The sequence below is a fragment of the Polyodon spathula genome, chromosome 10 (assembly GCF_017654505.1).
Source record: "Polyodon spathula isolate WHYD16114869_AA chromosome 10, ASM1765450v1, whole genome shotgun sequence".
NCBI lineage: Eukaryota > Metazoa > Chordata > Actinopteri > Acipenseriformes > Polyodontidae > Polyodon > Polyodon spathula.
This window is the reverse complement of record NC_054543.1, coordinates 20,600,464-20,672,552: the sequence shown is the minus strand read 5'-3', so window position 1 is coordinate 20,672,552 and position 72,089 is coordinate 20,600,464. Positions and strand designations below refer to the sequence as shown.

General features: G+C 38.9%; 1 protein-coding gene across 1 annotated transcript; it reads left to right on the top strand.

Moving 5' to 3' along the window:
• The first annotated feature begins 42,477 nt into the window (after positions 1-42,477).
• Positions 42,478-50,932, top strand: LOC121321427 (ventral anterior homeobox 1-like). The gene is made up of 3 exons (XM_041260370.1): positions 42,478-42,725; positions 44,939-45,126; positions 50,208-50,932. The coding sequence occupies exons 1-3, from the start codon at positions 42,509-42,511 to the stop codon at positions 50,721-50,723; spliced, it is 921 nt and encodes a 306-aa protein (XP_041116304.1). The 5' UTR covers positions 42,478-42,508; the 3' UTR covers positions 50,724-50,932.
• The last annotated feature ends 21,157 nt before the right edge of the window (positions 50,933-72,089 follow it).

Here is a 72,089-nt window from a genome sequence, read left to right as displayed (position 1 = left end):
TCGCTGCCATCCAGCTTCCAATGGTGCTGTGGAACTATTGGTGCAGACATTTAAACAAGCATTGGAGAAAAGTAACACACTCGGCTTGTCGGTACAGCACCAAGTTACAAATTTCCTGTTAGCTTACAGATCGACTCTGCAGTCGACAACAATGAAAACTCCAGCAGAGCTGTATTTAAAGAGACAGCTTCGCACGCGTTTCTCATTGCTGAGACCAGAAACATCACAACACGTGCAGTTTAAACAACAAAACAAATGCAGTGGCAGAATGCAAATTCTAGATCTACACTCAGTTCTCTGCTTCATCAACAACGTGTACTGGTAAAAGATAACGGGAGGAGGAAACAAATGGCAGAACGGGATAATTAAGAATGTACTAGGTCCAGTAACGTATATGGTTTTGGTAGCAGGTAAACTTGTAAAGAGACACATTAATCAAATGTGGGCTGTGAAAGAAACAAATGAAAGAAGTACTGTGTGATATGATGATGACGATGTTTTTGTATCCATTGAGTCAATGGGATGTAACACTGAAAATTTTGGAAATGCAGAAAGAGGAGGTAACTCTGAAATGCCAATGTCTGTAACTGTTTCAAATTGGGAAAATGTAAATACAGAGTCATGTACAACAAGTTCTGCTGTCACTCGTATCAAAGAGGAAAATAATTAAGGGGGTTTTCTGTAAAGGGAGGGAGATGTTATATATTACTCTGCAGGTGCAGAGTGTGTTCACGAGCACAGCATGCACGAAATAGTTACAATGTAAAGCTAACACATGTAAGTGCAGTATAAAAGGGAAGGTGCGTGTGCGCTTCAGGGTTCTTGGGTTCTGTGTTCTATGTGTAACTGCCTGAATAAATGACGTTTTGATTTTGTATGGTTCTTCTTGTCTGGGCTCACTTATATTCAGACCCAAAATACATAACAAAAACAGATGTTCACCAATCCCTAGATGGTATTTGTGACATTTTGAAGGGGCAGAAACAAGACATTAACAGGCAAAGACAGCCAGGCAGAAAAAAAATAAATAAATAAAATCTGTGTTGTACTACTGTTTTCGTTTACCAGTAGTAATAATAATACAAATATGTTTATTATTAATAACAACAACAACAACAATAATAACAAGCTTTTATTTTTATTGTGTAAAATATTGAAAAATCCGGATGTGAGTTTGAGAGAAAACACACACACACATGCACACTTGCTAATTACCTTGTTTCCACGACGTCTTCAGCATTGTGCTGCATTGTTCTGTCACTGTTATGGAAGCGTGCCACATTGTTTTCATGATTTTTGTAAAAATCCATACCGAGCCCTGGCTTATGTCAGCACCATGCAATGCCAGCATCCTCAAACCTGACTGGAATGGTGCTGCCCAGAGCCATGTTGTGCGCAAGGCTGTATAACTGCACAAGAACGAAGATTTAAACAACAACAACAAAAATGTCAGTTAACAAAGAAACTCTGTGCGTGCATTTTAAAATTAAAATGCTGATTAAAAAATAAAAAATAAAAAAATAGGGTAAATACAACATCCAAAAACCAACGTAACACTGTTGCCAGGATCAGTACCAGTACACTGTAGCATTTCTGCTTGCATGGGTTCAATGAAAGAGACTGCAAAAGATCTTTAGCAGAAAAGCTTTTAATTTGATTCCCAGCAACACTTAAAAGGACAGCGCATCTTCTCAACAGAGAGAGACTGGGGAAAACAAGCTACAGGACAGGAAGCACAGAGGGGAAGGGACACACGGACTAGACTAGATGATGACTGACCTACATGTCACAGACAGATACAGAGGGTCATAGGAACAACAGAAAATAAAACTCTTAATTTTAACACAATAACATTTATAATTTTGGATAATAGTTTGGGAATGGGACCCCGCAACAGCGCAAGTACCTCCCCATATTCCTGTGTTCCGGTGTATGCAAATGAGTCCCTACACCAAGTGTCCCGAAGCTGTCCGACAGAGGGCGGTACCTCTAGCTTCAGGTCCATCTTGTTACACTGCCCCCTCTCGCTTCCAGCCATCCCGGCTGGACATAGGCAAGTAGTTGGTGACTGAAACAAGCTGGTGGCCTATGCTGTCGCTGGTCCCAGTCATAGCAGGCTTGAAGTCCGGCGAGGCAGGGGAGGGAACGACACAGTGGCGGGGGCTGATCACTGCAGACCCAGAGTGAGCAGGCTCTGAGCCCAGCAAGGCCCATTTCTGGTGGACTCTGGCCCACTGTAGATGTTCCTTGGCAAAGGCGTGGGCAGTTTCCAGGCATTCTTGGAGAGTGATCAGATATTCCGGTCGGGGCCCTCCCTCAACTCCGGTTATGGCAGTTTTCCAAACTGTAGCTCAACTAGGGTACACAGCTTGTGATCAAACATCAGGGCTGGTGGGGTGCAGCCCATAGATTCTTGGGTGGAGGTCCGGTAAACCAGAAGCGTCAAGGGCAGGTGAATATCCCAGTCGCGCTGGTGGCAGGAGGTCAGGATCGCCGGCTGGTTGGACAAAGTTCTATTAAAACGCTCCACCAACCCGTTGCTCAGAGGGTGGAGAGGCGTCGTCTGGGTTTTACCAATACCCAGATGGTCACAAACCCTACGAAGGACCTGGGATTTGCAGTTTCTTCCCTGGTCGCTGTGTAGCTCTTCGGGGACCCCGAACCGGCAAAACATCCCCTCCAGTAGGGCTTCGGCACAGGTGGTGGCGCCTTGATCAGGCACCAGATACGCCACGGGCCACTTCGTAAAGTAGTCCATTGGCACGAGAATGTAATGGTTGCTGCGATCTGTGCATGGGAAAAGGCCCAGTATGTCAACCCCCACCGACTCAAGGAGTGCCCCCACTTTCTACTGCTGCAGTGTAGAGTGGCCACGGTCCAGGGGGCCCTTCTTGGCAGTGCAGGAGTCACACCGACGGCAGTGAGTTTCCACGTTGGCACGACACCGGCCCAGGTAGAATTGCTGTTGGAGTCGGGCTAGGGTCTTGGCGATGCCAAAGTGGCCAACACTAGGGCTGCCATGCATGGCTCAGAGGACTTTGGGCCGGAGGTTCCGTGGAACTATGTATTAGTTGCCAGTGGTGAGTCTCTGGCAGGGTCTCGCCAGTGCTGTTATAGGACGCCTTCTTTGGTTTCCAAACCTTCCCATTGGCTGTAGAGTGCCCTGTGGGGGAGAGCCGGGCAAGGTCCACCTTATGAGGTCGCTGTCCGGCTAACTTCCACTGACGGATGGGGCCTACCTCTGAGTCATCTTGCTGCAGTTGTTGGAGGGCTGCTGGTGTGAAAAGCGCTGTGGCTAACGACCCTCACCTCCAGTTCATGCAGGCGCTCCTTCTGCTCCAGGCGGACGCAGTACTGACACTGGTTCTCCTCACAGGGATGGCGTGAGAGAGCATCTGCGTTTGCATGATGGTGACCAGTTCGGTCGCAGATGGCAAAGTCAAACCCCTGAAGCGTCTCTATCCAGTGGGCTACCTGTCCTTCGGGCTCTTTGAAAGACAGAAGCCACTGGAGAGAGGCATGGTCCGTCTGGAGCTGAAACCGACATCCGTACAGGTAGGGTCTAAAGTGCTTGATTGCCCTTACCACGGCTAACACCTCCCGCTGGGTGAAGTAATAGTTCCGTTCCACCTTCCCAAGTGTCTTGCTGAAACAGGCTACCACTTGTTCTCCTTCCGGCGTCGATTGTGCCAGTACTGCCCCGATGTCTACGTTGGGGATCAGGTAAGGCGAGGTAAGGTTAAAACCAGAGTCTGGGTGAATGTTTCCCAGAGCAGGTTGAAGGCTTACTGGCAGTCAGCACCCGGGCAAGTGAAACCTGCTTGAGAGACCACCTTCCTGGGGCACATCGTCGGGGCCAGTGGGATTGCTACTGACCCCGAAAAAGCGAAGACCATCCAGGACTGGCCAATGCCAACTTCCGTGGCGCAGGTAAGCAGCTTCCTCAGGCTTCCTAGCACTTTTCTGACATCAGTGTAGCATTTCTGCTTGCATGAGTTCAATGAAAAACACTGCAATGGATCTTAAACAGAAGAGCTATTTATTTGATTCCTAGCAATTCTTAAAAGGACAGCACATCTTTTCAACAGAGAGAGACTGGAAAAAACAAGCTACTGACAGGAAGCCCAGAGGGGAAGGGGCACACACAGACTAGACGGTGACATGACAGTGGCAGACCCTTATTTCACAGACAGATACATAGGGTCACAGGAACAACAACAGAAAATAAAACTCTTAATTTTAACACAATAACATTTATTATTTTGGATAATAATTGGGGAACGGGACCCCGCAACAGCACAAGTACCTTCCCATAGTCCTTTGCTCTGATGTGTGCAAATGAGTGTCTACACCAAGTGTTCCGAAGCCGTCCAACAGAGGGCGGTAACTCTAGCTTCAGGTCCAGCTCGTTACAATATTATAAAATAAGAAGTCAAATGAAATGATATCCAGTGCCATTGATTGCACATTTTTTTTATTTTTTTAAATGGACAGAGTCAGGTAGTTTATTATTATTATTATTATTATTATTATTATTATTATTATTATTATTATTTCTTCTGTCAAAAACCCAAAGCAAGTTTAGAACTTATTGCTTCTAAGATGAGGTATTACATCATTTTGTTATCTACAGGCGTACAGGGCATGTCTTTAGACTGTGTATGGGTGTGCATGCGTGTAGTGGGCGGGTCTCCCGGAGGCTGTAGGAAGGGGGGACAGCCGTGAGTGGGAGAGCGCGTTTGGAATTGAATGGAGAAGGAACTGTGAGGGACAGAGGAAAAGGTGAAAGGAGCACCTAACAGCGAACCAGTGAGATAACCCAGAGTGAATCTGAAGAAGGAGTGAATGAGAAGAAAACGAGTGAAAGTGTAGTGAGCGAGAGAAACAGGGATTCGCTGTTGATTTATTTCATTTTAGTTAACGATTAAAAAGTCTATTTCGAATCGCATTGGTCTCCCTGAATCTGTTTCACCTCCGTAGCACAGAACGCTGCAATACGTTTCGAGGGGACCGCTTGGCATGCTGACACAATTTATAGCCACAATGTGCTCCCTTGTACTGGAATGGTGGGCATGTTCTTACTTGCCAAGAATTTGGGCTTCACAATGTTTCTGTGTAGGCCAACGTGTTGAAGTACTTTACGATATAAAATATATTCGCTATCACTGAAAGAAACAGTGCTTCAAGCAAACCTCTCTGTGAGTAGAACATAGTTTGTTGTTTGTACGTATTAAAGAAACAATAAGTATTGCTTTATTAAGTATTGTCTTGTGCATGTTTCGTTTAAGGGTGCAACAAACACAACATATGTTATGATAATAATAATAGGAATAGTACTTAATATACAAATTTGATACTATAAATTAAATTATTCAGTGTTGTGTGCAAGTGTTCGGTATATGGCGTCAGTGGAGCGTCTTGAGGCATGTATAGTTTTTTTGTTGCAGATATCGGATGTTTAGTGTTGTTTATTTTATTATTTGCTTAATATGTTTTCGACAAGTTCGAAGTTGGCTCTAAAATCTGGTCCTGCGAAAGTCTTGCAATGTGATTTATAGCTGGAATTGAATAGATTTGGTCGGGCGATAGCAAACCACTCCCCCTTCTCAACCCACTTTTAGTCAACAAGTGATATCTGCTTTTTGAAGGGCGAAGAGGGCTTGTTTTGGTTCCGCGAAATTTGGCTTTTAATTTTTCATGTGTTTTATTACCACAAATGTATTTGTGTCGTAGTTTGGTAAGTGCTATATTTGATTTTGTCCGGACTATTTATTGTAAGAGAATACAACTTTACTAAAAAAAACTGCCCATCATATAACCTGTACAGTGTATATGACCTTACAAAATGTACTATACACAGGGCAATGCCAGATATAATGATATTATTTACTGCTGATACAAGATACTGTGAAGTAAATGTTTACACCACCTGCTTTTAAAAAATAACAACTTTCACTGCTACTGACTTTGACAGACATTAAGGCTTTGTTTAAATGCAGTGACCCATTTCTGAAGCTTTGTCTCCATGTATTTATTTATTTATTTATTCATTCTAGGCCTCTTTTACAAGAGTGTCCTGGCAAGATGACCAGAAACAGACAGCAGTCATTTCACATCCCTAAAAACAACATCACTCTAAAAGACAATCTCATCATACATTCAGTCTGGGATCAGAAACTTTTAACTTTTTATAATTATTGGAAGCTACGCATTAAAATAAATGTAATCTTAGTGATTATTCTTCGTTTAGCCGATACATTTGTGTTATTTATCTGATGCTCAATCATATCCCACATACTGTTGTCCATTCCAGGACCTTCTCCAAGGCACCTGATAAATAAGTGTAAGACTAGATTGTCAACTATACTTGAGTATATTTACCTGTAGCAACAAACTTATTACAATTTCACATACAAAAAGCACCCAGTGTAATTGCCTTCTACAATTAAGTGACATCCAATTTAAATAAGCCAGTAACTGGCAGTAGTGGGTTTGAGGGTGGCATTCTAATACAAATCTGGCTGCTTTGTTCACTAGTTGATACAATTTTTTTTAATTGCTCAGCAGAGACATATAAAATAAAAGTATCACCATAATCAAATAAAGGAAAAATACAGCTCTGTATAACATGATTTCTACTTTGAAGCATAAAGTTTTTTGCTGTCGAAAAAGAAAAAAGATGATGCAAATTCTACACAGTCCACAGTTTGATACACTGTGAGGATTCCCCAGTGCTGATAACTGTACCAGCAGAAGACAGCTGTGTCAGGGCAGGCTACAGGGTGAGAAAATCAACTGAAAACATTGAATATGTCAGCTGCAATGTACCATGCCAAATGTGATAGGGATAACAAAAACACACCAGTGGAAAGAAAAGACCTTAGGTGTGTTTACACTAGCACATATATTCTGCAGTGTGAGGACAAGAGTTATGATTCCGGAACATTTCGCTTGTGTAAATGCTACCAAGCAAGTTCTGGAATTGTAACTCTTAACCTTTCAAAAGTTGAGTTCGGATTCCGCAGTGAGAGGATAAGAGTTACAATTCCGGACCATATTGCTTGTGTAAACGCACTGAGGACATATTCCGATAAGACTGGAGAAAACCCCCAGTGTGCACTCCTTGCCTACCTGCAAGGTCCTCACAGTGCTGCTTTTGAATCAGAATAGGGAACTTTGGCAAAGTGGTGAGTAGATACAGATGAGTGCAGTGCAGGTACAAATCACACAGACATTTATGAACAACTGCAAGGGTGTTTATTGAAATTGTTTACAATGTCCTAAGCCTTATGGCGAATACCTGTAAATAATAAATGATGGAAGCGATACAGTGGTGTGTATCACTTCAGTTTGTATAATCCCATGGGTTGTTGTTCCTCCTTTGAAATGTTCTTTGTGCTAGAGGTCTTAAGCTCAGGGCCCAAATCATCCTCTACATCGCCTGGGGCTATAAATAAGGCCTCCCTTGCCTGCCAGGGCTTTAATAAATTTACGTGGTAAATTTATTTTTCATTGCGGCGATCGGACTGTCTAATTTCAAAATTCACCTTTCCTATAGCCCGAATCACTTCAAATGGCCCCTGCCACTTAACACATAGTTTGGATTCTGAGGAGGGAAGCAGCAGCATTACCTTGTCTCCAGGTCTCCAGGTTCGAATCAATGCATTTTGACTGGAATGCTGCTGTTGAGATGATCTCAGATTCTCTTGGGCCAAATGACTGACCAAATCTCTAAGTAGAAGCACAAGCTGCACTACATTTTTGTACGAGCCTTTGTGCTCCTCCCACCCCTCTCTCAACAAATCGAGGATGTCGCAAAGCTGTTGGCTGTACAAGAGCTAGAAGGGGGAGAACCCTGTCAAACTCTGCAACATCTCTGTCACTGCAAAAAAGGAGGTAAAGAAGAAGCGATGCCCAATGTTTTTGCTCCTGATTTACAAACAGTCTCAGCATCGACTTCAAAGTTTGTCGATGATAAACAGACGTCCTGATGGGACTTATTTTTAGTATTTTGTATACTTGCTGTAATATGTTGGACAAGAAGTTTGTTCCATGATCAGTCAAAATCTCCTTGGGTATCCCTACTCTGCCATGATCTGCAGTAATTCTTTGGTTATCACAGTGAAACAAACAAACAACATTTACAAGACAGACTAACAGAACACTCATGGTTTCTTTTAAATGCAGGGACTGCTTTTACGTTGTTTTTCTAACCATTTACAAGGGAACAGATTACTTTGTTATGCCCCTATTTTATACCCTCGCTCATGACCCCTTGGTTAACGAGCGCATCCATTTCTCCAACCTGCGGATGCCACGCCATTTCCCGTTCAGATCATTGAGTTCGGGTACCATAGCTCAGTCCCATTTTAAGCCGGCCGACTTCCACATACCCACGGGAATAAAGTGTCATGTGTCGTGGAACTTTTCAGGTCCACAACTAAAAGAGCCAACTGCACCAGGTATTCAGAGATATAAAACTTTATTAGTTTGCATCATCAGTGTTAGCAGTATTCTGCCATACAGAGTTAGCATACAGTTATTATACCTTTACAGAGAGACAGGGTGGTTTCCCTTTCAACCAATAAGCTAGAGCCAACTCAGTTGGTGTAACAAAGAAAGTGGGACAGGTATTTACAAGGTGGTACAATAAAGGTTAGGTGGAAAGGTGGGTTCGCCCTGATCAACCGATAAGCTGGAGCCATGTTCCTTTTGTCACACCACCCACAGTTTGGTTTTCTACTACACGTATATGCAGTTTAATACATTTACTTTATTTCTATAAACTTAATAGATCATGAACTCAAAATGCTTTAAAGCATATAACTTAGTGAATAATTGTAGTACAGAGTAGCAACAAACAGGTATAGGAATGGTTCTATGCAATTATTCCCTTACATGTCCTGGTCACAAAAGCAAAGTTTGTGGGGAATAGTAGCCATTTTCTGTACTTTTGAGGCACAAGCAATTAGGAAATAACACTTACTACCCAGGAACAAAAATTGTTTTACATAGTGTTGTCAATAAAAGGTTTGTGATGTAAAGGTGATTAATCACCTGTGGAAAATTGAGTGTAGAAAAAAGGGGTGTTCCTCTGTATCAAATCTACTCTGAGATTTTGTTGAGCTTTTTTATTTTTTAAAAAATATGTGAAGAGAAAAGCTAAAATAAAAAAAAAAAAAGATTAACAGAAATAATTTGCTAAAATAATTTTTTTTTTGAAGAATTGATTGTCTTTTTCACAGGAATCAATTTATGTGGGCCTGTTGGCAACCAATAAAAGCAGTCTTTATCTTCAACTCAATCTACACAAACATCTCTAGCCACATTCCCACGTGTATTGACAAGGAGAAATTTAACCCCCTCCCTGCCAACCCAATATTCCCCACACAAACACATGCATCACTCCATCAGGGCTTTCTCCCTGCCACAGTTACAGAGTAAAGTTTCAAAAGAAAGAAAATGTAGACCTCCAGCAGCCCTGTCTAAGCATGAAGAAGACTGCTGTGGCCCAAGAATTTACCAACAGAAAATAGACTCAGAGACAAAAGTTACAGTAAAGCACTGGTGCACATGTTTAACTCAGACAACAAACAGAACAAAACAAATAAACACGAGATAAAATAAAAGGGTTAACAAAACAATACAATATAATATAATATTATGAAGGCTGGGCATTCGCCTTCACAACAGTTAAAACATACAAGTTATAAACACTTACCTAACTTCCTCTCCCCACACAAAAGGTTGCTCCTCCTTTTATACAGATAGCCATTCTCCAATTAGCACTCAATTACCTAATTGGAGGATGGCTACACCTGTGATTGTTGGCAGGGGCAGAATTAACCTCATCCCTGCCAACCTTACATTCCCACACCCACTCTCCAATGTACCAGCAGGACCTGTGATGACGGCCTCAAAGGCAAGGACACAGAAGATGATGGCAAAGGATGACCCGGAAGCTTACCTGGTCGTCTTTGAGTGGCTGGCTAGACCCCACCCAGAAGACGAGCTATAGTAGTGGAGCAGTTTTGCATTGTGGTTGGCGCTGAAACCCAGACACCCTGGAAGAAGCTGTGAAACTGGCCGAGGATTTCGAGGACTCCCTGGTCTCTGTGAAAACCAGCCTAGTCACCACTCCAGTGCAATGGAACAGCTGAGCATCACCTCCTCTATCTGCTCCACCAGCACTAGGACCTGGACCCAGACCTTGCAGACCGTCAACCCCAATGGGCAACCTTACCTCCTCTTCATGGAGGCCAAGGTTGGTCCTCAGCTGGGGTAGATTTGCTGCCCCTGCCCCGTTGCCACAACAGCAACGGAACAGATATTTACCCACTGCTCCCTCTACCCCCCTACCTGTTTTAGATGCCATCAACCAGGACACCAGGCCAGGTCATGCCCATCTGTGATGGAGTGGGACTTGGTGGCTTGCAATTGGGCATCAGAAGCGGATAAGCAATGGGAAAATGGTCGGGAGGGGCCTTGTATGGTTGATGTGATTTTAGGGAATGTAAAAACCCACGCATTAGTGGACACAGGGTGTGAGCAGACCTTAATTTGGACAGCTCTCTTGGGCGGTGTGTCATGGCAGCCACAAGGTCAGGTGGCTATCTCCTGTATCTATGGAGACACGGCGGCATACCCCACATTAAAAGTATATTTATCGGTGGGACCAATAAAATGTCACCTAGTTGTAGGGGTGGCAGCAAGGCTACCACATGCAGTAATTCTGGGCTGAAACTGGCCAAACTTTAAAGAATTGGTGAAATTAATGGCAGTTTCGGCCACATGTAAACGTGGCAGGAAAAGGGAGATGATTGGTCCTATTTTTTCCTTTCCCTATGTTTTCTCCTATGTTTCGTCTTAGAAAAACTAAAAAAGAGACGGATTGAAAAATGGGAGGGAGGATCAACGAGATGAGGCTGGGAGTTGGTTCGCAGTGCGACTGAGAAGGCAAGGTTACTGGGCCATTGTGGCAAAGTGGTTGTTAAGGGGAACAGGTGTAGCAGTGATGCAGTGCAGAAGTGAAGAACAGTCAACGGCATTTCAGTGAACAAGGTGCTTTAATTGGTAATCCAGGTCTGGTGACCATTAAATTATAAATCCCCGGCTATACACAACAATGTGTAAAGCGCGGGGATAACAAAAACTGGGCACAGTCCCGAACAAAAACACAAGATGCGGTCACCAGTCCTGGGTGAGTACAGATGTGCAGGTGCTCGGTGCAGACACAGGTTTGTGTGGAGTGTAGTGGTGCTCTGGATAGTGCTGACCCTTTTTCTGACAGCTCCGGAGAAGTGCTTTAACTGTCTACAGTGACAAAAACACAGACAGTTAACAATACACACACACAACACGTATTTCTCTTTTAATTACTAAGAGTTCCTCTCTCGCTCCTTCTCTCTCTAAATGTTTACCCAAACGAAGGAAAAGATCAGCGTTACCCTGGTCCCTATATGTAATCCCGCATGATATCTAGGTAAATGGTTGCATCTGTCTTATTACTTGCAGCTGCCCCTCGTTTACCTTTCAAGTCAATACGGTCTTACAACAGAGTCTCGCTTCTTTCCAGGCTGACCCACTTCCTGTTCCTGGAAACGAACTGTCAGGCCAACCCTTCCAGATACTTCTCTTCTCATTCTTTAGCGCCCTCACAGGTCGGGAGGAAGATTTGTCACCAGAACTCATTGTATTTCTGTCACAGCCATCCAGGGCAGAGGCTACTCCAGCTCCTCTCAATATACTAGACATGTGGGGCTCAAGCGTGGACCTAGTGTTAGGCCAAAGCAATGACCCCATGCTGGTCCCTGCTTGGGAACAGGACCTGTCTATTGAAGGTAAGGATGTTGAAGGTGCTGGGGCGCTAGTATTTGTATAGGGTAAATCTATCCGCGGGCACAGGACAGCCTGTAACACAATTGATGGTTACCCTGTCTTGATGGCTCGAGGTCATGAGGTAAGTGCATGATATCCCTTTTGTAGGGCACCTCAGAGCTCACAAAACAAGGAATCGGATATTGACTCGATTTTATTGGGTAGGGCTTCATAAGTAAGTGTCAAACTATGTAGCCACATGCCCAGCCTGCCAGGGAGTAGCGCCGGGTCGAGTGTGCCCTGCCCCTTTGCTCCCACTGCCAATTATTTCCACTCTCTTTGAATGCATTGCAATGGACATAGCGGGCCTTTTCTATCTTGTGATTCTGGGTATACACATGTACTAGTGATGGTAGTGGTGGTATGCAATGCAATACCCGATAGCAGTTCCATTGAGGTCACTTGTGCAGCTGCAATAGCTAAGAAACAAGTGCAGATTATGTCGAGAGTAGGGATCCCCAAAGAGATATTGACTGATCATGGAACTAACTTCCTGTCTAATACGTTACAGCAAATCTACAAAATATTAAAAACACATCCCATTAACGCATCTGTTTATCACCCACAGACAGATGGTGTAGGGAAGCATTTTAATCACACCTTAAATCAGATGCTGAAATGATTTGTGAGCAAGAGGACAAACATTGGGCAACGCTTCTCCCTATCTTCTTTTTGCAGTGAAAGAGGAGCTGCAGAGTTCAACAGAGTTCTCCCCTTTCAAGCTCTTGTATGGCCGACACCCTTGCGGCATTCTCGATCTGTTGAGAGAGGGGTGGGAGGAGGACAAAGGATCATCCAAAAATGTAATGCAGCATGTGCTCCTACTTAGAAATTGTCTCTATTTGGTCGGTTGTTTGGCCCAGGACAATCTCAAATCGGCTCAGCACCAGCAACAGCAGCATTACAATAAAAATGCAGGAATTCAGACCTTTAGACCAGGATACAAAGTAATGCTGCTTCTTCCCTCATTGGAATTAAAACTGTGTGCTAAATGGCAGGGGCCATATGAGATGATTCGGGCTATAGGAAAGGTCAATTATGAAATTAGACAGCCCGATTGCCGTAATCAACAGGAAATTTATCATATAAATTTATTAAAGTCCTGGCGGGCAAGGCAGACCTTATTTATAACCCCAGGCAAAGTAGAGGATGATTTATGCCCCTGCCTAGAGACCCCTTGCACCAGAGCCATTTCCATGGGGGAACAGGTAGTTCCAGATCAGCAAAAAGAGTTGCATAAGTTAATTGGGGAGTTCAATGATGTTTTTCTGACTTGCCAGGTAGAACTAACCTTGTTGAATATGCTATTATCACTCCCTCACGTGTCATGGTGCGAGAGAGATTTTACCAGATCCAAGAAAGTCGACAAAGTGGCGTTAGCAAGGATTCAAACTTGGGGTGATTGAAGCTTCTGCATTGACTTCCGTAAGCGTTAAGAACACCTGTTCTTTTATTTCAGCAGCTTGAGTAATTAAGAGGCATAGAAAGAAATCATGATGTATGTAATATTTATTTATTATGACAGTGAAGCCTAAGAATTAAGAATTTAAGAATTAAAGGCAAGATGCAAGAACCGAACAAAGAAATGCATCAAAGCAGCAAAGCAAAAGAAAACCGTCTTCTTTGGACAGTGAAACATCCGTTGATTCTGACATTGCGTCTCTTGGATAGAACTTTGAAGAAAAAACTTGAGAACTAACAAGTAAAGAGTCCTTTGTCACACAATATAACTAACAATGCAATGGTCTTAGTCTGAATTAAGCATTTAGACCTAATTGGTTTTAATTTGATAGACCTTGTGTGGAAGGATATTTCCATACAGGCTTATATAAACTTTTGAGAATACTATTGTACTTTTAAAAAATTAATAAATAGATAGATAGATAAATAGAGAGATAATCATTACATTTTCATTCATATTGAAAATAAAACTAACAAGGTCATTCTGTAGAACCACAATGATGGTAAAGGGTCAAACATCTTTATAATTAAACTCCAGCACCTTGAAATTGTATTAAAGAATGAGTTGGGGACGAAGTTGGCCTTGTCTCCATGGAAACGGATGATAAGAACTAGAGGCCCTCTGGTTAACTCGAGGGTCTCCAATCCTGGACCTGGACAGCCAATGTCCCTCCAGGTTTTTGTTCAAGCTGTACGTTTAATAACTTAATTGGACCAAACCTTCTAATAAGCACTTAATTGATCTGGTTAAGTAATTTAGGGCACAGTTATATATTTGACAACATATTGATTAAGAATTCATTATGGTTTTATAATAGTCTATTAATTAGAATTCATCTGGTTTTTATTTCAAATATTTACTGACTAATGTTTACTCAGTTATCTTGCTTGCATAGTCATATTATTATTTGTTTACTGATGTAAGTAATATTAGTTCTTATAGAAAATTAATTATACACCATTGGTGAATGCTTACTTTCACATGTAACTGATATTTACACTGAAGCTGAGATATTATTTGATTATTGCTCCCTGAGATTAATGTACTGACTTGTGCTATATTTCTACTAATCTTCTTTTCTATTTTTGTACCATATTTATTTTACTAATTTATTTATGAAATAGATTTATGAAAGATAACGGCATTGCATCTTATTACTGTCTATTATTGTCTATGAGGTCTTGAACTTGTTTGGGAGAAATCAATAAATAAGACTGCTAATTAAAGTACAGAGTTTACAATTATTAACTATCTTATGTGCCTTCTTAAGCACCATAGGTTTTTGCCTGCTCCACGTGCTAGATTTAGCTTCTAATTAAAACGGTGTGTCTTGCTTACAGAATTGCTAGATCCCCGTACACTACCATCATTTTTAGGTCAGAAGTCTGTAGTAGAGGTCAGTAGCGTCCTACATACTTACCCTCTAGTGGCATAACTTGAACTGCATTATATACATAAACATTCACATTACTACAAGTCATAATTAAATCTTAAACATTAATATGCCTTGACAGCTCATGTCCTACATACAACCGCCACATCCGCAAAATGTGCGGCTTCCTTTTTAAAACGGCTTCGATATGAAAATGAAAAACAAACAATCGGATACAACTTAATATTTTTATTTATGAACATCATACATAACATTTTAAGAGCAGAAACACCGTATTTAAATTGAAAATTAAACTTTTTTTTTTCATATTTTTTCCAAAACAAGCACAAATACATAAACATGAAAAACTAAAGTAAAATCAACTTTATGAAATAAACTTCTGTGTAAACAGGTGTAAGAAGCTGTATGCACATATACAATTATAAAACATAAATAACTAATTATAAAAACAGCATAAAACAAAAATATAAAATAACTGTGGCAACGTGAAAGAGCTGTGAGTGAAACAGAGAACACGCCTTTCAATTGCACCAGTGCATTTGCCACAGGCTGCCTTTTCACAACAGACGCAGACATCAAAAGTTCTGTTTTTATTGCATTTAGCGACCTGGCATTGTGTTTTATTGCGTGTGCTAGTGGACGCAGCGCTGGCTGAAGATCGAGGGGCATTTGCCAGCCAGCTTTCGTTTCTTATTAAAATATTTCTGCCCTAGCTTCAGGGCTAACTGCAAAATGAAATTCCTCCAAGTGGTTGTGTTGCCGGTGCATTCCCTGTACAAAACCAAAGCGTTGATGGCTGCCCGGTCCAAAACATTATAAAAAACAGACACATGCCAGCAGCGAGTACCACCTTTGACAGAATACAGCCGTGCCATTTGATCCAGTATATCCACAACGTACTTCGTTGCGCTGTAAAATGCAACAGTCTCTGGCTTTCGTTTAGCATCAGTTCTGATGGTCACTGATCTGTGCAGAGAGCTTACAATACGGACATTTTTTTTTATTTTTTTGCACCGTCACACTCAGTGTGGCACAGTCGTTCTGCCTGATAAATGTATTGTAAATAATAATAATAATAATAATAATAATAATAATAATAATAATAATAATAATATATGATGTGTAGAATGACTTTCATCTGTGTTTCAGGCACTCAACGGGATTATAATAACTTTCTTTTGTCATGGGTGACAAATGTGTGTGTGTGTAATTACTTATTTATATTAATGTGATTTTGGACGTTTTATTTAATTTCTCACAATGTGTTATTTGAATGATTTATTTAATATAAACACGTTTGATGTATTGTGTGAGTATTCATTTTAACAATGTGTTTTTGTACACACGCTGCTGTTGGCTGTTCCCATAGCAATGCCACTAGATGGACGGCCCGGAACTACTGACTATGTTTGGACCACAGGTGTAGATAATAATCATTCAGCTGTGCACTATAAAGGTTGGGGCGGGAAGAAATCGGGGTGTTGTAAGAAGCGATATGAGACCAGGAAGTGAGGAAGATGGGGAGCTGCAGGAAGCTACACGGGAACATTAGGTGGACTGGGGACGAGACCGAAGAGAAGTCAGAACGAGAGGAACCGAATACGATCAGCTGAGCGGCGCTGACTGGAGAGAAGCAGATAGCACGAGCACTTTATGAGAGAGAGAGAGAGAGAGAGAGAGAGAGAGAGAGAGAGAGAGAGAGAGAGAGAGAGAGAGAGAGAGAGACACGCTGGAAGTTGTGGGTAGTTATTTCTATCGACCAGCTAAGTGTTGTTGTTTTTGTTGTGGTGCACTATGCCTAAATTACACGGCTCACGCACCTTCCATTGAGTTATTGTTATATTGTGTTATAACTGGGTCATTTTTACTGTTATGATCCTATAATTGAGTAAGTTCCTACCTATGGCTATGGGTATTTATAGTTGATAACCTAGCGATCATCAGTCACTGCTTACAATATATTAATGTTTTATTATATTATAACTTGATATCAACTGAGTCTTTTCCCTGTTTCCTGCCTTACATTAAAGCCAGAACTAGACTGATGTTATACTGCACTTTGCTGCTAGAAATATATTGTTAGACTATACTTGGCTGCAAAACTATATAATGCTGCTAGGTTATATTTATTGCTAAAGTATACTGTGCTGTTATATATATATATATATATATATATATATATATATGACGGTGAAACTGTATATATAATATATATGATATATATATATATGTGTGTGTCACTTCATTCAAACAGTGTTATCAGTGTTGAGAAAGTTTGTGAACCCCTTATGAATTTCACAATTCAAATGTAAAATGTTGTTAGATCTTAAGTCCTAATAGATAAAGAAACTGATTAAACAAATGACACATGATACTTTTGCAACATTTATTTATCCACAATGATGCAACATTCAACATCCATGTGTGAAACTACATGAACCTTTAGATTCAGTAACTGGTGGTACTCCCTTGAGCAGCAGTGACATCAACTAAGCATTTCCTGTAACTGTTGGTCAGTCTCTCACATGGATTTTGAGGAATTTTGGCCCATTCCTCCTTGCAGAACTGCTTCAAATCAGTGACGTTTTTGAAGGTTCGCTTCAGGTCCAGCCACAACATTTCGATGGGCTTTAGGTCCGGACTTTGACTAGGTCATTTTAAAACGTGAAATTTCTTCTGCAGCCATTCATTTGTAGATGTGCTTGTATGTTTAGGAACATTGTCTTGCTGTGTGACCTGCTTTTGGTTCAGCTTCAGCTCGTGGACAGATGGCCTGAAATTGTCCTCTAGAATCTTCTGCCCCAAACCATCACACTCCCACCACCATGCTTGACGGTTGGGATGAGGTTCTTCTGTTCGAATGTTGTTTGGTTTTCGCCAAACATTTCTCATTGAGGCCAAAAATTGGCCTGCAGATACTTGGATGTTACTCTGGGGTTCTTTGTGACTTCCTTGATGATTTTTCCGGTTTGTCCTTGGAGAGATTTTGGTAGGTTGTAGACTGTCTTGCTGATAGTGGATTGGTGGAGCTCCAAATCCTTACAAATGGTTTTGTAACCCTTTCTAGACTGATGAGCACCATTAACTGTTTTTCTGAGGTCCTCAGATATTTCTTTTGACCATGGCTTGACAGGTTTCCACCCACCTGTATGGTGAAGACCAAACTCACAAAGTTTCTGATCTTTATATTGGGTGGGGCCTCCCAAACTCACCCCTGAAGATCTAAACACATGATTCTAATTATCCCCTTAATTGAGCTGATACAACCATGGGTTCACTTGCTTTTTCACATACCCTGAATCTTAATTACTCATTGTTTGTCTAATTCGTACATGATTGTTTCAAAAGACATTGAATTGGTTAATATAAACCCTATTATATATTTAAGAAAGTTTTGATTCAAGAAGGTTATCATGGTAAAACTGTGGAATTTTCATAATTATCATTGGGGTTCACAAATTTTCTCAGCACTGTATGTGTTGTGATTTATTTAAATTAATTTTATCAATAGTGATATTTTTGGGTATTGTACTATTTTAATTGGCTGTGTAAACCAACAGAAATTCAATGTGAAATTCAAAATTCCAGCTAGGGCAAGTGCAATATTAAGCAAGGGCTGGTTATGTGTATTATTTAACTGTTTCTTGTATTTCACTCTTCCTGCTAGTGGCAAGGTAAGCTACTTTATCATAAATGTAAAGTCTTGAATGCAACCTGTTTTAACCCTTTGCGGTCCATTTATTCAGCGCTTGTCAGGCATGTTGGGTCCAATTTATTTTTACACATGCTGTTTAAATTCCACCCCCTGTGTAGAACTGGTTTAAAGGGCATTGCAATGCTAAGCAACATCAGTACTCCATCTCCAGCCAAGCCCCACCCTGTGTTCGCTGTATTTTTCACATACCTCTTTTTATAGACGTGCATACAGATAAATCCTATCGTGATCACTGGTTTTATCACCAAACTCCTCAATAATGTGATACAAGTCATTATTTTATTACTAGAACATCTCAAAGCTCTGCCAATTGCTAATTCTTTGAGCGCTGGATGCGGAAGCAGCTACCTCCTTTGTTTGTCTGTATGGTGCAGCTGCTAGGGCTGTTGCTCGCAGCCTCGTTCTGCTCCTATCGGTCTCACTGTGCCATTGAATGGTTCTCTTGGCTTGTTTTTTTTTTTTTTTTTTTTTGGAAAAAAAAAAAAACTAGAGACCTGTACTTTTACGTCTTTTCGATTATGTCGGACAGGGTCTGACATTGGACAGGAAAGGGAAAATCGTCATGTCGGACCTGGCCCGACATAAGACCATAAAGAGTTAATAAAGAACAATTGAATATTACTTGCTGTCTGTGCTCCTTGGTGTGGGTTGTGGGCTTGTTGCTGCCCCCCTCCGTTGATGCCTCGAACCTGTGTACCAATAAAAGTAGAAGCTAATTATTATAGAACAGAATTCTTTATTTTCTCTAAACAAAGTGGCGTTGTTTGGCTGTATTCTTTATTACAGGGTATTAGGTTACCTAACCCCCTCAGGCCAGTGTGGCATATCCAGACATTATATCTGTATTTTTACGAAATCAGCTGTGTGTAGTGACTACATCCTCCTCACAGAGAGAGGAAAGCCACTGGTTTTAATTAAGAACAGAATATTTGAGCTTGATTTAATCCAGCCCATGGTTAAACACTGTTAATTAAAGCTTTAAAGACAGGTAGAGAGAACAGAAGTAAATGTAAAAATCTACCAGCCTTATATTAGTAAGTAACATTTGCTACCAAATGCCAAGCAGTAGTGCTCTGTATTTTAAAATTGTAACTTTGTTTCCCATTGTGTGTACACAGGAAGGCGGAACTTTCCCGATTAGCATGGGTGTCTAACATGTTTTCAAGTCTGATCTGTGTTAGAGACCAGCACAATTTATAATGTGTGAATAGACCTGTTAAACATGTTGAGTAGAATGAAAGCATTTTAGTACCAAAGACTAATGTATTGATTTTAAAAAGACGTCTAAGGACAGTACATATTAACTGCATTGCAAATCCGAAGTTGCTTTGGGTCTTGCATAAATATTTTTAGACTGTGCTGCTGTGTCTTATTCCTTATGGAACTCGCTTGGTCTGTGCATATTTTAATGGTGAAATGCACACTGACTATTTTGCATATATTTAAATATTGCTGTTTGTGGAACATGAATAGAAACAGCAGCAAAAATAATTGTTAGCTTATGCTGTTCTGAGCAGTAGTTTTGAATTATACATTTTGTTGTTGAAGTATGCATGCTTTTTGCGACAGGGGGAGAGAGACTGAGGGAATGTGAAGATTGCACTCTGCTATAGCTTTTATTGTCTTTACCCAGTTTACTTTAATATTCTACATTGCTGTGTACCTGTATTGTGAAAAATCTGCTCTAACTTCCATCCTGTAAGAAAACAAGTAAAATGGATGGAGTCCTTCACCCGCCGATTCATGTCTTCTTTACTTCCACCCTACACTGAAGGTAAAATACCCATGGCCTTACACTTTTAAACTGGTAAAGGCACTGGAAACGTCCAGATAGCCTATTAGCAGAGATCCAAAGTGGCTTGCAACCACTCATTCCATTAAGCATTTAATAAATTGAAGGACTACGAATACTGCTGTGATTCGTTAAAACTTCAAATTAAATGAGTCTGATTTTCTTGATTTTAAAAAATTGTCTGAACATATAGCAAGCCCAGCGCACCAACAAAACCACTTGCAGGAATTTAAAACATCTCTGTCCTCCTTAAACGTCTCCCCTGTGTTAAGAGTGTGCTCAGAGCATATATAAATAGAGTAAGTGCAAATCTGACAGCATGCGTATGTTGAACACAAATGTGCTAGTTTTTAATTGCAGAGCTAATGCTCTGTACCTTTCCACATGATCCATCCCTTACACAGTGCATGACACGCAGCTATCCTGGCACACTATACAAGCACATTGGAGGTATTCCTCTGAAGAGTCTGCTTTTTGCTTCACTGTCCTCCGCACCGCCGTTTACCCTGAAGCCACAGAAGAGAAGAGATATTCAATCCATTACATCAGTAGTCAGTCAGTGGCCACAAACTGACCTTTCTACCAATTCTGACCCATATCCCCTTTCTTCTGAGCATTCTTTTTAGCAAGCCTCTGCTAGGAGAGAGATAGATTCTCCAATAAGTCAACTCTAGATTGCCTAACCAGTTGATCCCTACATCTTTTAACTTATATGAATATTCTTTCCTCTATCTGGGTTGATTGATTTACCACAAGGAAGATCAACAATTCACAAAACTGCTGAAACATTGCTTATACTGACAGCATATTTAGCCACTTAGATTTAATTTCTTAGTAAGAGGCTGTTGACCTCTGGTGTAAATAATACATCTCTGTCTGGTACCTGCTGTGATACAAAAAAACACTTTGCTGCTATACTACAGGGGATATATATATATAATGTGTGTGTGTGTAGCAGGGCAGGAGCCCTGCACATGAAGAGTGGGTTTTGTGTAAATATTGTAAATAAGTGTAAATTGTTGAAATTAAGTACCTGTTGCTCCTGGAATAGCCTGCCTGCTGTGTGTGATTGCCAGCTGTGGATAGTCAGCAGGTAAGTGTGTTCCAGCACAGCGTCAGGTATAAAGAGGTCCTGTTTGTTCACCTTGGGGCAGCTGCGAAGCCACAGACGATGGGCTAAAGATCGTCCACGCTACCTATCAAATATAAGTATCAAAAACAGTAAAAAGAGTAATTTTTAATGTGGTGCCGATTATGAAGTACTCTAGACAAAATATATTTTATAAAATGTATGCAAGTATAAAAAATGTATCTGTGATTGAGATGTCACAAACATACTTAGATTTGTTATAAATGTCTTCATGTTTTCCAAGTCAAGTGTTTTATTAAGTAGGAACTGTAATCTTGAGAAACTACAGAAGGAAATTAGAAAAGAATGCGCGAACAACACACCCAGCATTCTGGACCCTGTCCTAGCTAACTGAAATCATAGAATTATCGTGTGCCAGGGCAATATCAGGTCTCAATTCAAGCATGCTTTTCAAAAATACTTAAAATGAGGTCCGTCTTCTTTCCATCTACTTGCTTCTTTGCCTGATTTGCCATAACCTTGCCTATTGGCTGATATCAGAGCCCCTTCAAGCTCTGATTGACCAAATGAAAATCATCTCAAATGTTTGCTCTGGAAGTTCACAAACCCAAATTAACAGAACTAAACACATTTATAAACTCTTTTACTGTGTATGAGTGGGATTCTGCTTGTATTTCCTATCTGGGATATTTTTAATAGTAATTCCAGACATGCAAATATTATCTTCTGTAAGTGCTGGTACTCTAAAATAATATGCAAAGGGATGGGGAATATTCTCTTGCCGTCACTTAGACATATACAGTGCAGTAACAAGATGATAGGATTGTCTTTGATCTGTCAGACAGGGAACAGAGTGGTGCAGATGAAGTAGCTGCATTCATAAAGCCTCAGTTCAGCCCTCTGGATGGGTATGTTTGTATAGGTGATGCCGCATTGCCATGCACCAAGTGGTTTGGGAAGTACTGTGGCTGCTGAGGGCGTCGGCCCAGTTAGTTGAAATCACACCTTGTTCTAAAGCAAAATTAGATTATTGGCAGTTCATCCCTGATCGTAGGAAACCTTCCAGACACAGATTAAGTTAGTCCCCAAAGTTCCTCTCTGCCTCACTGTGACGAAGTGCCCTCCCCTGTGTATATTATCTGTTATATGTTGTGTGTGGTGTGTTAAATGTTGGTGTATAGTCATTGGTACACAGGATATAAACGGGTCTGTGTAACACAAGTGTTTAAAATGTATATTTGTATTTAGGCACGAGGATTGCACACCACTTCACGTGCAAGTAAAAAGTAATATGTGAGCACGGGGAATTGCACTTTATTAATTCACGTGCAGTTGTACCGAGACTCCAATTGAATGATTGATTAGCAATCAAGTCTTGGTACAGCTGCATAAAAGCAGCATGTTTTCACCCACTCGCGGTTGGATGTTCGGTGAGTGGAGAACGGGATAGGAGATGGAGGTGATACCTGTGATAAGAATAGTAGTTCAATATCTGCTCACTGTGTTTGTCTGTATAGTTATATTTGTTTGTCTTTTTGTTTTGGCGTCGAGTGCCGTGTCCTGTGTTTTTGTTTGTTCCAACCGTTTATTTTCTGTTCTGTTTATTAAATGCTGAGCGAAAGCATTCGCTCAGCTCCACCAAACTCCACCTCTCTGTTTATTTTCCTGTTTCTGGTCTGACGCCACTCACTCCGGCCGTCTTTGTGACACGTGGTGTCAGACCGGGACAACAGCGTCTCCAAGCGTCATACCAGAGCAGGAACTGCATTTTTTTGAAAAAAAAAAGTGGAAAAATATATTATATATATATTAAATAAAATGGGTTGGAAGGAGGATAAAGAGGTAAAGGACAGGGAGGAGGTGTCGACTAAGGGCCAGACAACAACAAGCCATTGCCTGGGTGCCTCCTCTGCGACCAGGACCATCTGTTCGCCAACTGTCCCTTCCGCTGCCCCTACCAAGAGGGAGAGGAGGAACTGGCCCAGGAGAGGAAGGGGAGGAGGAGGCAGAGAAGGGGAAAGGAGAAGAGGAAGGCAGAGTGTCCACCGCTCCCATATCCACCAGCAGAGGAAGAATGCCTGCTGGTTTTGCCTCCAGAGCCAGAGGGACAACCACACCAGTCCCCTGCAAGCGAAGGAGAGCCGGACCAGTCCCCTGAAACAAGGGTAGACTGCACTCCGCTCCCACCGCCGCCAGGAGACTACACGCAGCTCCCACCTCCACCGGCAGGAGCAGAGCAGCAGGAGCTGCCTCTGCCTCCCCCACCTCCACCAGAAGTCGCAGAGCAGCAGGAGCTGCCTCTGCCTCTGCCACCTCCACTGGCAGGAGCAGAGCAGCAGGAGCTGCCTCTGCCTTCGCCACCTTCACTGGCAGGAGACTACATGCCTCCGCCACCTCCACCACCAGGAGCAGAGCAGCAGGAGCTGCCTCTGCCTCCACCACCAGCAGAGGGCGAATGCCTGCTGGTATCACTTCCACCACCAGCAGAGGGCGAATGCCTGCTGGTATCACTTCCACCACCAGCAGAGGGCGAATGCCTGCTGGGTCACTTCCACCACCAGCAGAGGGTGAATGCCTGCTGGTATCACTTCCACCAGCAGAGGGCGAATGCCTGCTGGTATCACTTACCCCACCATCACGAGGAGAGGAGCTGGAGCTGCCTCTTCCTCCATCAGGGGGAGAGGCGCAGGAGCTGCCTCTCCCTTCATCAGAAGGACCAGGACTAGATGCTGGCTGTCCTCAGCAGCCCTTGCATAGGCTGCTGAGGGAAGCACGAGGACGAACCGCCCGGCCGCATTGGCCGAGAAGAGGGCCAACACCCGCACCCCAGCTTGACCTGACTCCTTGCCTTGCTTCACCCAAGGATGCCTGCCTGTGTTTTTGTTTGTTCCAATCGTTTATTTTCTGTTCTGTTTATTAAATGGTGAGCGAAAGCATTCGCTCAGCTCCACCAAACTCCACTTCTCTCCTGTTTATTTTCCTGTTTCTGGTCTGACGCCACCCACTCCGGCCGTCTTTGTGATACTCACACACTGGGCCTGCCAAAGCTTAAACCTGTCCCTCAGGTGCTGAAGTAGTCAAGGCTGTCTGCTTTCAGTTCTGGAGATGAAAAGGAGATACTTTAACATGTGGAAAACTAATTTATGTTGCATATGTGTAAAGTCTGTTTTAATTATTTCTACAGCACAGACTTTACATATTTAGAGGTGTTTCATATGTATATTTATATGAGCTGCGCAGAACTGCATGTGTAAACTCCCACTACTGTGGGTTTAGTGCGAGGAGATTAATTACATGATGAAAAAGATTACATCTACAGCTGAAGCTACTGTCAGGAAATAAAAACAAACCTCCGACAGTGTCTTTTTTCCCCCAATCAAGTACTGTACACCAAATTACTATAAAAAAAAAAAAACTAATTAGAGACTTATCTGTTTTTTAAATGTTTTGAGAGAGGACTGGTCTGGGTATTGCATGCAAATTAACTTCTATTGGATGCATTCTTTTCCTCTGAGTTGAATAACCCTGGTATTCATACCAGATTTGCAATGTATGTAAGCTATTCCTAAGTACTGTATCTCTAATGTGATTTCTAAAGGATGCCCACTAGGAAATATTTGCTCTAATGATTACTGTGTAAAGGGAATACACAATTACTGTATTAGCTGTTATTTTAGGGAGAAGCTAAGTAGCAGATATGGTGGTGAATGAGTTTGTAATTCTTTCATCCTTGATATTCCTGGAACTCTTATATTTCCTGGAAGTGACTGATTCAAAATGTAATAAAGCAGCACTTACCAAATGTATCTGTGCCTGTGGTTTGGGGTTGAGGGTTTGCATTGAATTGCTTTGGTAATCTTGATTTTGCACTGGGCATTTTGAATTGCTTTGGTAATCTTGATTTTGCACTGGGCATTTTGAATTGCTTTGGTAATCTTGATTTTGCACTGGGCATTTTGAATTGCTTTGGTAATCTTGATTTTGCACTGGGCATTTTGAATTGCTTTGGTAATCTTGATTTTACACTGGGCATTTTGAATTGCTTTGGTAATCTTGATTTTGCACTGGGCATTTTGAATTGCTTTGGTAATCTTGATTTTGCACTGGGCATTTTGAATTGCTTTGGTAATCTTGATTTTGTACTGGGCATTTTGAATTGCTTTGGTAATCTTGATTTTACACTGGGCATTTTGAATTGCTTTGGTAATCTTGATTTTGCACTGGGCATTTTGAATTGCTTTGGTAATCTTGATTTTGCACTGGGCATTTTGAATGTTGTGTTTTTTTTTATTTTTTTTATTTGCTATCATCACAGGACAAGAAATTCCTATTACACCACAATACTTGTGATTAAAAAATCATAAATATTAAGATTGTGTAAATATGTACAATTCTATGACCTCTTCGTTTTATAAATAGATAAAACATTGAAAAGTCACTGGATCATGTGATTTCTTTGGATTGCAAGAGCCAACAACTAGGATTCTGCAGGCTCAGGTAATTCTAGGTGGATTGAGGTACAGAGAAAAATGATTCAAATTCAAACCTGGAGCAACAGAACCACTCACAATGAATGTAAACGTCCTCAAGAGGTAAGGACACTAGCATGCTTCTACTCAGGGATTCATTGGATCCCGATCCAGCACCTTTTTTGTTTGACAGGCAGGAATTGAACAGTTTTAAACAATGAACCCTATGAAAAAAAAAATGCTGTTGCTAAAAATAACTATCTATATACATAACATGTACAATAAATAATAATAAAAAAATGCCTTCCTGTTGCATGTATTCAATGAAGAAGTGTACTGATGATAGATTTTAGGATGCGACATCTAGGAGTAAGAAAACAACAGCATAGTCACTCTTGTTCATCAGATTAGTTGGTCGCTAATGGCAGTTCAACTTGGCTTGGCTAGGCAAAGGGAGGCATGCAGCTACGAGAACCCTGATCCCCAAGCAGATAAGAACATGAAGCATATATGGAAGCTACTGAACAAAAATGCTGTCTCTTGCTTCCTTAATTATAAGAGCTAGTGCCTGTTTATATCCTAATGTGATCCTATAGCATTCAAAATACAGTACAGGGGGTCCTTGTAGCTAACCTAGTAATGGCATGACCAGGTAGTTTGGAGGGTGAGTCATGCAGTCAGGGAATGTTTTACACGACTAAACTAGAGCAGAACCTTCCATTAAGACAGTGGGAAACTATTTGGCAGTATTGAGAGATCATTAGGTTAAGTACAAGAAGTCGCGGAGTTTGAAAAAGACGCCAATGAAACATAAAATGGTGCCTTATACCAGCCTCCATACAAAGACAGTTACGAGGAAAGAAAAAAAGGTAGGAAGCTCATTTTAATTCAACCTTTAAAAAAAAAAAAAAAAAAAAAACACAATTAAGAGAATAACAGTACCTAATGAAACAAGGGATAATAAAAACACAACTACTGGTGCTGGTAGTACAATGATATAAATATGAAGGTAATATCTCCAAATATAAATGAGCATATTATCACTGTTTTTCACCAAACTTTTGGACCCCTCTAGGGCCCTCTGAGTGTGTGGGCCCTGGCTGCACTGGCGATTCCTCCTCCGCTGCCCAATGCGAATACCTCAGCCTAGCCTTTCCCCTCCAAATGAACAATGATATTGAACGAACTTCTGCCTGACACTGTGATTAGAGCTGAAAGAGGTGACCAGTCAAAAGTAGAACTGAGAGCTGTCTGTTGGCATCAATGCAGAGATGGCTATTGTTGCCAGGACTGAAAGTTATCCAGTTGCTGTGGGCAGATTCTACTTCGCAGAAGGGAGATTACACTTGACAGCCAGCGAGTCACTGCTGTACTGTAGAAACTGATGCTACTGCAGTGGGCTAGTCCTGGAACACAAGGCTTTGACAAGGTAGTTTTTAACAAAGGTTCTGTTGGGCTTTTTCAACTGACTGAAGTTTCTATAGAAATACATTACTAAAAATAAACCTCAATATTGACCTCTCAGCCCTGGAACTTAATACAGTCCTGTATATTAATACAATCCAGCCTTTCGTCATAACAATGTTATTTATTAAGCTACTTAGAAACAATTATAATATATGTATGTTAAAATAGTTGCTGTATATAAAACAGTAATTATAAAATGACAGAACAAAATACTCTGATTGAATGAACAAGATCCCAAGTATTGCCGCTGTAGGACTACTGCAAATGCATTGAATCCCTTTAGCTTTATCACTAAGCTTTGTAAAGCCTGAAAGGGTATAGTAAAGCATATGAAAAAACATGGTACAACCATGGGAAAACTGCAAAGTTACTGGGCAAATTTACCATAGTAAAATTTTACAAGGGATTTTATAATTGCAATAATACACTTTAAAGTGTGTGTCACTGTGATATTAATGCACATCCCAGTGCTTAACAATGCACTTAGCAGTGGCTATTAGAATTAGTTAAAAAGTACCAGAATCAATCAAATATGAATATTACAATATGTTTTGATTAGTTTTCAAGGACTGCAAGACCTGCATGTAACAAAAAATAAAGACAATACACAATTAAAGGAAAACAATTCTAATTTTGTAAAAAGGTAAACACACACACAAAAAAAAAAAAAAAACACGACTATTTTTTTAATATGTATTTACAGTACAATCATTTGTGGAGACTTTAAATATATTATTCAGTATTTATATGTAGTTTTATTTGGTATTGTCCGTTTTATTTTCTAATTTAAATCCCTAACAGGTGAACATTTTGTTTAGTGTAATAATAATCTTTATATAGCACCTTTCATAGTGGACCACCATTACAAAGTGCTTTACAAGATACGAGATTAGGGTGTGTGAACTATGCATCACTTCAGAGTCACTTAGAACGTCTCATCTGAAAGAGGGAGCACAAGGAGGTTAAGTGACTTGCGCAGGGTCACACAATGAGTCAGTGGCTGAGCTGGGATTTGAACCGGCTGTTGGTTACAAGCCTGTTTCTTTAATCACTGGACCACAAAGTTTGTATCCCCATTTTGTTGCCCTAAGTTTATGTTACACGTAGCATAGCAACCATTTTAACAGAAATGACAATCTGTACTCAATCAAATATTTTACTAAATGCGTTGTTAGGCAAGGTGGTTTAACACAGGCCTAAAAGTGTTTTGAGAATCATGATCCACAGGGGGGCGCTCTAGGTATGTGAAACAGGACGATAACACATTTACAGTAGACGGAGTGGAACATTTCAAAAACGGTTGAAACGTAAATTTGTCTATCAACCCCTATATGTTTTGCTCAACGTAGAATATTTAATTAAAATGTGTTCTTTCTTTAGCTAATTGTGTTAATTTTGTTACACAGAACAAATACAAGTTTATATTTTACTTAGAAGCTGACCTGGTCTGAAGGCGTAAGTAAGACAAAGGCTTCTTTGTCGTTTATGTATGCAAACAATGATATATTGTAAAATGATTAACCACTACCTTTTTTATGAAACATTTTTGTACTTTTACCAGAAGCTGGAAAAAAGTAGACCGCACGTTTACAACTGCTTCGTGATTAAATACAATCATCCAATTCTGTACAGTACTGTAGCCAGAAAAACGTGTAGGACCCACGGTGGCGCTGTTGTTCTACCTCAATACATTGTACAGACAACACTCCTTCTAATAACAGCTCTCATTAAATAAACCAAAACTCAAACACGTAATGGAGATAAAACAGTACTTAATAAACAGCTGTCCTGTTTTAAGAAATTATTGCTTAATGCGTTCGGTATGTAGGAAAAGTCTTTAAGAAGTAAGCTATTTAATTAACCATTTAACTAGCTATTGTACATTTATGGACAATAGACACGTTGACATCTTGTATATTTTTATCCAGAAACAATTAACTGCATTAACTTTATCGAGTGGAATGCAGTTGGCTTAAATAGATGGAGGTAAATTTCAAACCAATTCGTTCATAGACTTTTTAAGTAGTTCTCAATTGCATTTTCTAAGATTATCCATTATAGTTTAAAACTACTGAAGAAAATTACCAAACAATATATTCATGTTATAAGCATGATGTAAACGGTTATATGTGTAATTCTGTGTAGTGTGTCTGTATGCGGGCCCGCCTGCCTTCTCATAACAGTATATGAGAAGGTAATATTTGGTCCTTACGTTTAGGATCATTTTGTTTTTTTAGCAATTTGATCTTTGGCTCATGGAGTTCATTTTTGGACCTAGTTCAACAGGTAAGTTACAATATTCTCTTTCCTTTTATGCTAACCACCTCGGTTCATTAAAGAAAACACGTTTTAATATGTATATCTTGGTATAGTTCTCAAATAAAAGTTTCAAATAAAGTAATATAAGACTTGACCTTTATTTCTAAGACAAACAAGGAACGTGACCAATTCAAAGAAAAAATAAACAATAAAAATGAGATATAGACCAAAACTATGGATATTTAAACTGATGAACTTTTTTAAAATTGATTTAGCAGACGCTACATTCACTATATCTAAACAAATAATATGTATATAGGATTGTAAAGTCAGCGTACCTAATGTGAACTTAATTCCATCTAACATACCTACTGATGGTGGAAGCCAAAAGCTGTAGCTTTGCAGTATTTTTAAAAGTGTTTTTCTGTTTTGATGAAACATTTTTACTTACACAAAGATTTTGTTACCACTTTTTTTAATTCGATTTACACTGAAGCACTATTAAAGGTGCTCATTTTCAGTGTGGGTTATTATTTGATTTGCTTGCTGATTTTGTAAAAGGTGTTTTTCTGCTTTGAAAAAAATTAAGTTATTAAATACTGGATTAAATGCTTTGAAAACATACCCTAAAAGATCAAAAAAAAAAAAAAAAAAAAAAGCTGTTGTGTATTTTTGTATTTGTTTATTAATTGCAAATGTATTGATGACAACAACAATCCAAACGTTACTTTATATCTTGCTAGATTATTATGATTTTTTTTTTTTTTTCCCCACACAAGTTTTAATTCGGTATCATTAATCCTTAGGTGTACTGCACCAATTAATGCAAACCTTACACAGACAAGAAATACTAGCACCCAGCCCACTGAGTCCAAATGAATACACATTTCTTTTGTTCAGTTATTTACTTGTGCATTGACTGGTCAGGAAGCAGCATTACAAAGGGAAATTGCAGTGCTAAGCCTAAGAGGCATCTGTAGTATTTAACTGCTTTCAAAAAAGAAATATTTACTATAGGTGCCTTTTGTATTTAATTACTGCATGCGCTTCATTCTAAACTGTCAGGTTCTGTTGACACAATTGATGATTGTCTGTTTCTGAACAATGTAATGTGTGTGGCGTAACATCCATTTGATCCTCATATACTTACTTTAATGAACAATAAAGACTTTCATTCTTATTTCAGTCAGGCTGTGCCAGTGTTCACATTTTATATTCATTAACACAGCACAGTACCAATACAGTGTGATCATAAAATAATTCATTTGTAGCTTTTTTGGTATTGTGTTATGACAAAGCTATTTTCGACACAACACTTCATACAAATGAATACAGGATTTTAAAATAGACACAAGTATGAAACTATAACAATGAAGCCGAAATCCACTTGATTTAACTATTGCCTTAAAATATTAATTTTATGGCTCTGGGTTAACGGAATATTGAAACAATGCGTTAAAATAAATATGCAAGTGAGTGTTGTAAAAGATTGTTTGTACAGTATTTTGGTATTGAATGTTTGCCTAGCACTTCTTGAAATCTTAATAAAAACTCCTTCTTGCCTGTATTTTGTTTATATAAGCTTTTCATGTCCTCAATGCTGGCAACTTAAATGATAATGTCTATGTAGATGGGCTGACAATATTGGTATGATAAAAAAGAGAGCACTGTATAAATAATAATAATAATAATCTTGTAAAACCAATTGTCGAATTCTGTTATTATTATTTCACATTTTAACCCAAGAGACATATGTGTTCCACAAATACAATGATGCCAACTTCATTATTTTTTAAATGAAGTGCATGAACAGGGTATTCAGATTTACTGCCAGGTTGGATCTGCTCATCCAAACCTCTTGATACTCGAGTCACTCTCAAATGTATTTTAAGAAGAAATAGTTTGAACAACCGCTCAGTTGTACCTTAAGGTGTGTGACAGAGTGCAGCCTGTCTTTGTGTGTTTTTGTGTTGTTTAGAGTGGATGTGAGTGAGTCTACAGGGTGGATCTGTAAGGAAATGAGTTTGTGTGAGGAATGCATGGAATGTGCCTGGACTAATGAGGTGTTAATTAATCAATTAGTCCAGGCGCCTGTATAAAAGGAGAGTGAGAGGACCTGTTTGAGCAGTGAGTGAGAGTATGCTAGCAGTGTTTTTGTTAGTTGTTTAGTAGTTATTGTTTAGCTTGTTTTGTGTGCCCTTTTGTTTTGTTTGTTGATTATTATTTAATTAAAAGTATTTTATTTGCTGCACTTAGTCTCCTTACTTTGGCTACCTTGCCACAAGGGGTTAAAAAGGTGCATGGGAATTGAACACCAAAAACAGCATTACACTTATTTTGGATGATATTATTTCAAATGGGCTCTTGATATCTACTAAATTTGACTCCATGTAAAAAATGTAACTGTGAATTTCAATATTTGTCCAGAAAGAATTTTCTTTTCATCATATGATCATTAGACAGTTTGCATTATAATAATACCACACTGATTGAAACACTGGCACTTCTGTCACTATTATGTAGTTAATCACAATTCAGCAGACATAATTAACATCTCCTGATGATGTAACACTTGTACTGGGGAAAATACATTCCAAAAACACAAAACAAAATTGACAGAAAGACATTCAGTAATTCTAAATTAGATGCATTGCATAAGTTACTAGAAGCTAGTTTTAAAGTACTTATTTAAAGATGTAGTGCCCCATGTAGAGACATTTACAGTAACCTGTCATTATCTAGTCTGTTTGTGTCCTATTAAATGAGAGGAAGCACAATGTTTTGTTTTGCTTTCTTGCGCTACAGTGGATCTTGGAAATAGCATGCTGTGGTTTGTAGGCGCGGAATCGAGCCTCTTTACTAACAAGAAAGGGTTACGGTTAGGGGGGAAGCTTCTGTATCTGCATCTGAAATTCCCTTTAGGGAATGTAAACCTGAGCCTGATGTCATATTAAGTAAGGTTATGACAAATGGTCAATAGGAAGAAAGAAACCCAACATAATGGCTGTTAGACACATCTTGAGGACTTAGGAGATACTGTATGATAACTCAGCAGAATTGTGTATTGCTCCAGTCTCTTTTACATTTGGAGCCATTAGATTGAATATGTGATGAAACAGGATAACATCCAGACTGAAATATTTGGATATTATAAAGTTATCTTTAAACAATAAACTGCTATTACTCCTATTTTTGTTATTTTTCTATTATTTGAATGATGACAAGAAAGGGATATCAGTTTCTGACACAGTAGAGAAGGTATCAAATGAAAAATGTGTTTATTGAAAAGGCTATTTGTCTGTGTTTTTGTGTACTTGCTTTAAACCTGATGATTTTTCTCAACGGCGTAACATTTGACTATAAATTAAATACACTAGTAGCGAGCATGATTTCTTCAAATAAGTTTTCAATGCTTCATTATGTATCATATATTAACAACAATAATGTATTATTATCATTATCATTATCTAGTAGTACAAGATTTCATGGGAGATGTTGAAATCTGTTATTTATATATATATATATATAAATTGGAAAATGAAGCCTGCATGCATTTCTTTCTGTTTATCTGTCTTCATAATCAAATAAATGGGTTCTGTGCATGAAACAGGATTGAATTGTCAATTGATCACTGATGGAGCATTTTGTAATGTAATCAGAAAAAAGCGTTGTATAGCATCACAGTTTAAAATCAGTCATTAATGTGTTCCTCAGTCACTGATTGCCTGTTAAAAGAACAGCACAACCCCTGGCTGCAGCAGGTATCATTAAATAACTGATCATCATTCTTTACCATTTGCAGCATACATATTTATTATTGGAAAACATCTTTTGTTGAATTTACACTACTGTCTAAACATGCATTGCTTTCAATTATAGTGGTTTTGAATAACATTGTTAGAATTCAGAATAGAGGAAGTATATAATTAGAGAGTAAAGATGTTGTTGCAGTTTTAGTAAATATTTACATTCTGATACACAACAGACCCTTTCCACTGCCATTGTAAAGCACTTCTAATTAATATAATTTGTGATTAATGCTATTTCTATTATTCTTGTAATCTTAGATAAAACAATATTTACATGTGAAGGTGCATATTAAGCAGGCGCTTGGAGCGTGACTGTCACAAAGCAGTCGGAGGACAGTAAATGTACATTTAAACACGATGTTGCAGTGGCAATGGGTGGGTCTTGTCCAGTGTTGCAGGGTTCTGCGATTTGAGTCACTGCACCACGTGTCTGTTTCTTGTCACAGTAAGTTGCACACCTCAGTGGATTCCATCAATCATGACCCACTCATCATGACCTGCTCTGAGTGATGAGCTAGTTGCATAGACAAGCACTATCAGATTGAAATGAAATGTAGGTATACATTTTACTACTGATGGATATTCTGTTGATGATGTCACTGTCTGTGGAATTTACAAATGCAATAAAACACACCCAACCACAAAGCATAAAGAACACATGTGGATTTTCAAACTCTGCACTTTGGAACCTTTTGGGATCAACATTCTACCATGAAGCCCCACTTGGCTTTACTTTCAATTAATTTTTAAAATCAAACAACTCAATGGACTCCATGGCATTATAACTCATAAAAGACTCTTATGTCTGAAACACCCTAAATACTTTTGTACTTACATTGCACTTTGTGTACCTTTACTATTATTTAAAATATATATATATATATATATATATATATATATATATATATATACAGTACTGGTACTGTGCAAAAGTTTTAGGTAGGTGTGAAAAAATGCTGTAAAGTAAGAATGCTTTCAAAAATAGACATGTTAATAGATTATATTTATCAATTAACAAAATGCAAAGTGAGTGAACAGAAGAAAAATCTTCATCAAATCCATATTTGGTGTGACCACCCTTTGCCTTCAAAACAGCATCAATTCTTCTAGGTACACTTGCACACAGTTTTTGAAGGAACTTGGCAGGTAGGTTGGCCCAAACATCTTGGAGAACTAACCACAGCTCTTCTGTGGATTTAGGCTGCCTCAGTTGCTTCTCTCTCTTCATGTAATCCAAGACAGACTCAATGATGTTGAGATGAGGGCTCTGTGGGGGCCATACCATCACTTCCTGGACTCCTTGTTCTTCTTTACACTGAAGATAGTTCTTAATGACTTTCGCTGTATGTTTGGGGTCGTTGTCATGCTGCAGAATAAATTTGGGGCCAATCAGATGCCTCCCTGATAGTATTGCATGATGGATAAGTATCTGCCTGTACTTCTCAGCATTGAGGAGACCATTAATTCTGACCAAATCTCCAACTCCATTTGCAGAAATGCAGCCCCAAACTTGCAAGGTACCTCCACCATGCTTCACTGTTGCCTGCAGACATTCATTCGTGTACCACTCTCCAGCCCTTCGGCGAACAAACTGCCTTCTGCTACAGCCAAATATTGCAAATTTTGACTCATCAGTCCAGAGCACCTGCCATTTTTCTGCACACCAGTTCTTGTGTTTTCGTACATAGTTGAGTCGCTTGGCCTTATTTCCACGTCGGAGGTATGGCTTTTTGGCCGCAAGTCTTCCATGAAGGCCACTTCTGACCAGACTTCTCCGGACAGTAGATGGGTGTACCAGGGTGCCACAGTTTTCTGCCAATTCTGAGCTGATGGCATTGCTGGACATCTTTCGATTGCAAAGGGAAGCAAGCATGATGTGTCTTTCATCTGCTGCAGTACGTTTCCTTGGCCGACCACTGTGTCTATGGTCCTCAACGTTGCCCGTTTCTTTGTGCTTCTTCAAAAGAGGTTGGACAGCACATCTGGAAACCCCTGTTTGCCTTGAAATTTCTGCCTGGGAGAGACCTTGCTGATGCAGTATAACTACCTTGTGCCTTGTTGCTGTGCTCAGTCTTGCCATGGTGTATGACTTTTGACAGTAAACTGTCTTCAGCAACCTCACCTTGTTAGCTGAGTTTGGCTGTTCCTCACCCAGTTTTATTCCTCCTACACAGCTGTTTCTGTTTCAGTTAAAGATTGTGTTTCAACCTACGTATTGAATTGATGATCATTAGCACCTGTTTGGTATAATTGTTTAATCATACACCTGACTATATGCCTACAAAATCCCTGACTTTGTGCAAGTGTACCTAGAAGAATTGATGCTGTTTTGATGGCAAAGGGTGGTCACACCAAATATGCACATTTGATTTAGATTTAAGCATTCTTACTTTACAGCATTTTTTCACACCTGCCTAAAACTTTTGCACAGTACTGTATATAACACTTTTAAATAATAGTAAAGGTACACAAAGTACAATGTAAGTACAAAAGTATTTAGGGTGTTTCAGACATAAGAGTCTTTTATGAGTTATAATGCCATGGAGTCCATTGAGTTGTTTGATTTTAAGAATTAATGGAAAGTAAAGCCAAGTGGGGCTTTATGGTAGAATGTTGATCCCAAAAGGTTCCAAAGTGCAGAGTTTGAAAATCCACGTGTGTTCTTTATGCTTTGTGGTTGCGTGTGTTCTATTGTAAATTCCACAGACAGTGACATCATCAATAGAATATCCATCAGTAGTAAAATGTATACCTACACGTGACAAGGTGGATTTGATCTGAATGTGCTAAACATCTTTTAGTTTCTCCAATATATAGCCAGTTGCACTTTTTGCAGATGATACAATACATAATTCCCTTATTAGTGCAGGTAAACTACATTAAAGGTGGCAGAACATTTAGGACCATGAATTTCCAGGTTTATATTTGTGTGTTTACAGGATGCACAATGAGATCTATTGCAAGGAAAAGTGCCTTTTGAAGTATTGTTTTCAGAAGGAATTGAGCTGTGGACCAAATATATGGAATAATAGATGGACTGCAGTGAATTACATTGTAATAATTGCATCAAGGGGATCAGTTATCATAAACCACAAGCACAAACCACAATAGCAAAGCTCAGTTGGTTTATGATTAATTCACCAGACCCAGAGATGCACTTATAACGTATAGTAATTCACTTCCACCTCATTTGTTATTGTTTATAATAGATGGATTCACAATATTGTATACATTATACAAAATTGCCTGAATGAAGATTGAGCTCCCCAATGACAATTTCGTGTGTCTAGTCAGATTCTGTCCTGCCTGTGGTAGGTATTTTTATATTGAAGGCAATGTTCTTTGTTTTCTTGGTCTCCCTTGAATGATTCTCTGGATTCTAGCAGGGGCGCTGTAACTAGTGGTGCTGGCTTTGCATGGCTCCCATCACATACAGAGGTTACAGTTTTGTTCAATGGCTTTCAGCAACCCCATTTTAAAAATGGTTCTAGTCTGGGGATTTAAAGCATGATGACATTTTTAGTGCATGTTTTTTTTTTTTTTTTTTTTTTTTTTAAATAAAATTGACAGTCAGCCCTTTAAAAGACGCACACACTAGTAGTTGATAAAGTCAGTACTTTTTGACGTAACACTGACTTATTATGACTTTTCTTTTAATATGGGCCAAGATACAACTAACAACGAGAGTACTTATCCACACATACACTATATATTAACCGACTGTATATATATACTATATATATATATATATATATTATAGATATATATATATATATATATATATATATTTTTTTTTTTTTTTTTTTTCAGTGACTATAGAAAGTCACACACCCCCTTAATAACTTTTTTTTCACATTCTGTTGTGTCAGAGCCTCAGAGTTTCATACATTTAAATGAGGATTTTTTTCCCACTTATCTACACACCATACTCCACACTGTTAAGGGGAAAAAAAGTTTTTCTTGAGAAAAAAAATGATACATTAAAAATATAAAACTGAAAGATAATAATTGGATAAGTCTCCACCCCCCAGAGTTAATACTTGGTGGAAGCACCTTTGGCAGCAATTACAGCTGTGAGTCTGTTGGGATAGGTCTCTACCACCTTTGTACACCTAGATTTGACAATATTTGACCATTTTTCTTTACAAAACTGTTCAAGCTCTGTAAAGTTCCTTGAGGAGCGTTGATGGACAGCAATCTTCAAGTCATGCCACAAATTTTCGATTGGATTTAGGTCGGGGCTCTGACTGGATCACTTACCTGGTACATTTACCTTTTTGTGCCTTAGCCACTCCAATGTAGCTTTGGCTGTGTGCTTTGGGTCATTGTCATGCTGAAAGGTGAACTTCTGTTCCAGTTTCAGCTTTCTTGCAGAGGGCAGCAGGTTTTCCTCAAGGACTTTTCTGTACATTGCTCCATTCATTTTCCCTTCTATCCTGACAAGTGCCCCAGTCCCTGCTGATGAGAAACATCCCCATAACAAGATGCTGCCACCACCACACTTCACAGTAGGGATGGTGTTCTTTGGGTGATGTGCTATGTTGGGTTTGCGCCAAACGCTTTGCATTTAGGCCAAAAAGTTCCATTTAAGTTTCATCACACCACAAAACTTTTTGCCACATGGCTACAGAATCTCCTGAGTGTTTTTTTTTTTTGCATACTTCAAACAGGATTCAAGATGTGCTTTCTTGAGTAATGGCTTCCTTCTTGCCACCCTACCATACAGGCCAGATTTGGGGAGTGCTTGGGATATTGTTGTCACACACACACTTTGACCATAAAAGCCTGTAGCTCTTGCAAAGTTGCTGTTGGCCTCTTGGTAGCATCTCTGATCAGTTTGGAGGGACGGCCTGATCTAAGCAGGGTCTTGGTGGTGCCAAATACCTTCCACTTCTTAATAATCGTCTTGACCCTGCTCCAAGGGATATTCAAGGCCTTTGATATTTTTTTATACTCATCCCCTGATCTGTGCCTTTCAACAACTTTGTCCCGGAGTTCTTTTGAAAGCGTCTTGGTGCTCATGGTTGAGTCTTTGCTTTGAAGTGCACTCCCCAGCAGAGGGAGCCTATAAGAACTGCTGCATTTATCCTGAAATCATGTGAATCATTATAGTTTAACACATTAGTAGTTTTATTAGCGATTTCAATTTTTATTTTTAATTTATTTTCTACACATTTCAAGAATATTTTTTTCATTTGGAAGTTATAGGGTAGGATGTGTAGATAAATGAAAAAAAGAAAAAAAATATCTAAATGCATTTAAATTCCAGGCTATAAGGCAACAAAAGGTGAAAATTTTGAAAGGGGGTGTAGACTTTCTATAGGCACTATATATATATATATATATATATAATATATATATATATATATATATATATATAGTATATATTATATGATATAAATAAAGTACTATAATTGCTGAGAAAAAAATAGTTTTTTTTATAAAGTTTTCATTGAATAATTAAAAAAATTCTACTTCATGTCAGTTGTAAATAAAATTGCAAAATAAACATATCAATGTGTCAAAGGTGCCATGAAATATATACTTACATTCTTCAAGAACTTGTTAAGTATGCTTTAAATGGCAGATCAGGCGTCTTTGACATTGTTAGCTCATGTCTCATTTTTAACATGTAAAGCTTGACAGTAATGGGTTGTGCTGTCTTGACTTTACTCGCTTGATGAAATGCCAAGCAGTCTGGAGTAATGGATTCCCTGGGGGAAAAACAATTATGTTCAAATAAGCATGGCAAAATGAAACAAATCCACACAATTACAACATGTACTGGAACCAAAAATGAGTCACACAGTTGCCCTAAATTTTGATGTCTTTTCTTTTTTTTACTATAATGTAATTGTGTAAAAAACAAAGATCCTATCTGAGCTGCATGACATGTCAGCACCTTTTTTTTACTTTTCTTCTTTAACATTGATCAATTAGATTTTATATTTTGCAGATTCTAATAAATAGTAAATTAGTGAAAACGCATTCATCATTTTTAAAGTGCGGACATTCCTTTATATTAAAAGTTGACTTTTTTTTTTTTTTTTTTTAAGGATTCATTAGTCAGTTATCAAAAAGTTGAACCGGTTAAAGCTGACTTGTGTAATAAATCAATGCATCTTCCAAGCGATTAAACACCCTATTAAAAACGTGTGATTTTCTGTTTGGTTTTAGCCTACTACCAGTGTGTACATAAAGGGTTAAGAAGTGGACAGACCCTTGCCATCTTTTAAGTTACTTTGAAGAGTATGGAAGGGGGGCCAGGGGGATGTTTTACAGGCTACACTTCCAGCCCCAGAACTAAAACTTTAATTCTAGCACCAACGATTTCCAGTTACCATACATTTCAATACCCACCAGCCAGTATCATAGTTTATAGTAAGATTCAGCTGACACTAAACACAGTCACATGGGGAATTTTTTTTTTGTTTTATTTTTTTATTTTGTTTATTTTTTTTTTTTTTTTATTATTTTATATTTTTTTTTTTTTATTTTTATAATTTTTTTTTTTTCTTTAATATTTTTGTAGTATTTTATATTTTCTCATTTCGTATTATAGTAAGATTCAGCTGACACTAAACACAGTCACATGGGGAACACTATAGAGTTTTTCTGTTTATCTAAGTACACAAGAAGAGTGTAGGCACTTTTTTTTCTAGTGTAGTATTTATATTTTCTCATTTTAATATTACCAGGATAGAAGAGGTAAAACCACATCTAATATACATTATATTATATTTACTCAGAGTGACATCAGATACATGTACGGTATACTGAAAAAGAAAATAACAACAAAATACTAAAATGTATAAGGTAAAAGTTTTATCACTTGAGGTAAAACTACTACTACTAGAAAAAAAAAAAAAAAAAACAAAGATAAAGATGATAGATAATAGTTTTAATAACTTGTTCACACGAAGGTTTTTCAGTGAAATGTATGCGACAATCCCCCTTTTACAGTGGCAAATGCGCATCACACGTATGTTTAAAGGCAAATGCGAGTAGAAACAGACACACAGACAACTTAATTTACCAAAATGTTTGTTGTTCCCCCAGAGTATTTTTTATTTTGTGTTAATGTTATGGGTGAACATTACATCAACCATTTTGAATTATTTAAAAATGTTAAGTGGTTACAGCATTATTTTTCTGTGTGTAGGTTAAATGTAGGTTGTAAAAAATGTCTGTGAAATGTCCAATCTAGTCCTTGCATTTGTGTTATTATCTTTATACACTTATTATTATTATTATTATTATTATTATTATTATTATTATTATTATTATTATTATTAGCAGTAGTAAAAGTATAGTCCCTCATTTTTTATTACTGTTGTTTTTAGTAGCAATACAGGTGTTTTCCATCACCCAATAGAATTAACTAATTTAGCTTCATTAAGTCGAATGAAACCTGCAGAATAATGTTACATTAAGATATTTAATTACTGACCACTTTGTAGTTTTCCGTACACTTAACTAACTGACAAAAACTGAAAAATGTGACATTTTGACATCTAACATTAGTTTTCCGTATACTTAACTAACTGACAAAAATTGAAAAATGTGACATTTCGAAATCTAACATGAAATACTATACTACTATTATGGCTTCTGGTAGACTTTTGCAATATAATTTTATGTCTCAATCCTAAAATTCTAGGTGCTGTAAACCTTTTGACCATAGCTACAGTAGTAGTACTCTTGTAGTAGTAGTAGTATTTGAATACACATTCTGTTTCACGGCCAGCAAACACAGTGCAAGATTTGAGCCTCCTAATATCTTTCCTCAAATTGCCCTCTAAGGTACAACTTAGAGCTAAGCAGCACCAATTGTGAGCAGCAGCCAGTTTAGTCTTTTTCTTTTCCACCTTTCTTTCAGTTTCGACAGACGGCCCCCAACACTGTGAACAGGGTTAGTGAAACATGTGGCCTTTAACCCCGCCCGAAAACCACTGCCGGGCAGCCACGCTCAAAGGATTGTTTGTTAATAGTCCAATTAGATAATTGCCATCTTTCACTCCTTTTGCTCCACATTTCCCATAAAGGAATGAATAAGAAGAGCAGTGTGAAGAGGGCTTCTGCCCTGCATGGTGACAAGAAGGGCTGGAGCATGTTCCTAGCAAGGTCATTTGCTTTAATTGAATCATTGTAACCTAATCAATGGGCTTATTGGATTACTGGTCATTGTTGCTCCCAAAGATATTGGTGATATTTTTTTTATTTAGCAGAACTTTTAGTTGAGATTTTCCATGCTGTCTGTTCCTTGCGGCTATATATGAAAAGAAGGCTGGCTTTTAATTAACCGATCTTGAAGGCTGCCAAAGAGTGCTGCTGTGAAGGTACAGCTGTAGGAACGGCTAAACCGTCTCAGGGAGAAAGAAGTGTAATATGGCTGATGCCAGTGGAGCTGCTTTTTAAATAAAAAGAGGCTGTAAAACCTGCTAAAGGGATTTCTATAAAGGAAGGCTTTTTTTTCTGAGGACGAGGAGAGGGGGTGGGCTTTCCTGGAGATGATAGCAAGCTAGAGAGCAGGTTGGCACTGGAGCTCTGAACGGGGACAGACTTAAGGCAATTAAAGTTTGTTGAGTATGGCTGGTGATGTGCTCGGGATTCCAAGATGAAGCTCCTCCAAAGTTTTCTGCTAGTCTGTGATTGTGTGTTACAGGTGGGCCAGCGAAACCAATCATTCCACTTTATTACCTGGTTAAATTCTGCTTGACTGGGAGGACTGAGCACAGCAAACCATCCATTAAGATTTGATATCTTATCCAAAACAGTTTAGTGTATTCATGAGGCAACATAAATGTGGAGGCTGCAAAATTATCGTAATCAATTGAAACAGCAAGTGTGCGCCCGTCTGTGTGACTGATTGTTTGGAGATCATCTAACAACTCGATGTGTGTGTAATAAGACAGGTATTAAATCATTGCAGAGTTACACTGGGAAGTCCATGGTCATTGGATAAGTCAGGCTGGACAACCATCACTGGGCAGCAAAACAGATGGAGGAAACATCTCCCCTCGCATAAGGAAACCATTCTCACATTTAAAAGGACCTTTAAAAAATCCCTCCTCTGGACAATATCGTGTGCAATATTCTCAAATATAGATCTCTCTCTCTTCACTCCATTATTTTTATTTTTTTGGAGCTACAGGTCTAAGAGTCTATAGGCAGCATGGATGTCAGATACAATCAGGAAGGAGAGACAAGCATTGTCATGAAGAACGGACATCAGGAGGGGAATGACAGCAAGGAATCCCAAGGAAATCTTTCAAAATCCTTCCTGAAGGAGCAGCAGGAGGCTTTCTCAGCTTCTGGGTCTTCAGAAAACTGTGAAAAAAATAAAGCTAACTCGGCAGACCCAGACTACTGCAGGAGAATACTAGTTAGAGGTGAGTGACTTTTTAAATTTTCTTTTTAGAAAGCTGCAAGGCTCTAGTATTTTACTGGTTAAAATATACGACAAAAAAAAAAAAAAAAAAAAAAGAAAAACAACTAAGTTGTTAAACGAAACAGTGACATGCGATCTATGAAAGGATTAGGGTATTTTTACGTTTTTTAACGTAATTCAATCACAGTGTAAACAGGAATAAAAATCATGGATAACGTGACTTTATTTCATTATTACGTTAAAATTAAGGACCTGGTATTTAAACATTGAAACATTTTTTTTCATTTTTTTTTTCAAACACATAATTGTTTCTTTTATATACTTTAGCAGGTTTTTTTCCAACACACTAATAGTTCATTGAAAGTGGAATTGCATGTACTCCACAGCCCCAATTACTCGTTTTTAACTGCAATGGAATTAGGTTTATAAACTGGAATTCATGTAAATGATTGATTTTAAAGATACACAGTTTCTACTGCAGCTTTTAAATAGCATGGGACTATGCCAAATAATAACGCACCCGTGTACAGTAACGCAAACAGGGTTAGAAAATAACTGCGAATTATGAAAATAAATCAATCCAAAAATGAATGTTTTAAAAAATAGTTCACAGTTTGGTAGAGATATCTGACAAATACAATTTCAAGTTAAACAGAAAACATCCATTTCAAAAGCACTTTTTTATGAGGAAAATATATTATATATATATATATTAATATATATTATAATATCTATCTATCTATTATTATAATATATAACATATATACATATAAATTCTATTATAAAATGATACACATCTTTAGCCCAGACGTAAATATTACCGTATATAAAATAGAAATATCTTGAAAGCACTACCAAAGAAATAAAATAATGGAAATATGCGTTTCTATATGTTTAGCTTCTACAAAATAATATTTTATGTAACGATTGATGAATAAAGATATATTATAATAGTGAAATACCATAATAATAAACATGGAAATACATAGATTTGATTAAATACTCACATGTAGATAAAATGTATTAAATACAACAAAAGCAAGGATTTTAGGATTTAAAATTGTTTTTGCAAACAACATTCCTTTTTTTTAGTGTAAAACTTGCCTTTAACTACAAATAATGATTTGGTGACTGACCGTGGAAGAAAGTCCTGGTATATTCTAGTTGTCAGCTCTGTTTGTACGGGTTGATGCTGGTCCGTGCGAAAATTTTACAACTCGTTCTGAATTCGAGAGCTATACGGTTCAGATTTAGGCTCGTTGACCACAACCATGTGCTACGACAAATCTACATAATATATAATAATCTATATAATATATATATATTATATATATATATATATATATAGATATATTATATATATCTAATATATAACTGTAAGCATATTATTGACATATTCGTACACTTAGTGGCACTGAAGTGCTTGTGGCTAGAGTCAGCACATTGTTGGCACGTCTTTCTTCTTGGCCTGTGTTTCATGCAGTGGAAATTCGGAGTAAAGGACACTCGACATGCAATAATGTGAATTGCAGGTGAAATGTGGATTTCTTAACCTTAGAGTGTGGAAGGCTGCTTATTGCAAAATGAAAATGTGTAGCGCTTAACCGCAATTGTCAATATAGGTTTACAGTGTATTCTGTATTTCGTTTTTTTATTTTTTATTTTCTAATGTTTTCATGTTAATATTCTATTTGAGTTTTTTTTTTTTTCATTAGGGACCAACTGGTTACAAACCAGAATGGGTTAAAAAATGAGCACAACTCACAATCATAATGTTAAAATGTATAATCCAAAATATCGACTTTACCAAACCAACGTTTTATGATCAGCAACGTTGAATTATTTATGAAATAAACTATCAAGAGGAATGGTCACACAGCAACATCTCCTTATTACAATTAATAAACACATTGTAGTAAATAATAATAATAATAATAATAATAATAATATAATAATAATAATAATAATAATCCTGGGAAGATCTTTGATTATATTTTTTGAATGTTCAAAATTCACTATAACAATATTATTTCATTTTTATTTAGCTGAAAAAAATTACAGTATTTTGCAAAAAAAAAAAAAAAAAAAAAAATCATAGTGCCGTTGTTGTTTTGGTTATTTTACCGACCTCAAGACACGGAACAGGTTTTGTTCTGCTTTGCGATTATTTGTCCCTGCACAAGAATATTGACATGACGTGATCTAATTTTCCAGATGCCAAAGGGTCGATCAGAGAGATTATTCTGCCAAAGGGTTTGGACTTGGACCGACCCAAGCGCACCAGAACCTCCTTCACAGCGGAGCAGCTGTACAGGCTCGAGGTGGAGTTCCAGCGGTGTCAGTACGTGGTGGGGAGAGAGCGCACTGAGCTGGCCAGGCAGCTCAATCTGTCTGAAACGCAGGTAATAACGCAGCTTTCCCTAATATTTTTTATTTTTGTGGAAAACACAACGTAACAATTTATTTTACAGAGGGACCGATTTACTTAGCGATGTTAACAAAAGCATACCAGCAAACCCCCCCCCCCCCCAAAAAAAAGAAAAAACACCACGCCAACAGACGTGATGGCGAGCCATTATACTGCTTAGAAATAAAGAAATAAAATAAAAACAGTATATAAATATTTACTGCCACCCCCCATTAAATTATCAAATTCTAATATAATCCATGGTTTAGATGCTTTGGAAAAATATTTTTTGAATTACACCTTTTTGCCACTACAATATTAAATTAATATTCAATTAGATGTTTTAATGTGTTATAGTTGATGGAAAATTAGCACTGTTAATGACAAGGTTTAAATAAACGTGCCATGTAAATATGAAAACAATACTTAAACCTAAATAAATAACTCATTTAAGACATGTTACTTGCTGTATTTTTAAGCCATTTATGTAGAAATTATATCTGATACTATGATGTTAAAAATGTTATAGTTTTCAATGCAAAATGTTCTAACTCACCTTGATATTATGACAATGTATGACATTTCTTCTCAACACTTTCAATTAAGTTAATAATTATTGTGTTCAAATAAAACTGAATTTGAAATCTGAATGCCATTTTTTTTTTAATTGTAGTTTAAAACATATTTTAAATTGTTGTCTTTCAGTTCATGCTTGATTGTATTGTGTATAATATGGAAACTTAATTGAAAGATACAACTAGAATGCAAAATAAAAGGAATGACTCATTTTTTTAAAACTTGAAATTAATATTTTGCTCCATAAATTCAAATTTAGATGTTTTTATTATAGTTTTAACACAAATGAATAACTGTCACACTTAGTAGCTCTGAAATCTAAAATAGGAGCATTTTAAATTGAAAAGGATGTCAGTACTTTTGAGCACCACTGTATTCTGTATAGGTCAGAACCAATAGCCGTATCTGTTACTGATATCTATGTCATATAATCTGAACAGATGGTGTACAGCATTAAAAACATTCTGCGTAGGAGCAGGATATATGTGTTTAAATACATTCAAATTACATCTAGAGTTTATTCATTTGTGTTTGTTTGTTTAAATACACATTATTACTAAAACTCATACACATTGTTTTCAGTAGAATTGCTGCTAAATACGCACATGCATTGTTACAGAAAGACCTGCACATTAACAGTTGGTGTGTAAACGAATTATTCACTTTGACTATGGCAGATGTTAATGTGGTATAAATGTCAAGACAACATTATAACACTCCTTTCTAATTTACCATGTTGTGATAAATATATTTACCTGTATGCTTGAGCACAGTCAGGTTTCCTTGAGAAGTACAGCCATTGAGTCCAAACAACACTAATAATGTGAAACTAATAAATTACATCCATGATAGGTCAAAACATTCACTTTCACTTGAAGTTATTTTAATATTAAATTAAATATTTTATATTAAAATACGATTGACTAACACCAGGTTCTCACATTTGGAGGAATGTTTATATAATAAATATAGATTGTTTTTAAAGATTTTTATCTACATTTTTTTTTTTTTTTAATGGAGCTTTGTTGAATGATTTGTGATTCTATTTTCATTATCATTGTTTTTTGAGTAAATTCAGTATCTGTTTAGATTATTTTCCTCATAAACTGATAATCAATTATGTTTATATTTCTTATGCGATGTCTGAATGCAATATTTTTGAAAATATTTGGGAAATTCTATCTAAATAATATCTAATTAATGTTTATATTTATTTAGTAGAAATATAAATAACGTACATTTGTGGGTAAGGGAAAAACTATGAATTTTGTATTATTAAAATAAGCAAATTGCCACTTAAAAATATTATTCAATTATGTTATTTTTATTGTCTTTTTTTAAAGACATACTTCTTTTGTTATACTTACTCTGGATTACGCAATGCACTAATTTACAAATTTGGTTAATTCCCAGTTAGGTTGTGTTGACAGTAAATAGTACATGCTTTACTGTATAAGGACCCTTCACCAATTCACTACCCTCAATATTTAAAGATTTTTGTCTTGTACAAGTCAGGGAAATAACCAGGGAACACTGTAGACTTCTTGCGCCAAAATAATTTTAGCAGTGCTCATTAGAAGCTGAATAATTCTATAAAAAATCTTTTATTGAAAATACCTCTATTTGCACCAATGACTACACTCAATACGAGCGGTCCTTTTCAGTATTACTGATTTTGTTGATAGCGCTCCTCTGTAAGATAACACAAACTGCAGTGTATATGTGGCACAAAAAAGTAACATTAGTAACATTTTAATGTAAGCAGGGCTTGATAAAAGAAAGCCACAATAAATCTGTTTCACGTTACAGAGTTTGTTGTATTTAAAAAATAAAAAATAAAAACATTCTTGCATTTTTACATTACAGTTTGAATGGTGGTAAATAATAACCATGCAACCATGATTACGATCAAAACCATTTACATAGTACTTCGACCCGTTTCATACCACTATGCAGCTTGACTTGCACCATGGTAACATTCCTATTGTTTTTTAATCACTGACTATCACACATTGTGGTCAGGTTTTAACAGTATTGTATTGTAGCCCTGCAAACAGATTCCCCAGCTGATCTTTCGCATCCTGGCTGATGCACTATATTTTCATACCTGTCCACACTGACTTTTCAAAATATGGGAGCTTTTGTAAACTGAAATCTTAGTGGCCTGCATTTAAGTGAATACCTACATAAGACAAAAGCAAATGTTAAAACATAGGTCCACTGTCGTTGATTTTGCAAAACAGGAAAGTATACACAGTTGGCGTTGTTACTTTCATCACACAACAAATCTAAAAGCTGAGTTTGGCACAGCACACTGACCTCGTCATCAAAGGATGAGATATGGCACCTACTTCATAAGAAAAAAAAAAACTTCAATAAGTCCATGATAAAACAAATAATTGAAAAAGTCAAAATACACAACAGCGTGGTTATTCATGACACTGCACGTATGTGGTGGAATAATAATACCACTGTCAATAACATTTCATTGTCAAATACCTTTTATTTTAAATGAACACACTATTGCTGTATATAAACATGCATGTTATCAAGCAAGCTGAATTTCTAAAGCAATGTTAAACACGTTTATGTCAGCAAACCTTTAAACAACATGTAAAGGTCTCTAGATGTGTAACTTTCTTGATTTGTGTTTTTCCTTTGGCAATGAAAGATGTTAATAATTGAAGCGCTGGTTTTCTGAGAGTCACCTGCTTTTTGGTGTTTTTGTGATCTCTCATGCTTACAACAAACACCATTCTTGCTCCAATGTCACATCTTTAAAATCAGTCCTGTATAGTTTACAGAAAGTATGCCTTTTTCTAATAGGATTCTGTGAGAATATGTTGTTGTCCAATAAGTTTGGAATTTGCATCAAGATTTAGTTATTTTTTTTTTTTTACTGCGGGGGGGGGGGGGGGGGGTGTAGGAGGAGGAGGGCTTATCGCACACACAGCTATTGTAGATGGTGAAGTATCAGCACGTTGTTTTATTCATCATTTGCTCACTGAGTGACATGCTATGGTCACTGAACTGTTGTTAAGTCAACATGGGGCCGCTAAACTAGCTGTTGTTAAACTCATCGATGAGCCTTCAGACTCACGGGCTAGAAAGCTGGTGAGATTCACTAAAACAACATGGATGCCGCCATGGAGACTGTCAATGCGGAGTGTGGGGAGACCAAATTGAATTCAACATTTTAGTCTCCACAGACGCAAATCATTTAAGAAATGGTAAATATTAGAAGTCCTACCGAATGCCATTCATTTCCCCTTCAATTTAAGTAGCCAAATCCAAAAGCAAAGACATTTGAATATAAGTTGACAGACTTTGTAAAGATGACACTATTTTTATTATCTAACCTTGGCATTTAATGGCATAGTAATTAAGTCATAAAAAAGAGTACTGCTTAGCATAAAAAATTAATTTAAAAAAACTAAAAAAACCGTCAAAACATTTGTATGAATTTACTATTAAATTTCATCAATTTTTATATAATCCCTCGCTTAGTTAAAGAATATAGAGATGCCCAAATAATAGAAACAGCATTGGTCTGTGCTATTCAGAAAAGAATAGAAAAGGACTGGAGAGAATGTAAAGCCCGATTGAGAAAACTGCGTGATAGATTTATGGAGCAAAAAAACCCTGAAGTAAAGAGTGGAGTCGGAAGCTCGTGTCCACACTTTGCTGGGAATTGCCAGTTGCTGTGTGCAGTGTGACTGCAAGTTTTTCTACAGGTGTCACTGGCATCGCATGTGTATTTCTGCATTGAAGCAATGGTCCCGATCTGTTTAACAGATAGTCAAACCTTTCACCTATCATTCTAAAAATGTCTTTATTTCTGACAACAGTGAGTCTGTTACAGCCTTGCCTGCTGTCTCAGCACAGTTTTCTCCTACTATTAGTCACCATGTTGATGTCACCAAACTGTTGTTTTAATCCCTTCACTGGAGCCTGTACTTCTGCCTCACCAGTTTCTTTGCAGCGGTGAATATAAAAGGTGTCCTATGTGAGCTTGCAATACCCACAGACTGTGCATGACTTTTGCAGAAATTAAAGGTTTGCTGACATAAACGTGTTTAACAGTAGATTTTTGAATTAAATACAGGATAAAATTTGTCTAGGTATTTGTCTGGGAGAAGTGTCCTAAAAATAAGAGCGTCCCAGCAAATAAGGGAGAGTTGACAGGTCTGTATTTTCTATTACTGACATCCAAGCAAAAAGTAGACTTGTTTACATGCAGATCCAAATACTTCTATATTACACCCCCCCCCCCCCCCCCCCCCCCCCCCGATGTTATCAAGATCCACTGCTGACCTCTAAAATGGAACCTATTGGAGTTTGGATTTAAGAAATACTAAAATAAACATAACAAATTGAATGACAATTAAAAAAAAACTGGATTGGTTACGTTTCTTTCAGCATTTCTAAATTTAAAACCATTGCCTTCTTAATAGTTATGGATGAAATATTGGAATTAACTGTTTGTTAATTTTTCTCCAGGTAAAGGTTTGGTTTCAGAACAGGCGAACCAAGCAGAAGAAGGACCAAGGCAAGGACTCTGAGTTGAGATCGGTGGTTTCAGAAACGGCCGCCACCTGCAGCGTTCTGAGGTTGCTGGAACAGGGTCGCTTGCTGCCTCCCCCAGGGTTGCCTGGACTTCTCCCCCACTGCACCAGCACTGTCCTGGGATCGGCATTGAGAGGCCCTTCCACCACCAATAACGGTACCCACTCCACTGCCTCAGGGACCGTAGGGAGCTCACCACTGCCGGCAGTGACCACCTCGGGGGCTCCGGGACTGCCCAACTCCTTACCTGGCCATGGGCTCTTCAACTTCCACATGCCCTCCCTCCTTGGCTCTGTGACCAGCCGGTTCACCTCAAACCCCTTGTCCGTGGCCGGGTCCCTGGCAGGAAACTTGCAGGAACTGTCAGCCAGATACCTGAGCTCTTCCGCCTTTGAGCCCTACTCCAGGACCAACAGTAAAGAAGCGCTGGACAAAAAAGTGCTGGACTGATCCCCTCTTCTCCTCCTCTCTGTTTGTTATTGTCGATTCCTTCAAGGGATCACTAAAATATTGCCTTTTCACATCACAAAAGGATTATTCAGACATTAATATTTTCAGATGGTAGGTTGTATGCCAGATGTGTCCTCGCCAGGCTTGATACCTAAACATGTGGTATCATTTTGTTGAAATAACTAAATGCATTACCAATTTGTTACCACAAAGAGCATGCAAGCTACAGCCATATTGAAAAAAAAAATTCAAGTATGTCTGCTTGGAAAATAATCATGGCGAGGTGAAAGGTGCTGTCCTGAACTCCATTGAAAATATTATAGTCCTTGAACAAGCCTGTAAGTAAAGGGCCCTTTTCCATCGACTGACTTCTCAGATTAGTTCTAAACCTGTGAGACCTGATTCAGCACAGCGAAAATAATTCTTAATACCATGCAATTAATTAAAACTTTTCTCCAGACATGAATTACACTGACACTCGAAATACTCACTAATGCTAGAACAGCAGGATACTGTTAACACAAAGCAGGCTGTACTTCTAATGTCAAACATATTAGGGATATAAAGAAACAAAAAAGCTAAATAAGTTTCTATCACCAAAAATCAGATGAGAATATCACCATAGGTTAAAACCTGGTCGTATCCAGGATTTGTGCCCCCCCCCCCCCCCCCCCCCCCCCCCCCCCCCCCACACACACACATATGTAATATATGTGTGTGTGTTTATATATATATATATATATAACACACACACACATATATTACATGGTATCAACTAAGAATGCAGAATTTCATTTTCTTGTCTAAGGTTGTTAATTTAGAATAGTTGTCTTAACGATTAAAAGTAGTATTTAAAAACATAATTCCCTTTAATACTTAATACTTTGATGCACATGGATAGGGCTAAAAGCAACATCAACTCCAACTTGCAGCAAATTGTGTTGAATAAGCTGCTACTATTTCGTTTTACAACTTAAACTAACTTGGTACAAACTTATAGTTAACACAAGCCAACCATCCTTTCCACTAAATGCAAAATGAAACAATGTGTAATTTGTTCAACTGTGCCATCATTCTTGGGTCCTACAAACAGCTGAATGGCTGTGGTAAATTAAACTTATTGTAGTATAAAAACTGAAAGAAGAGTTGTAACAAAAAAAAGTTATTATATTGTAAATTATTCATGTCTGTAATTAATAGAAAAATAGTATATTAGGAACAAATAATGGATGAATGTAAAAGGTGATTCGTAAATCAAATGAAGCTCTTGGTTCTGTCTGTGATGAATATCTTGAAACTTGTGATTCTGTGGTGCAAGTGTGAATATATGTATATATTATATATAACTAAAATGATGTGTTTCTTTCTTATTTTACACCGAGCACAGTCAGAAACAATTGAAGACGGATACACAGACTCCATTTTAATATAGTAGGCGCTATCTCTAAAATAAAACAATTGGGAGAGTTATTTTGCAATTTTAGCAGACATTGCAATTACCATCATATTTGAGACTTCTTTAAGCCATATAAGGGTAAAGTAGCTCCATAATTGAATGTACATCTCAGAGAGTTGAGGTGTGCATGGTAAAACCACAGTGTCAAACTGTCCTGGGCACACTTATATTACTTGAATGTGACAAATAAATTGCCTGAACATTGTCATTTAAAGATATTGTTATTCAATAATACAAATTAATAAATACATGAATAAAACATTCCTTAAACAGGATAGCTAAATGTTCACTATTTTTAAGTAAGAGATTAATTCTATGTGTGAATTAAATTGCCACTTTGAGCTGTTTATACCACTGAACACATTTTATTCAACTGATGAAAGTCATTGCCACTGTTAATATAACATGTCATTTTTAAAAATATGTATCTTACAAGTTACATTAAATGTCTACTCGTCACTCAAATACATTAAAAATGCTGAATATGTAATTCCACCAACTTGCTAAAACAGTATGGTGAAGTATAGTAAAATACATCTGAATTAATGATGGTAAATCCAATGTACAGGCACTGTGCAATGACTGTAAATTCATCACAGTATACTTTTATAAGGATGAACTAACTGATGCTACTTTGGAAATCCACATTCAAGTGAGTTATCTAAAGAAGAAAAAAGCACTACACTTACACTGGGAATAGCTGCTATTGGTAAATAGCGTTGGTCTAAAATAATAAAAAGCATGTTTTTATGCAGCGGCTTCCTCAATAAATCTGTTCTTTTCTTTAAGGTACACATATGTAGCTTGCTCTGTACAGAAGCTTAAAGTCTTATAATCATTTCCTCTCTGTGGAAGGGTATGAGGTTCACCGAATACACGGGAGACAGAAAGTTTACTTGAAACCAGCTCACTGGCATCAAGTTTTTATTAGATGACACAAGGGGGCACTGTTGCACCATGGAGGTACAATACCAGCAATGGTAAAGTCAGTCTCCACGGCAGATGAGAGGAAATGCCAACAATGGTAAGGTTCACTGTTCAGTCCTGTTATGGTGCACACGCAGGTGCCGAAAAAATATTCAAAACAAGAAGGTAAAAGAAAACACTCACCCCAGGTTTCCCCAGCTGTACTACAATAACGCCCCAGTATGCCAGGCACTCCTTCTTGATGACACTATAATATATAACAGGTGCTCTCTTCCCCACACCTCCCGAGACAACACTTCCCCGAGACCTGTCTCAGATGCATCCATCTGCAGGGTGAACCTCCTGTTGAAATCCGGACTGCACAGCACTGTCTTGCTACACAGTCTCCTCTTTAGAGCAAGCAAGGACCTCATGACATGGCTCCGGACCATATTTGGGACAGCCTGCCATTTGAGATCCATCAAAGGAGTAGCGAGCATGACGAAGTTTGGGACAAACTTCCTATAGTAGCCTGCTAATCCCAAGAAGGAGCGCACCTGGGTTTTAGGAATCAGCTAGTCAGCCAAGGCTTTCACCTTTGCAATCAGTGGTCTGATCTGGCCGCTCCCCACTCGATACCTCAAATACTCACTCACTCTTCCCAACTGCACACTTCTTTGGGTTAGCAGTGAGCCCGGCCTCCCACAAGGATTGCAGTACTTCCACTACTTTACACAGATGACTATCCCAATCCTCACTGTGGATGACTACGTCATCAATGTAAGTACTGCTGATGGGGCAGCAAATGCGACCCATCATCCGCTGGAAAGAGGCTGGGACGCCACGCAACCCAAAGGGTATGGTATTAAACTGGTATAACCTGAAAGGAGTCTCGCTTTAGATTCCGGGGTCAGTGGTATCTACCAGTACACCTTCATTAAATCCAGTGTCGTCATAAAATGAGCCGTGCCTAACACTCCAGCAACTCACCTAACCGGGGCACAAGATAAACATCAAATTTTGATTTTTCATTGACCCATCTGAAGTCAATACAAAACCGAGTCGATCCACAATAGGACTATTCCAGTTACTCTGGGACTCCTCTATTACCCCTAGCCTGAGCATTTAATCAATTTTCGCCTTTACTACCTGCCGTTTGCATTCAGGTATATGGTATGGCCTCTGGTGAACTTGCACCCCCGGCTAAACTTCAAGTTTGGGCTACTCAAGTCTTCCCCCGGGACTGGAGAGAACACATCAGGATATTCAGTCCCCAGCACCCAAGGCTGACATTTCTGTTTTGGTGTAAGTTTGGTGTCAATCTGCACCAACTCCGTTTTCGGCAAAACAATGTGTGCCACTAACAATGCCTTATGTTGTAACCATGGCTTCAAGAGGTTTACATGATAAATGTGCTTTTCTCTCTGCTGCTTCAGCTGGCAAATCTCATAGTCCACCGTCCCAACCTGGCATGTAACCTCAAAAGGTCCTTGCCACTTCACCAGAAGTTTAAACTCAGAGTTGGGTAACAATAGAAGCCCTTTATCCCCCGGCTAAAACGTGTGTAACTTGCCCGCCTATTATATTGGGTCTCCTGTCTGTGTAAGCCTGCTGCAAATTGTCATGTGCCCACTCAACCACCAACTCAAGACGTTTCCGCAGGTCCAACACATACCGGACTGTATTGGTCTGTATCGGTCTGTATCGGTCGAATTGTCCTGCTGCTCCTCCCACATCTCTCTGACCAGATCAAGCACACCCCAGGGTCTCCGCCCATACAGGAGTTTGAATGGAGAAAACCCTATAGAAGCCTGGGGCACCTCTCTGATAGCAAATAGAAGTGGAGGAATCAGCTGGTCCCAGTAGCGCACATCACTTGCAATAAATCTATGCGACATGTTTGTCAGGGTTTTTTTAAAAAGCTCCACAAGACCATCGATCAAAGATGGTAAACCGAGGTCTTGATGGTCTTAATCCCCAAAAGTTTACATGTTCCATGGACCAGCCATGACATAAGGATGGCACCTGACTCATCCTATAAAAAAATACATAAATCATAAAACACAAATACAAAATAACACAAAATGAGACACAGGGGCAGAGGGGGGAGACCCCGTCCTAAAAATAAATAAACAATCATGTACAGGGCTCCTCGCCCCCCCCCCCCCCCCCCCCCCCCCCCCCCCCCCCCCCCCCCCCCCCCTTGTGCAAAGCACACATGGCCTGAACTGGTACCTCCCCACTCAGTCTCAAAGTGCCAGAAGAGGGGAAGCAACGTGTACATAGGTGTGGCCATAGTGGGAAGTCCTTCAACCCTCACTTCTTCGTGACTGGCAGCTACCTCTTTCGGGAATCCTGCCACACTATCCTGCAGGGCAAATGCTTAGGGGGGAGCAAGTCTCCTGACCTCTACTCATTCCTCCTGGCCGGCAGCTCCCTTTATGGGGATCCGGCCACAGTATCTCCTGATGCAATGCAGGACCAACAGCGACCCCCGCCGAAGCAGAGCCGTCAGTGACCGGCAGCAAAGCACAGTCGGCAGCGACCACCAGTGAAGTGGAGCAGGCAGCAAATAGAACCATGTCGTAAGCCTCGCTTCGGTCTTGTCCCTTCCCAAATGACCAGACAGGGGAATAGCGTGAGCCAACTGCAATAAATCCTCTTTGAAAAGCTGAAGAATAAACAACTGGTGACGCACTTCCCCCGTCTGGGGAAATTTTCAAAATGATGCAAGAGATCTCGATTGATTTCAAAGTGAGGGTATGTGGCGGCACGTCTGGGCTAGACCACCTGATCATTAATCACAGTGGCTTGGTCAAAGAGCCCGCCCAGCACGTCATCATCCCTTGCTCGAGTCGGAAGTCATGGGAGTGAGCTAAAAAATCAGCGACCATGGCTTCCAGCTCGGGATCAGGTCGGTTGAGTGGAGGCAGCCGCACCAGACTCCTGTGCTGGCTCTGCAGCCTCCCCCCTAGAACCTTCACAAATCTCATCTAACTGAAACCTCTCGGCCTCCTTCCACTGCCAGGCCTCATTCTCAGTGGCCCAGCATTCCTGTTTAGTTTTTCGGGGTTTAAATCTATGGCAAAACCACAGCGGATAGCAAAAGGGGAAGATCTCTCCAATTACTTCCTCTTTCTTAGCCAACAGGGAGGATGGGGCTGTAACAGCAGCCAAACAATATTTTTAACTGCTCGCATCCCGCCCCAGAATGACAGATACTGGCAAAGGAGGACACTTGCATCACCTGCTATCCAATTTTTTAAATTTACAGCAACCTTTGCATAAGTGCGCATATCTCCATGAATGTCTTTATTATGTACAGGTAGGCCTGTGTGCGTCGTGGCATAGAGTGTAACAGCCTCTGGAATTCTGCAGGAGGGATGTGGCACCATTCTTCCACGAGAAAGTCAATCAACTCACGCCTGGTTGATTGAGGTGGAAAATGCTGTCTCAGGAGTCATTCCAGAATATCCCATAAATGCTCAGTTGGGTTCAGATCTGGTGACTGAGAAGGCCATGATATATGGATAACATCAGTGTCATGCTCATAAAACCACTGGGCACATGCTCTGTGGATGGGGGCATTGTCGTGCTGGAAGACACCCACCCTGGCAGGAAAAAAAGGCTGCATGATCGGGTGAAGATGATCGCTCAGTACCATTAAATAGCGATTAGCATTGACCTTGCCATCTAAATGGCTGCACCCAAACCATGCCAGAAAAATGCTCCCCACAACATTAAGGAACCACTAGAACCCTTCACTGTTGGAGCCAAGCACTCAGGGCTGTAGAGTTCTTTAGGTTGAAGCCATACATGACATTTGTCAAGAACATGGTAAATGATTATTCATCTGACCATATCACATTTCTCCACTACTCAGTAGTCCATTGCCTGTGCTCTTTGCACCACTGGACTCACAAACATGCATTGCTAGATGTGATGAGCAGTTGTGCACTGCAACCTGACTATGGTATTCCTCTCTGTGGAGTTCTCGGTGGACCGTTTCTGATAAAACTGGCTACTCGTTGCATTTCGAATTAATGCACAGATATCACGATCCTGGAGTATGCGCTTTCGCCCACTGTTGGCCATGCCGACATCACCTTAGACACCATTACTCGTGAAACATAAGCAAGTTGAGCTGTCTTGGTCACAGAAGCTCCTGCCAAGCGCCCCCAACAATCACCCCTCTTTCAAAGTCACTGAGGTCTCCCCTTGCAGCCATTCTAGCCATAATTATAGGCAACTAGGCCTGTCCAGCATTTTTATACATGACCCTAAGCATGCTGGGATGTTATTTGCTTAATTAACGCATGAGCCACACCTGTGTGGAAGACCTTGCTTTCAATATACTTGATGTCCCTCATTTACCCAGGTGTTTCCATTTTTTTGTCCACTGCCTATACCTGTCCCATTATTTGTTTATGCCCCGGTAAGATTAACCTTGGACTAACCACACCCTGAAGCCAAGAGAGTTTGGGTTTGTGTACCATCCACGGTAACAGTAATGACAAAACCCGGGCGAGTCTTACCTGGGCAGATCAGGTCACATTCCATAGCGGGGCAAACCCGAGCGATGTGGCCCACCTCCTTGCATGTCCAACACCTCAGTGGACTGGTTGAAAAATAGGAGCCATCAAAGAGGCTCGACAATAGGGTGGCCACATGAGACCCCTGTCCGACACTGAGACCACCTCACCGGCATCCTATTTTTAATAGATGGCACAAGAGAGCATTGTTGCACCATGGAGGAACAACACCAACAATGGCAAGGTCTGTCTTCACAGCAGATGAGAGGAAATACCAACAATGGTAATGTTCACTGTTTAGTCACGTTATGGTGCACATGCAGGTGCCAAAATAATATTCAAAACCAGAAGGTTGCCCAGGATTCCCCAGCTGTACTATAATAACAGTCCAGTATGGGTAAATGAAATTAAAATTATTTTATTGCAGTTGTCTTCCTTAGTTGCATTTGCCTGCCTCTTTCACTTGCTCCCGACAGTGGCGTTCTTTTCCTCTTTTACTCCAGGTTTATGGACCCAGCTCCCACTGTCATTTCTCCTAGAAGGGCCAGGGCGAAGGAACAATAAAGCGTCACTTTTATTGGTTGAGAGAACCCCCAAGACCTGCCTACCAACCACTCAGAGAGAGAGAGGCGACACACCCTCTCCCAACCTCTCTGTCATTGCTATGATTGACAGGCAGATCCCACAGGGCTCCCGAACCAAATCAGATGGTGGGGGGGGTGTGGAGGATCCTAGCCTGTGACACTGATACATAGGCAGCATAGGTCTCCCCTATCACTCTCCCAATCTGTTTTTTGAGTTAGGTGCTACTTCCTCTAGTCTTCTTGTAGCAATATAATCTTTTCCTTGATCTTTGCTTGGTCAGTTTAACTAGTGCAACTATTTTAATAACTTCTTAAAAAGTTGCTATGGCTATTGGTAAATGTATGGTATAATATTGGGGGTATCTAGACTTCTAAGTAATTCTTGATTTTCTTAACCTGTTTATTATTTTCCTACTTGATTTCTGATACAGTTACTGGTTGAAATAAGTATAATATAGTTACTGTACATTAATTTACAAAATGAACAAATAAATAACAATCTAGGCAATACAATCACAAATAACGCTGACAGGCTGGCTTAGTGGTGACGTCAGGCCAATAGTGCAATACTGCAGGTGCAAATGCATTATGGCGCCGTTCATTTTAAAGACAAAAATAAATTAAGAATAGTTTAAATAATTAAAAATGAACAAAAACACTTGCTCACAGAGCGAAACAAAAAGGTTACACAAAACAAAAATCACGAACACAATAACCAAAAAAATGATCCAGGTCAGGCTGGGTAAATCACCTTCACTGTTCCCAGATTTACTTTCCGTTTAGTTTCTTTCTCCTCTCGCTCCCATTCATCCTCTCGAACACCCACTTCGAGCGTAGAGAGCTGCAGGCTTTTATACAGATGACCATCTCCCGATTAGCATCAAATTAATCACTGAATTAATTCGGGAGATGGCCATCTTCTACATGAGGTTTTTAATTGTGGATGAGGCTTCCCATCCACGCTGCCGAATCAAAAACACACGGATCTTCGCCGTCACATTTAACAAAACAAAACAAAACAATAACAAAACACTGAAGGATGGCACCTCTCTTGTCTTATATAAAAATACATAAATCATAAAACACACAAATACAAAATAACACAAGTGAGCCACTGGGCGGAGGGGGAGACCCCGTTCGAAAAATAAATAATGTACAATCATGTACTGGGCTCCTCGCCCTGTTACAAACACATTAAAACTTGTGGTTTAAACTTAAGAGCATCTTAATTAGAGATCAAAGGGCAAAAGCTGTTGAGCAATTGACTATGATGGAAATAGTTTCATGTCTTGGGGTGTTGACATTCCACAGACAATTATCCCATTTGTGTTTGAATACCCTGAAACAGCCAAACTAACAGTATCCTGAGAACTATGGCCAATACTGGTCATTTTTTTTTTATCAAAGCACATTGCCTTTGCTGCATAGGGTGTTTGCTGTCCTGTCGCAATGCTACATTTTTCAGCATAATCCAGGTTGTTTTGATGTTTGTATTAATTTGATTTACACGAGTCTGATGGAAATACATTTCTCAGATTTTACTCAAAAGCATTGGCCAGGACAGAATTCCAAGCTACTCCAGTGGTGCTCTTTACTATTAATTTCAATCTGGGCACAAGCAGCGTTGCAGGAGGGAACATGATTTGAATAGCCTGTGCTCATATGATCATTTATCATGCTCCTGGTGAATATTCCCTCCTAATCAGCTCTTAATTAGATCTGGTGAATTCTCCCTCCTAATTAGATCTTTTTATCTAATCATAAAAAGATAAGGGAATGGCAAGAAAAAAATGTTATTTTAGTGGCTTTAGTAGGCATATATAATGTTTGCTTGTATATATATAACACACACTGGGAGACCATGGTACCCTGCAGTATCCCCAAACCTTCACCTTAACAGGCTCTCTGAGGTAAATGTTTTTGGTTAAAATGTTAAACTTAAATAAATCTTAACACTTTGGCTGTTTAAATATTCAATTGCACCCGCCCCTCCATGAGATTTTGTATATTTTAAAGGTAGAAATACACTAAAGGGACAGACTCAAACAGCCAGATGTTTTTGCTTTTTTTTTTTTTTTTCATAACCTTATGAATACGGGGTCTGATTGTCAGCCATATTTAGACCTGCCACTATTTGAATCAATTGACTTGACCCCCTCATTTCCTGCAGCAGGGGCTTTGACTAAAAGGCCTGTAATAAATCAAGGCGTTTACATTGAAGTGTATAGTAGGGACCAGTCTTAATGGTCAATCACTGTTCTTCTTTGCATGATTACCACCATGGTTTAAACCTACGAATTCAATCAACAGTGGTCTGAATATTTTTCACAATACTGTACATTACATTATTGGATAGCCCTTTAGGATTTTAAACTTTTATAAGGGTATTAAACTTTCTTTTTTTAAAAAATACATACTTTTAAGAAAAAACATATTTTATACAAAATACTTTAAATATTTTCAAAATGATGTATCTATAATAATAAAAAAATCAGTTTAAAAAGAAATAGATAACCATCACTGGTGTTTGTATCATGTTTTTGCCTTCCATCATGCATTGATTATTTTTGACACACCTATTTCGCCTGTTTTTCACACACTACGTACTGTCCCTGCCACAGACAACTATACGAAACTATACAGAGATCTGCAAATGGAACTGGCGACATCCCCAGTTTGATATTGGAATGAGGTGCTACTCTACAGACTAGTTTCACAGTGCAGATAGATACATGGCATTAGTAACCAATACTTATGGACACCACTCTAATAAGTTATGCAACTGTATGCAATATTATTTTAAAAGATACAAAGCTGATTTGAATTAAAGCACCATTAAATGCCAACAATTTCAGATTATTGCTTCAGTAAAGTGGTTTTGTGTGAGTCATAGAAAACAGTTGTAGGTGACATGTAAGGTGTAGATTTCAAAGTTCTTTGTGTTAGCTGAAATTGAAGTGTTCATTAAAGCATCTTGGACATGCGGCAGAGCCTTATGTGTAAATGATTACAGGTGTAATGAACAGCAGACTTCCCATTCTGTGTTCAGATAAAAGTGAGCCGGCATGTCACAGAGTAATCAATACCTTTACAATGTCACAATTCAATCTTACTTTATGACAGCTTTATTTTTTCCTATGCTCATTATTTTAGACCATAAACACACCTTAAATAAAGTTGGTTTCTTACACACAGCTACCGCTGATTAACATTTTCACAAAATTATGTATTTATTTTTTCTGGATTCAAACAACGTTTCTTTTTTTTAAAAAACCTTAAGGTTTACACAGCCTGACTACATAAACAAGTATTTGTTTAGCTTTTTTGACCAAAACGGTTAAATAAACCACACTGAAACACAGTTTCAGACAACACTAAATCTTTTTAGTACAGTAGTCTCACACATATAGAAACACCTCCTAAGAGAACACTTTGCCTAAGGGAACACCTTTGTGGTGAAACTGATTTTTCCCATTTGCTTAAAAGAATACCTTCTTGGCACGACTTGTGATCGTCTGAGTGTCTTGAGGGACACTAATCGGTTTATTAAATCTTTCTAGAACCAGCATCATATAATTGAATTATTTTGTATTCTGATTTCCACAAGTGCACGTCATCGCTACAAAATGGTATGTAAACAAACAACAAAATGTGACGATTTTTCTCTTGCAAAAAGGCATGTGGGAGATTCTGAAAACATGTGGCAAAAGATTCTGTGGTCCGATGAATCAAAAATTGAACTATTTGGCCTAAATGCAAAGCGTTATGTCTGGCGCAAACCCAACACAGCACATCACCCTGGTAACATCATCCCTACTGTGAAACATGGTGGTGGCAGCATCATGCTATGGGGATGCTTTTCATCGGCAGGGACTGGGAAGCTTGTCAGGGTAGAGGGCAAAATGGATGGTGCTAAATACAGGCAAATCTTTGAGGAAAACCTGCTTCAGTCTGCAAAAGACCTAAGACCGGGATGGAGATTTACTTTTCAGCAGGACAATGACCCCAAGCACACAGCCAAAGCTGAAGTTGCTTAAAAACAAGAAAGCGAATGTCCTGGAGTGGCCCAGTCAAAGCCCGGACTTGAACCTGAATGAGAATATGTGGCAAGACTCGAAGATTGCTGTCCATCAACGATCCCCATCAAAGTTAATACATCTTGAACAATTTTGCCAAGAAGAATGGGTGAATATACTCTGATCCAGATTTGCAAACCTGGTAGAGACTTACCCCAAAAGACTCACAGCTGTAATTGCTGCCAAAGGTGGTTCTATCAAGTACTGACTCAGTGGGGTGAAAAAAATTCCATTTAAATGCATCAAGATTTCAAGTTGTAACACAACAAACTGTGAAAAAGTCAATTTTTTGTGAAGTACCCAGGAGTTGATGGCTGCTAGGTCCAATAGATTGTAAAACACCTGAAAAGGCCACTGCCGGGAACCAGCTTTCATGGAATACTTCCGTGCCATCTGATCCAAAACATAAAGTCCATATTTTCTTGTGTTGTAAAACTCCAAGGTCTCTGGTATTTATTTTCACTAGTTCCGATGCTAATTGACTGACCAAAACAGAAAAGCTGGCAATCGAAAACTGATCGAAAAACAATAGACTGTCTGTCATTCATTCAGGCAGAGAGTAGAGACTAATCTAATTACAGCTAAACACATTGCACACTGGTAAATAAAAATAAAAAAGTAGAATACCATTCTGTATAATCATAATACAATTGTTTTCTGTGTGGCCGTCAATGTAACTGCTCCCGGGTCTTTTAGGTATAATGTAATATATCTCCTTTATTACTGCACTCTGCATTTCATGCTTTGTGAGAATATTTAATACATACAGACAGAAAGTTACATGAACGTGCAGCCCCATATGTGTTATACGACTGGAGAAAATTACATTTTAAAACCTTAAACTGCCAAAATGACTGCCACAGGTTTTCTAGTGTTAATATGCTAGCACATTGCCATTCTTCAATCATCTGGGTGGTCTTGTCCATCCAGGCATCAGAATCCTCTGCAGGAGTTGGCTTCTGTCCAGAGAAAGTTCTCAATTTCTTATAATGCCCCCCCCCCATATTGTGGCTTCACAGTCTTTTACAAGCAGACCTAAAGCAATCAATACCTGAGGATCGGATGAGCTGAAGTGCTAGAAGCAGTCAAGGACTTCAAGTCTTCAAAGGACTTCCCTTTTGAGCTAGAAATCCTTTCAATTTATCCTGAAAAACAGTAGGTCCAGCCTGCATCTTAACAACAGCAGGCTTCCCTGGTATCAGCACGTTCCAAGGTCCACCTTCTTGTGGCAAGCTCACTTGAACTGGGACCTGATGTGGATTCAAATTCATACTGCACTCCACCAGGATAATAAGCTTCTCAGTAGTCTCATCAAACTGGCGTGCTCTTATGCGAGCGTTGCCTAGCAGCTCCACAGCTCCCAATGCACTGGCAATGGGGGCATCATCAGTGTTTTAATCGACTCCAGTGAGCAACAGTTCATGGTCAGGGGATATTCTTTAACCTCTGCACCAAGAGAGAAATCTGGCATACTCCATTTCTAATGTAGTATACAGGCAATTTAACACAAAATACTGAAAAATAAGAAACACTGAATTTTCTTTTACTGCACAGCTGGTTCTTCTGCAGATATGACTTCTATGTGGCAAACAGGAGAAATAATTATTTAATCAATCCCAGTGGGGCCTCCAAAATGTAACCTCCACCCGAACTTTCCAATTGAATATGTGCATATCTTCTTCAGCACAACCACTGAATATACCAGGGATTCTAGAAGATGTTTCCTGAGTTCAATGGTAGCAGGTCTTGTTTGTTCAAAATGTTTTCTGAGTTCAGTGGTAGCAGATCTTGTGTGTTCAATATGTTTTCTGATTTCAGTGGTAGCAGGTCTTGTGTGTTCAATATGTTTCCTGAGTTCAGTGGTAGCAGGTCTTGTGTGTTCAATATGTTTCCTGAATTTAGTGGTAGCAAGTCTTGCGGTCCACTAGGTTATTTCTCCTATTTGGTTTAATCTTCAGTGGTTCATACTAGCGCTGTGCCTCCACCTGGAAAGATTAGACTGTGCACACCTACCAGGATGCCCAGGAATGCTCTCCAGGAAACTCATTTTTAAATACCCAGCAGTGCAATAGAAATAATAATAACAATTCAGAATGAAGTCAAGAACATGAAATAAACAAGCTTTAAATGAACATAAATATATTTTAATAGAAATGGTAAGCGAAGCCTGCAATACTCAGATGCCTACCACTAGGTGGCTCCATAACATGTACCCACACAAGTTAGTGAACTCACTTGAATAGTTCAAATAAAAAAATAAATAAAACACTATATTCAATTATAATGTGTAGATACACACTCAAATTAGACAAATGCAAATGTATTTCAGTGTATAACAACACAGTAATATATATTATATAGTAATTAAACCAAAAATAAAGTTTGCTAAATAAAAATGCAACTCACACATTCACACAGTATATAATAGAAATTTAACATTAAATTATTATTATTTTAGTAAAGAATTATAATAGTAACAACACAAATACACAATGAAAAGGAAAGGTAAAACAGCCTTACAGATATTATTTTAAACTGAGTGCAAATTTAATATAATAAATGGAGAACCCTTTGTTGTTTCAGGTCAAGTACTTTTAAGGTGGTACTCTTGCTGCGTTGTAGGAGCGACCATGTAGTATTTGAGTAGAAAGACAAAAAAAAACAATATCCAAAAGCAGTTGTTTAAATCTTTTTTAAAAATCCACGTTGTTTAATGCAAATTAACTGTTCAAATTAAACAGATCTTTAACTAATATATATATATATATATATATATATATATATATATATATATATATATATATATATATATATATATATATATATATATACACCCCATTTCAAAATGTGCACCTTTTGTTGCCTTATAGCCTGGAATTAAAATGCATTAAAATATTTTTTTCATTTATCTACACATCCTACTCCACAACTTCCAAGTGAAAAAAATATTATAGAAATTTGTAGAAAACTAATTAAAAATAAAAAGTGATATAGCTTGGTTGGACAAGTGTCCAACCCCTTGTAATAGCAATCCTAAATTAACTCAGGTGTAACCAGTCGCCTTCAAAATCAAACACCAAGTTAAGTGGCCTCCAACTGTGTTAAATTGTAGTGATTCACATGATTTTAGGATAAATTCAGCAGTTTCTGTAAGTTCCCTCTGCTGGGTAGTGCATTTCAAAGCAAAGGTGCTTTCAAAAGAACTCTGGGACAAAGTTGTTAAAAGGCACAGATCAGGGGATGGGTATAAAAAATATCAAAGGCCTTGAATATCCCTTGGAGCACGGTCAAGACGATTATTAAGAAGTGGAAGGTGTATGGCACTGTGGCAGAGCAAAGCTCTGCCCTTTTTAAATTGGCAGGGATGGGGTTAATTTCCCCTACCTGCCTGGGTTTATGTTGATTAGTTGATTAAATGATTAACTTAATTAACGATCAATCAGCGCCCAGCCACCTGACATAAAAGGAGACCTCTGCTTCTCATTTGGGAGGAGGGAGCTGAGGAAGCAGGTTGGTGTTTGTGGTTTTTGTGATTTGTGAATTCTACATAAGAACATAAGAACATAAGAAAGTTTACAAACGAGAGGAGGCCATTCGGCCCATCTTGCTCGTTTGGTTGTTAGTAGCTTATTGATCCCAAAATCTCATCAAGCAGCTTCTTGAAGGATCCCAGGGTGTCAGCTTCAACAACATTACTGGGGAGTTGATTCCAGACCCTCACAATTCTCTGTGTAAAAAAGTGTCTCCTATTTTCTGTTCTGAATGCCCCTTTTTCTAAACTCCATTTGTGACCCCTGGTCCTTGTTTCTTTTTTCAGGCTGAAAAAGTCCCTTGGGTCGACACTGTCAATACCTTTTAGAATTTTGAATGCTTGAATTAGGTCGCCACGTAGTCTTCTTTGTTCAAGACTGAACAGATTCAATTCTTTTAGCCTGTCTGCATATGACATGCCTTTTAAGCCCGGAATAATTCTAGTCGCTCTTCTTTGCACTCTTTCTAGAGCAGCAATATCTTTTTTATAGCGAGGTGACCAGAACTGCACACAATATTCAAGATGAGGTCTTACTAGTGCATTGTACAGTTTTAACATTACTTCCCTTGATTTAAATTCAACACTTTTCACAATGTATCCGAGCATCTTGTTAGCCTTTTTTATAGCTTCCCCACATTGTCTAGATGAAGACATTTCTGAGTCAACAAAAACTCCTAGGTCTTTTTCATAGATTCCTTCTCCAATTTCAATATCTCCCATATGATATTTATAATGTACATTTTTATTTCCTGCGTGCAGTACCTTACACTTTTCTCTATTAAATGTCATTTGCCATGTGTCTGCCCAGTTCTGAATCTTATCTAGATCATTTTGAATGACCTTTGCTGCTGCAACAGTGTTTGCCACTCCTCCTACTTTTGTGTCGTCTGCAAATTTAACAAGTTTGCTTACTATACCAGAATCTAAATCATTAATGTAGATTAGGAATAGCAGAGGACCTAATACTGATCCCTGTGGTACACCGCTGGTTACCACACTCCATTCTGAGGTTTTTCCTCTAATCAGTACTTTCTGTTTTCTACATGTTAACCACTTCCTAATCCATGTACATGTGTTTCCTTGAATCCCAACTGCGTTCAGTTTGAGAATTAATCTTTTGTGCGGGTCTTTGTCAAAAGCTTTCTGGAAATCTAAATAAACCATGTCATATGCTTTGCAATTAACCATTATCGATGTTGCATCCTCAAAAAAATCAAGCAAGTTAGTTAGGCACGATCTCCCTTTCCTAAAACCATGTTGACTGTCTCCCAGTACCCTGTTACCATATAGGTAATTTTCCATTTTGGATCTTATTATAGTTTCCATAAGTTTGCATATAATAGAAGTCAGGCTTACTGGTCTGTAGTTACCTGGTTCAGTTTTGTTTCCCTTTTTGTGGATCGGTATTACGTTTGCAATTTTCCAGTCTGTCGGTACCACCCCTGTGTCAAGAGACTGCTGCATGATCTTGGTTAGCGGTTTGTAAATTACTTCTTTCATTTCTTTGAGTACTACTGGGAGGATCTCATCCGGCCCAGGGGATTTGTTTATTTTAAGAGCTCCAGTGAAGACATTGCCCAGCCTGGAAACCTTTATTTTTGTAAGTTTGTTTTTTGTACTGGTTTTTTTTTGTTTAAATCTCTTAATTTTGCCCTTGTGCACTTTTATTTTTGTGTATTTATAATAAGATAATATTTTTTTTGAACTACAGACTGTCTCTGGGCCTCTATCCACTCGCCAGCCTGCCACAGGCACCATCAAGACCCTGCCTAGATCAGGCCGTCGCTCCAAACTGTATGACCGAGCAAGAAGGAGACTAATCAGAGAGGCTACCAAGAAGCCAATGGCAACTTTGCAAGAACTACAGGCTTTTATGGCAAAGACTGGCCAAAGTGTGCATGAGACAACAATATCCCAAGCAGTCCACAAATCTGGCCTGTATGGTAGTGTAGCACGAAGGAAGCCATTACTCAAGAAAGCCCACCAAAGGTGCTTCCACCAAGTATTAACTCAGGGGGGTGGAGACTTATCCAATTATGATCTTCCAGTTTTGTGTTTTTAATATATGTATTTTTCTCAATAAAACTTTTTTTTCCCCTTAACAGTGCTTGAAACTGAACACTGACACACAAAATGTGAAAAAAAATTGAAGGAGGTGTAGATAAAAACAAGTCCTTTTTACTCACAGTGTTTGAACTGGGAAACAGGATTTTTAGATGAAGACTCAGTAGAGCCAATCTCTGGTCTGTGTGTCTGTGTAGCTTCAGCAATCACATCGTGAGTCTGGTCTTGGTATGGAAATAGCAGAGGGTACAAACCAATGAAACTCGGTTTTATATTTGCAGACAGTTTCCCACTTAGCCAAAACACAGTCAGTAGCTCTTTGTTGTACATTTTGTGTATTTCTTTAATTATGTTGAGGTATTGAGTTGGTCTTGAATCTGGAATGCTAAAGATACGTACTCTATGCAGTTTCACAGGTTACCACCCCCCCCCCCCCCCTCTTTCTTAAGAACATAAGAAAGTATACAAATGAGAGGAGGCCATTTGCCCCATCTTGCTTGTTTGGTTGTTAGTAGCTTATTGATCCCTGAATCTCATCAAGTAGCTTCCTGAAGGATCTCAGGGTGTCAGCTTCAACAGCATTACTGGGGAGTTGTTTACAGACCCTCACAATTATCTGTGTAAAAAAGTGCCTCCTATTTTCTGTTCTGAAAGCCCCTTTGTCTAATCTCCATTTGTGACCCCTGGTCCTTGTTTCTTTTTTCAGGTCGAAAAAGTCCCTTGGGTCGACATTGTCAATATCTTGAACTTTCCTTCTCTTTTAACAGTTGCTTTTCCCCAGCATGCATTTCAGCACAGTAGCACAAGGGGAAATGTACTTCTTTCAGAATGAGACTGTATAAAAGTATGAGCATTCTGTAGATCAAAAACAGCAATATAAAACTATATGTAGTTATAATTAAAACATTTTAAAAAATAATAATGTACAAGACCCCCAGATTGGGAGGGGACTACATAATTAATCATTAAAAGCTGTTGTGTATTTTTAGTACACATTTCAAAACAAAAAAAAATGCATTTGTAGCATCCATGTTTGAAGAAAGAAAAACTAAGTAAAGGATTGCTTGATTAAATTTAAAAAAAAAAGTCAAGAACATTTTATCCATAAACCCTCCTCTTTCATTAGTTGCTTTATTACTAAGGTATTTGTGATTAACAAGCAGCCAGTACATCCTTACCTGGACAAGAACAGTCTTCACTTCAGGATAGGAGGTGCAAATCCTTTATTAACACCAAATTAGCTGTTAATAAGGCATGTGTGGAAATACGTGTAATAACCAAAGTTGCAAATGTTTGCTTATTTAGTGCTTATAAATGTATTAACATACATCTATTATAAATGTATTACAAATCTATTACATACTTGCTAGTTACAAGTAAATGACTAATACTTGCCTAATAGGTGATGCTTAAAATAAAGTGTTACTTGTCTGTTTAACTGTGGAAAATGGGGCAGCTGTTGCGTTTTTAAAATTGAAAAGGATCATAATTGGAAGCAGAACTTAAAATATTATACATACACTAATTCAACAAGGCTGCAGAAAAACACACACACACACACACACACACACACACACACGTATAGTTAAGGTTTGAATGAAGGTATTGTTTAAAGTCGATTTTACAACCAGCTCAGAATATGCATGAACATTTTTATTTGTGGTCAGATTGGCAGGCTCAACAAACCCTGTGAATGTGTTGCAGGTGTGCATTAGCATTTTATTATTGATTTATTTTTACTTTGTTGTTGTTCACGTGTGTTTATTAGTTATTTTTCTTTATGATATGTTTTTGTAATTTCACTGTGCACTATTTACAATTGTGTGATGTTTTGCTTTTGTACTTGATTTTGTTTATTTGCACTAATGATTTGAATCACACAGTTGCCTGGACTGCATCCCCATCTAATTGACAATTACCAACAAACTGTCTGTGAAACACATTCCACATGTGGGTTATTAGCTTTTTTCTAATTGACTAAAGGGTTTATAAGGCACAGGAAAATATCTATTGAGAAGGGGGTGGGGAGATGCGAGAGGAGAGGAGAGGAGAGGAGAGAAGAGGAGAGGAGAGCAGAGCAGAGGAGAGGAGAGGAGAGGAGGTGGGGTAAGGTAATGTGAGGAGAGACGTGAGGAAACAAGACACTAGAATAGAGACATGAGAGAAAGAAAGACAGAAATAAGGAGCAGCAGGGAAGCTTGCCTTGAGCCACAACAGAGCAAGTGAACGAGAGACGCAGAGCCTCAACTGAGAGAGTTGACCAGCAGCTGCAGTCGCTGCCGCCCAAAGAGATACACCAGCCGGGAAGCAATAGAGAGAGCGCACTGAGTGCAAGGCTAATTGAATACTCCCTTATGAAAAAAAAAAAAAAACTACTTGATTACTACTGTTATACTACTTATTTAGAAGGGAAAATAAAATATATTGAAATTATTTAAAAAGTAGCCAACATTCACCTTGTTTTTCGATAAATGTTTCTTATTTTCAGAGAGCAGAAACAATACAACTGTTTTCTAAAGTAAGTATTAATCTTTGTTCAGTAAATGTTATTTTAATTTCCTTAAATGTATTAATATCCTTAATATTAAAGTGCTCGGGAAGTCGGTCAGCCTGGAAGAAAGTGAGATTCCGTTGCAGGAATCCATTGACCTGGAAGGTAAACGAGGTAGCAGCTGCAGGCAATAGAGGCAGCTGCAATCTCTTACCAAGGAGTCATGCGTGATAGCATAAAGGGGCCAGAGAATCGTTAATCTTTTCTTTCGCTTGGGTTTGTGTATTGACTTGGAAGGACTGTGAGAGCTACAGTAGTTGCTGCAAGATAAATAAAGAGTTCGCTAAAACGAATATTCGTGAGTGTTGTGTTTATTTGTATTGTCTGTTAGTAACTATTTGTGTTTGTTAAACCACAAGACAGCTAACACGTATCTGGCGCTGTCGCTTTGGGCCAGCACAAGCCGGATCATCACTGCACCAATAGTCACAAAAATAACCCTGTTTATCACCCACCACGAGCACGACTGCATGCCCCCAGGACTGGTGACTGTGTCCAGTATTATTGTAGGACGGATCATTTATGTTTATTGTTTGGACTGTAACCCTGTTTGTCACCTCCGTGTATTACACATCGTTGTGTATTGCCAGGGTTTATTATTTGGTCGCCAGACCTGGATTATAAATAAAACACTTTCTGTACCAGATTACAAATAGTCTGTGATTATTCCTGCACTGAATCAGCAGCCACTTTGCCACACGTAGTTTTAGATATGGGATTGATCGCAACGCACTAGCAGAGCTGCTGGAGGTGCTGGAAAGCACACGGGACACAGAGGAGTAGCGCTACACTGTGCTCATTGAAGGGGTAGGGCTGGCATTTTCCACAGCACCAGCCCTTATTGCAGCACCAACAATGTCAGCACCAAAAGCTTGGGCGATGAAGATGTCGACAGAGGACCACCCAAAGGCGTACTTGGTGGCATTCGAGCGGGTGGCTACCACCGTGGGAGTTCTGGGCAAGCCAGCTTTGACACTGCCTGATTGGGGAAGCTCAAACAGCCTACCAGGTGATGAACGACCTCAACGCCGCCAGGTACGACCTGGTCAAATAGGCCATTCTGCTGCCTCAACATAACAGCAGAAACCCATGATGTACGGTTTAGGGAGTACCGAAGATCCCTGGAGACACGCCCCAGGGTGGTTGCAAAGCGGTTGTGTGACCACATGGTGTACTGGCTGACCCCCAAGAATAATACCAGCATACAAATGGGGGAAGCATTAGTGGTCGAGCAGTTCTGTCATGTGGTCGGCAGCAATAACCAGTCTTGGATATGGCGCCACAACCCTGACACCCTGGAGGAAGCTGTGAAACTGTCTGAGGACTTCTTAGTTTCTGTCCGGATTGGGATACTGTCGGCTCCTGCCCTTCGTAGCAGCCGACCCCTACCTCTCTCTCCTCCAATACCACCATCACCATCAGTCCCAGGACCTAGACATCCGAGACCGCCAACCCCAATGGGCCCCCTTGCCTCCCCTCCATGGAGACCAAGGTTGACCCGAGGTTGGGGTAAAGGCGTAGCCACTGCCCCGTTGCCATACCAGCAACAGGACATATTCTTAACCGGTGTACCCTCTGTCCCTCAGACTTGTTTTAGGTGCAACCAACCGGGACATCTGGCCAGGTCTTGCCCCGCTGCCATGGAGTGTGACGTAGCCGCATGTA

Coding starts and splice junctions, on each gene's coding strand:
- LOC121321427 (XM_041260370.1), top strand. CDS start 42,509: ATGGATGTCAGATACAATCAGGAAGGAGAGACAAGCATTGTCATGAAG. Junction 42,726..44,938: donor CAGGAGAATACTAGTTAGAG/GTGAGTGACTTT, acceptor CTAATTTTCCAG/ATGCCAAAGGGTCGATCAGA. Junction 45,127..50,207: donor TCAATCTGTCTGAAACGCAG/GTAATAACGCAG, acceptor ATTTTTCTCCAG/GTAAAGGTTTGGTTTCAGAA.